Here is a 60,948-nt window from a genome sequence, read left to right on the forward strand (position 1 = left end):
ATGTCAATAATATTTATTATTGTGGAATTATGCGTATTATTATTTTATTTAAAATTTTATTTATATTTCTTATTATTTAATGATAAAAAAGTTATCTACTAACTATTGAAAGAAATTGGTTATGAAAATACAGTTTTTCTTAAAGTTACTATTAGTAGCAATAGCACCAAGATATTTATGTAGCGCACCTTTTGGTCATTATAAATACACCGAGCTAATATCAGATTTTATACAGCACAAATTACTAAATTATCATGGAAAACCAGGGTGAAGTGCATGCTTCACAATTACTTCGAGCTCAAACCCATGTTTGGAATCACATTTTCAAATTCATAAGCACTATTTTATTTTAAAATTTCATTTATATTTATTGCAATTTAATTATGAAAAAAAAAAGTTCTCTACTAACTATTGAAAGCGAGGTATTGAAAATATAACTTTTCTTAAAGTTAGCAATAAAGCACCAAGATATTTATGTAGCGCACCTTTTGGTCATTATAAATACACCGAGCTAATATGAGATTTAATAGCACACAAACTACAAAAGTTTTACATGGAAACCCAGGGTGAAGTGCATGCTTCAAAATTGCTTCGAGCTCAAACCCATGTTTGGAATCACATTTTCAGATTCATAAGCTCTCTGTCTCTTAAGTGTGGTATTGAGTTGGGCATAGCAGATATCATACACAACTATGGCCAACCTATGCCACTCTCACAACTCATTGCTTCATTACCAATCCACCCTTCCAAGACTTCCTTTATCAGCCGTTTGATGAGAATTCTGACTCATTCTGGTTTCTTCTCTGAACACCATGGCACCCCAAATGAGGGTGAAGTGATGTATGTGCTAACTGATGCATCTACATTACTCCTAAAGGACCATCCCTTTAGTATGAGATGTGTGCTGCAATTAATATTTGATCCAGTTATGATCAATCCATGGTTTCAATTCTCTACCTGGTTCACAAATGAAACCCCTTCACCGTTTCACAGTGAAAATGGTATGGGATGTTGGGATTTTGCTGGGCGTGATCCTAATTTCAATCACCGTTTCAATGATATGATGGCTATGGACAGTCGACTGGTTTCCACTGTGGTGATTGAGAAGTATAAGAGATTGTTGGAGGGAACAGAATCATTGGTTGATGTTGGAGGAGGAACAGGGACTATGGCTAAGGTCATTGTTGACTCCTTCCCACAGCTAAAGTGCATTGTATTTGATCTGCCACATGTTGTAGCAGGCTTGGAAGAAACTCAGAACATAAAATATGTTGGAGGGGACATGTTTGAAGCAATTCCTCATGCTGATTCCATCATGTTGAAGGTAAATATACACTCTCTCTCTATATATATATTATCATAAAATATGTTGTGTGATTCTTATCTTTTTTACTTTGACAATAAACAGTGGGTATTGCATGACTGGAAGGACGAGGAATGTGTGAAAATACTGAAAAATTGCAAGGAGGCAATGGCCAGCGAGGGAAGGGTTCTTATCATAGATATTGTGATGGAGAATAAGAAGGAAGACCATGAATTAACTGAGACGCAGTTTTTCTTTGATATGCAGATGATGATGATTCTAACTGGAAAAGAAAGAAATGAGAAAGAGTGGGCCAGCCTAATTTTGTCTGCTGGCTTCAGTAACTACAACTGTTTCAAACTAACTGAACTAGAGGGTAAGTATACAAAAGTTTCGTAGAAGTATACTAAATTAAGATATGCTGATTTTTGAAGAAAAATGTGGATGATATAAACAATATTGATTTTCCCTTTTTGATTTTGTGATTCTTGTCATTTATACTTTGACAATGAAACAGTGGGTATTGCATGACTGGAAGGACGAGGAATGTGTGAAAATACTGAAAAATTGCAAGGAGGCAATGGCCAGCGAGGGAAGGGTTCTTATCATAGATATTGTGATGGAGAATAAGAAGGAAGACCATGAATTAACTGAGACGCAGTTTTTCTTTGATATGCAGATGATTATGTTGTTCGGTGGGAAAGAAAGATATGAGAAACAGTGGGCCAACCTCATTTTCTCTGCTGGTTTCAGTAACTACAAAATTACTCCCACTCTGGGATTAGTGTCTATCATTGAGGTTTATACCTAGTGTGTTACTGCTGCAAAACGAGTTCATGAGAAGAACTACTATTTATCTCTATCATAAATTTCTTTATTGTTTTCTTTCCGTTTGAGTTTAATTTTCTGTTCTATATATTGATGGAACTTTCAAAAAGTATTTACTACATATGTCATGTGAAATTCATATATAAGAAAATAATATTATGTCCCATCTAAAAGTTGAGATAATAAATTTGTTAGAATTTTTATTTTTATCTTGTTTAGTCTTTGTGTATTAAGTGAAATTTCAGTTTATATTTAAATTTCTTAATATTTATCTTACATTAAAATAGAATATAATTTAGAGAAAATTAAAGAGATCATTTTATCAAGTTAATATATATATATATATATAATAGATATTAATATATTTTATTTTTAGTATAAAAAAATTCTATTCTTAATAAAAAAAAATAATTTCATTAGTTTTATTTGAATATTTAAAGTAATTAAAAATGTGTTTGATCTTTAATAATTATGTGTATCTTAATTTTTATTAAAATGAAGATTAACCTTAATATACAATTAGAATTTTCTTCATCTTAATTTTTGCTGTATAAATTTAAATTTCTAAGGTGATTATTTTAAGATTAATTGCATTTAACCATAATTTTTCACTTAATAGAAACATGTCAAACAAATGCTCAAATATATTTTGCTATTAGTACATTCAAACAAAAGTAACAATTATTAAAATAAATTTTATTTTATTTTAATTTATATTATCGTAAATTTTGTTCAACATGTGATTTTTTTGGCAAAAATTACAAATCTCGTATAACTTCTTATGAACAAAATTACATAACCAATTTTTATTAATAAAATTGCTTGGTGACATACAATTACTCAAGTCTTCATATACTCAAGAGAGATATTAAGTTGGGGTGACAACTCAAAAATAACTCTTTATTTTTTTATTTTGATAGTACTTTTCTATTGTTCTCTTTCATATTAATAGATGTGGGATTTTGGTGAATACAACCACCACATTGGCTTTGAAAGTAATTTATTAAACTGATTTATAGAATATTTTTAGGGGAAAATTACCTTTAGAGATTGATGAAAACAAGATAGTGTGAGAATAAATTAGTTAGGAATAAGCCATCGTTGGTGATGTTTTTTGGTAAACTTATTATCCTATTTAATTAAAAATTCTTACATTTGATAGGTTGAGCTTTTGGATTATTTATTCTAAATTCAATTAAACTCACTTGATTTTTGTTTTTATAGATTTTAGTTAAGTTAATTGAATAGTAGATTTTAAATTTATTTTTATTACAATTTATAATTCCAAAATATACTTTTATGAATTTTTTTAGAATAAATTCTTTTAAAAAATAGAGAATGTTATTTAATATTTAAGAATTAAAAAATTTCATATTTAAATTTTTTTAATATAGAATAAGAAAATAAATTTAATTATAATTACATAATAATAATAATAATAATAATAATAATAATTATTATTATTATTATTATTATTATTATTATTATTATTATTATTTAATCACTCTTGTGAAGCTAGTCTATAAATTTAATATACAAAGTCTATCACTAAATACATAAAACATAAGTTTAATTGAGTTTAATCATATCATAAAGAAAGCCAATCAATAAGTGATCGAGTTGGATATATGCTCCAGTTATCTAAATAAATATTCAAGGTGAAAAATAGATTGTAAATCAATTAATTAGATACAATTTAAAATAATTCTTAAATTGTTGGTTCACATTATGTAAGGACTGATTTGGCGAATGTAAGGCCCATTTTCTTTCATTTCCTTTTCAGCTTTGTAGTTGGGCCTAAGGCCGGCCCAACATATATGCCCTTAGGTCTGCCCTAAAACCTAGGGTACCCTACACTTTCAGAACCTTGGTCCTTGCTTCGAGCTGCAGCCGCCACACACCTTCTGCTAGGGTTCCGCCCCCACTGTCGTTGAGCCAGTTCGAAGCTTTCTCCTACCCCAGGTAAGTACTGTGGCTAGCCCATACTTGTCTCTATCGTACATTTCGTTCCATTCATAGCTAGGGTTCCAAGTATCTCATGCTGTGCTTCTGTCTCGCTATCTCTGCAGTTCTTCCGTTCGTTCCTTGAAGCTGTTGTACTCGTGCGTTCAGTAGCGAGGGCGAGTCGGAACGTTTTGCTAGCTTGAATCCCAGGTACGGGAAGCTAGAGTCTCAAGTTTTGAGTCATCCTTTGATCTGTGTATGAGTTTATTGTTGGGTGTACGGTTTGATTCTTCGTTTTGATGCGTGTGAATAGCTTGCATGTGTGATTTGGTTCGTTCTCATGGCTGTTACAGTGAAGAACAGTGGCGAGACCTGTTAATCTCGCCCAGGCGAGTCAGTCTCGCCTAAGCGAAATGAAACAGGGAGCTCACCTAGAGCTCCTGCGCGAAATCTCGCCCAGGCGGCTCGCTCATCTTTTGAGCGAGCAGGCAACTCGCCCAGGCGAGAGGGATCTCGCTTAAGCGAGATCCCGTGATGCCCACACACTTGTTTTTGTGCTCTCGCCTAGGCGAGAGGGAGGCTCGCCTGAGCGAGACCGCTCAGCCTGAGCGAGGTGCTGGGCGAGACAGTGCTGTGTTTTGGATGTTTGATGGTTCCCGAATAATTTATCTTGGTTGAGTATGATTGTGTGATGATGGACATGTATATAATGGAGTATGAAGTATATTTTTTGGCATAATTCATGAATTGTGGATGAATGGGTTGGTATGAGACTTAGCATGTAAAATGAATGTGTGGTTTGGAATTAAAAGAACATGGTTTTGACATGAGATGAGACCCTAGACTCATTGGGGTGGTGATGATCAGAGGTATGGATTTGGGATGTGATTGATATGAGGATTAAACTTCAAGGGTTGATAAGGAATTGATAATATTATTTAATATTCTTTTATTGCTGATTTTACGAATATTGGTCCGTGTCAGCGTGTAATTTCCTTGGGGTCTCTAGGTGAGACCTCCGGGGTCGCGCTTCAGTGGTCGGGACGTAATTCCATGGCCCCTGCTAGTGGGTGTTCATGGTGGTGCCCCATCTGTATAACTAGGTAAGGATTCAAGGTAAGGTTGCATCCTGACGCTCCGAGGAGTCAGTTAGTCTCATTTAGAGCGGACTGACTCTTGTAGTGGGAGTAGCAGGAGGCCTGAAACTCATTAAGGGCTAACCTTGTGGTGGGAGAGATTTTTGATTCAACGTAACACTGGTAACACGTGGCTCAGGATCGAGCAGCTCAGGGTCGAGCAGGGGTATCCACCACAAGTGCAAGCATCCACTAAATCCGACCGAGTTATATGTATCCGGATGAGTCGAGTCGAGTCGTAGTGTATTGAATGAGGAGTCATAACATGTTTGGTTGCTAAGTGGATGAGATGATGAAAATATATTTGATTGCATGTTGAATATGTTGACTGGCTCTAGCTTACCCGTTTTATTGCATGGTTGTGTTGTATGTGGCTGTTCTTTCTTGCGATGATCATCGACTTGGTTGATGGGAGCAGATGGGCGAGGTCCTCGCGGTCAGCAGGGAAACGGTGATCCAGCAGCTTAGCCATCTGGGCTAGATCTCACGCTTCTTCTTTTCATGTTTTCTGTAGGGCTATGACCCCTGTATTCGTAGTTGTTAGATTGTAAACTCTTAAGTATACGGTTATCCTGCTGTTAGTTGGCATCGTGGTGTGCCTGGTTTTGTAGGGGTGACATTATGAACCCCAGGACTGCATTATTGATTCATCTCTGTGTGACGTTTCCTTTAATTTTATGTATTAAATTAAATGGGGCGTTACATTTATGGTATCAGAGCGGTCATTCCTTAGGTCTGTCGACTTGGATGTCCGCTTAGCTTCTCTGTGTGTCTTCTGAGTGTTCTTAGTTAAATTCTTGCCTTTATCGAACCTAACCAAGTGATTTTCTGTGTGCCAGTGGACTATGGCACCTCCTCGTAGGACTTCGCAATCATCCCAGGGAGACGTAACTGATATCGCCAGAGCTATGGAGGCGATGGTAGCAGCTATGATGCAGCAGAGTGCTGCGATGATGCAGCAGCATGAGGCATCCATGCAGCGACAGGCGGCGTCGCTTGAGCAGCAGCAGGCAGTGATGCAACAGATGGAGGCTGCGAGGGTAGCTGCTGAGGATGCTCATCGGCAGCATATGGAGGCCCTCCGCCAGATGGAGGAGAGCAGGACGACGACACCTGTGGTTGGCCCTGAGCCACGACCTGCGGTCAGGGAGTGGAGCTTGGAGGACTTTTTGAAGCACCACCCAGCAAAGTTTGATGGGAAGACTAGTCCTGACGCCGTAGACCAATGGCTGAAGGACTTGGAGCGCATCTATGACGCCAAGATGTGCCCCGCGGAGGACAGGTTGGCGTTCTCGGTCTATATGCTCACGGGAGAGGCAGAGCATTGGTGGAGCAGTACCAGATCCATCCTAGAGAAGAGGGATGAGCTAGTGACGTGGGAGACTTTCAGGGAGAGATTCCTCTCCGAGTACTTCCCAGACAGCATCCGATACGCCAAGGAGGTGGAGTTCCTCCAGTTGACCCAGGGAGGGAAGACTGTCACAGAGTATGCTGAGAGGTTTAAACACCTCAGCCGTTTCTACACACTGCCGCTTGACGAGGAGTGGAGATGCCGTAAGTTTGAGAACGGTCTCAGGGGAGACATTCGCTTGATGGTGGCACCCTTGTCCATCAAGGATTTTGCCGCTCTGGTAGAGAAGGCCAGGGTGATGGAGAAGATGAAGCGCGAGGTGGAAGGCCAGCGCCCACCGCAGTCACAGCCGCCCCAGAGGATTGATGGACCATCTGGGTCCAGGCCTAGACAAGAGGAGAGGAGGAGACCGTATGATAGACCACACCATCAGCCTCAGGAGTCTAGGAGCTTTCCTCCGCAGCAGGGTCGAGTTCGGTGTTACTCATGTGGAGGACCCCACCCGAGGTATGCGTGTCCACGTAGGGAGGGTTACCGTCGGTGCAACAACTGTGGCAAGGAAGGCCACTTTGGGAGAGATTGTCCCAACCTTGCTAGGGCCGCGACACGCCCTCCAGTTCAGGCACCCAGTAGCATCAGGGAAGAGACAGAGGCAACAGGTCTCAGGCGACGGGCAGAGTGTACGCCATGTCAGGGGCTGAGGCATCAGGCTCAGGTAACTTGGTTATGGGTAGTTGCATGATAGCTGGATCTTCTTGTTGTGTGTTATATGATTCTGGAGCGACACACTCTTTTGTGTCTTTTACATGTGTGGAACGGTTGGGTCTGCCGGTGCGCGAGCTGCAGTGTGAGCTTGCAGTGTCTACTCCGGCGTCGGGTTTGGTCAGGACGTCGTCCTTGTGTGCTAGGCTTCTAGTGGAGGTAGAGGGGTGCAGGTACAAGGTGAACTTAATCTGCTTACCTCTACAGGAGTTGGAGGTAATCTTAGGGATGGATTGGCTCTCTGCCAATCGCATCCTGATAGATTGTCGGGAGAAGAAGTTGTTGTTTCCTGACTCAGAGGAACCTGAGTTGGTGTCTTCCCAGGGTGTTAAGAGGGAACTACAGGACGACGCGCAGTGCTACATGATCTTCACACATATGGAGGTGGAGAGGGGAGAGACGACGTCTGTGATACCAGTCGTCCAGGACTTTGTGGATGTGTTTCCGAAGGAGATACCAGGGTTGCCTCCCAGTAGAGAGGTGGAGTTCTCTATCGATCTGGTCCCAGGAACAGGCCCGGTCTCGATGGCCCCGTATCGCATGGCTCCGGCAGAGTTGGTAGAGCTCAAGAAACAGATAGAAGACCTGATGGAGAAACAGTTCATCCGACCCAGCACTTCACCTTGGGGAGCACCAGTGTTGTTGGTGAAGAAGAAGGACGGGAGTTCGCGCTTGTGTGTGGATTACAGGCAACTGAATAAGATGACTATCAAGAACAAGTACCCGCTCCCGAGGATTGATGACTTGATGGATCAGTTGCATGGGTCATCGATGTTCTCAAAGATAGATCTGCGATCGGGTTATCATCAGATTTTGGTAAAGGCTGATGATGTACAGAAGACAGCCTTCAGATCCAGGTATGGCCACTACGAGTATGTGGTTATGCCTTTTGGTGTGACCAACGCCCCAGCGGTGTTCATGGACTACATGAACAGGATCTTCCGACCCTTCCTAGATAAATTTGTCGTGGTCTTCATAGACGACATCCTTATCTACTCCAGGACGCAGGAGGAACATGCAGAACACCTGAGATTGATGCTTGGTGTTTTGAGAGAGAAGCAGCTGTATGCCAAGCTGTCCAAATGCGAGTTCTGGATGGATGAGGTTCAGTTTTTGGGGCATGTGATATCCGCCCAGGGGATTGCAGTGGACCCAGCAAAGGTCGAGGCAGTGGTTAAGTGGGAAAGTCCTAAATCAGCCACAGAGATCAGGAGCTTTGTGGGGTTGGCAGGCTACTATAGGAGATTCATAGAGGGATTCTCCAAGATAGTGGCGCCTCTGACTTTGCTTACTCGAAAGGACCAACCTTTTACTTGGACGGAGAAGTGTGAGGAAAGTTTACAGGAGCTGAAGAGAAGATTGACTAGCGCTCCGATACTAGTGATTCCGGATGTAGGGAAGCCGTTTGAAGTCTACTGTGACGCCTCTCACCTCGGACTTGGGTGTGTTTTGATGCAGGAGAGGAAGGCAGTGGCATATGCTTCGAGACAGCTTAAGATACATGAGCGTAATTATCCCACTCATGACTTGGAATTGGCGGCTATAGTTTTTGCCTTGAAGATCTGGAGGCATTATCTTTATGGTGCCCAGTTCCGAGTGTTCAGCGATCATAAGAGCCTCAAGTACTTGTTTGACCAGAAGGAGCTGAACATGAGGCAGAGGAGGTGGATGGAATTCCTGAAGGACTATGACTTCGAACTTCTATATCACCCGGGAAAGGCAAATGTGGTAGCAGATGCTCTGAGCAGAAAGACGGTACATACGGCACATCTCATGATAAAAGAGGTAGAACTGCTAGAAAAGTTTAGAGATATGAGGATACAGGTGGAGTTGGGGTCCGAGTCCATTAGGTGTAGTACCCTTACTATATCTAGTGACTTCTTGGACTCGATCAGGGAGAGGCAGTTGTTGGATGCTAGTCTGAACAGAGTTAGAGAACAGCTGGGATCCGAGGAGGCCAGAGACTTTGCTGTGAGTGATGATGGCATACTGAGGTTTCGAGGCAGAGTATGTATTCCTGATGACGCTGAGGTGAGGAAGTTGATCCTTGAGGAAGGACACAAGAGTCGTCTTAGCTTGCATCCTGGCATGACTAAGATGTACCAGGACCTCAAGGAAACTTTCTGGTGGCAGGGGATGAAGAAGGATGTGGCTCAGTTTGTGTCCGCCTGTCTGACATGTCAGAAGGCGAAGGTGGAGCATTAGAGACCCGGTGGCGTTCTACAATCGTTAGAGGTACCAGTGTGGAAATGGGACAGCATCTCCATGGATTTCGTGACTCATCTTCCACGGACTTTTAGAGGACATGACACTATCTGGGTGATAGTGGATCGGTTGACCAAAAGTGCACACTTTCTGGCAATGAACTTGAGGATGTCCATGGCCAAGTTGGCCCAGCTGTACGTCAAAGAGATTGTGAGGTTGCATGGAGTACCTTCGAGCATAGTTTCCGACAGAGACCCACGATTCACATCCCGGTTTTGGCAGACGCTGCAGAGTGCTATGGGTAGCAAGCTCACCATGAGTTCAGCTTATCACCCTCAGACCGATGGCCAGTCTGGGAGGACGATCCAGTCGTTAGAGGATCTGTTGAGGACTTGCATTTTGGACCACCTGGGAGCTTGGGATGAAGTGTTGCCTTTGATAGAGTTCACCTACAACAACAGCTTTCATGCGAGCATTGGCATGGCGCCATACGAGGCTCTTTATGGCAGGAGGTGTAGGACTCCTCTTTGTTGGTATCAGGATGGAGAGGCAGTGTTGGTTGGACCGGAGTTGTTAGCACAGACCACCGAGAAGGTGAGGATGGTGAGAGATAGGATGTTGGCTTCACAGAGTAGGCAGAAGGCTTATGCGGATCGCAGGAGGAGGCCTTTGGAGTTTGCAGCAGGAGATCATGTGTTCTTGAGGGTGACCCGAACCACGGGCGTAGGAAGGGCTCTCCGCTCAAGGAAGCTTTCACCCAAATTCCTTGGCCCGTATCAGATCACGAGGAGGATTGAACCAGTGGCTTATGAGATAGCTTTACCCCCGCAGTTGGCGAACCTCCATCCAGTGTTTCATGTATCACAGCTGAGGAAGTACGTGTTCGATCCAGCTCATGTGTTAGAAGCCGAAGATATACAGATCAGGGAGGACCTCACAGTGGAAGTACCACCCATCGCTCTTGAGGATAGCAAGGTTGAGGAACGTCGTGGAAAGACCGTCAGTCTTGTCAAAGTCATCTGGGATCGGAGGACAGGTGACTCGACTTGGGAGTTAGAGGAGGACATGAGAAAATCACATCCACACTTGTTTACCTGGTGAGTCCTTATTTTCGAGGTCGAAAATTTTCTTGTTGGGGAGAATGTAAGGCCCATTTTCTTTCATTTCCTTTTCAGCCTTGTAGTTGGGCCTAAGGCCGGCCCAACATATATGCCCTTAGGTCTGCCCTAAAACCTAGGGTACCCTACACTTTCAGAACCTTGGTCCTTGCTTCGAGCTGCAGCCGCCACACACCTTCTGCTAGGGTTCCGCCCCCACTATCGTTGAGCCAGTTCAAAGCTTTCTCCTACCCAGGTAAGTACTGTGGCTAGCCCATACTTGTATCTATCGTACATTTCGTTCCCTTCATAGCTAGGGTTCTAAGTATCTCATGCTGTGCTTCTGTCTCACTATCTCTGCAGTTCTTCCGTTCGTTCCTTGAAGCTGTTCTACTCGTGCGTTCAGTAGCGAGGGCGAGTCAGAACGTTTTGCTAGCTTGAATCCCAGGTACGGGAAGCTAGAGTCTCAAGTTTTGAGTCATCCTTTGATCTGTGTATGAGTTTATTGTTGGGTGTACGGTTTGATTCTTCGTTTTGATGCGTGTGAATAGCTTGCATGTGTGATTTGGTTCGTTCTCATGGCTGTTACAGTGAAGAACAGTGGCGAGACCTGTTAATCTCGCCCAGGCGAGTCAGTCTCGCCTAAGCGAAATGAAACAGGGAGCTCACCTAGAGCTCCTGCGCGAAATCTCGCCCAGGCGGCTCGCTCATCTTTTGAGCGAGCAGGCAACTCGCCCAGGCGAGAGGGATCTCGCTTAAGCGAGATCCCGTGATGCCCACACACTTGTTTTTATGCTCTCGCCTAGGCGAGAGGGAGGCTCGCCTGAGCGAGCACGTCTCGCCTGAGCGAGACCGCTCAGCCTGAGCGAGGTGCTGGACGAGACAGTGCTGTGTTTTGGATGTTTGATGGTTCCCGAATAATTTATCTTGGTTGAGTATGATTGTGTGATGATGGACATGTATATAATGGAGTATGAAGTATATTTTTTGGCATAATTCATGAATTGTGGATGAATGGGTTGGTATGAGACTTAGCATGTAAAATGAATGTGTGGTTTGGAATTAAAAGAACATGGTTTTGACATGAGATGAGACCCTAGACTCATTGGGGTGGTGATGATCAGAGGTATGGATTTGGGATATGATTGATATAAGGATTAAACTTCAAGGGTTGATAAGGAATTGATAATATTATTTAATATTCTTTTATTGCTGATTTTACGAATGTTGGTCCGTGTCAGCGTGTGACGTTTCCTTTAATTTTATGTATTAAATTAAATGGGGCGTTACAGCGAAAGATTTAGAATTAAATTAGTGAAATATATAATAACTAAGTTTATTGAATATTTTTCAAAATAGCGAATGCTATTGTCACATCTTGTAAGAATATTTGGAATAAATTATATTTCTATGGAGATGTGCAGAAAATAAAACATTAAGAAATTAATTACTTGTACAATTTAGAAGGTGAATGGAAAGTATTTCCCTGCATTCAGTAGTTCTTAATTATTTAGGAGTTGAGATGAAAGATAACTTAAATACAAGGACAACATCTCGACGTGATTCACATAATGAAAATAAGTTTTGAAAAAAATTCTCATTCTCATCCTTGACTCTGGATTAGAAACTTTCAATAAACTCTAATTCGCCACTTAAAAAACAAGGTCACTCATAATTTAAATACACTTTCTCTTTTTAATTATTTGAGACAATTTAGACAATTTATAAGAATAAAAAAATGGTAAAAACTTTCCAAACTCTAAAATAGATAATACATTAAATACAATAATTGAGTTTTGAAATATTTTAGCACTATAAAAAACAGATTTTATACATTTAAATAGAGTGATTTGATATATAAGTTTTAACAAAATAATGAATATGTATTTATAAATTGTAATTAAACTTAGTTATTAAATTATTTTAAAAAATAAAAAGATTAAATTGAATTAAAATTTTAAACAGAGAGACTAAATTAATTTTTTTAAAAAATAAAATTTTTTAAATAATTAATTGACCAAAATGAATTTTTTAAGCAAATTAGAAGACTAAATTAAAATAAAATATAATAAAAAGATCAAAATAAATTAACTCTAACAAATTAAAAGACTAAATTAATAATTAAGTCACGAAAACTAATATTATGCTATTAACTTACAAATTAACTCAGTTTTTTCTCTTTCACCGACTAAGTTGTCCACGGAAATGCAAAAAATTAAAGAAGGATAACGATACATCGATCAAATTGAAGAAAACAATAACAATCATGTTATCTCAAAAATCATAAATTTTTAAATTAAAATAAAAATTATTTTAAACAATCAATAAAAGAGAAATTTAATTAAAAGTAGTTAACTAAAAATATATAAACTTAGCAATAGACAGTACGGGAGGTAGTTAGAAATAAATTAGTTTCTTAGGTTCAAATCACATTACTACACGCCACGTTAAACAACTCTCCCCCACACATTATTTTCTTTCTAAAGATTTCCATATGACATCAATCAACATGAAGTTAATTTTTCTTACTTTTAATAAATGAATACCTTTTTTTCTTTGCCAATTTGAAACACGCTATTCTCAAGTATCCATGTTCTTCCTCTTTATTATCTATTATATATATATATATATATATATATATATATATATATATATATATATCATCTTTATTTTATCAATTTACCATTATACCCTACAATGCTTTTTGGATGTAAAACGTGTTTCATGATTTTTATGCCATTTTACGCTTCCTCTCATTATTCTCTTGGGTTTCAGAAGTCGGTTTACCCTCGTTGTTTATTGTTCATTTACCCTTCCCTTGCATAATTTACAATTATAAGCTTTGCTCTTCTTCTCCTTGGTAAATATATTATCTGTTAATTAATTCTAATTACGTGGAATCGCTGTCAATTGGCATATGCATCCGAGGTATTGTCTGTTTTACAACGTCAATTTCGTCACGATTTATTTCTTGAAAGGTGTCTTGGTAGGGGGAAGGAGAAAATAATATTTCAACCGTTTTAGACATTAACTTATAAGTGATGTTGGACTATTAGGTACGGTAGAAACATTTTCACTATTATGTTACCTGAATTCGATCAATGCTAATGACACTAAATTCAAATTGCAATTTAAATGTGAAATCAAGATTGAAACTGAATGAATATGATTGGATTATGTTTCATGCATATGTGAATCAACGCCATGAATAAGTGTAATTGGAATTAATGGGTTTGGACAATTACAATTAATTTTTTTACTTTATTATATGAATAATGTATTTTTTTTTTCATTTGCCATAATGTATATATTTGTTATTGTTAAATTAAAAATTAATGAAAGTGTTATTTATGGTTTTTAGAAATTAAATATATTTATTTATTTAAAATCAAGGATGATAAATTTTGTTAGTCACCATAGTGACCAAAATTTTAAACTTATTTGGTTTTAAATATTAATGATTTCATTTTAATTACCCATAGTATGAATGTTAAATTATAAATAATTGATTTATAGATTAATTGAAATTCATTATTATCACCAATGTAGGAAGGGGATTTGACAGTGGTTGTTTTTAATATTCTGTATTGGTTCCCAAACCGAAGCATATTGGGGTGAGGCCAAAAGAGGAAGGCTTTTGCATAGATCAACCTTTTGTCTCGGTTCCGGTTGACCCGAAGCCATATATTCACGTTTCTGCTTCGGTTCAAGTACACCTGAAGTCATATATCCAAGTTTATGCTTCGGTTATCCTGACAATCGAGGCCATAAAGTCTCTAAATTTTTAATTTATTTAAAATTTCGATGAGCTTTTGGCCTCAGTTTTGGTATGAACTGAGGCCATATACCATCTTTTATCCTCGGTTATGTTAAGAACCGATGCCTAATATGTTGTTTTTTTAAAATACATTTTTTGTTTTATGGTTATTCCCACATTTAAACCTCCATATTTTTTTTCAGAAACCAGCACAGCACAGACCAGAACAGAATATTTTATAACACATCCACAATCCAAATGCCTTTAAAAGACAATTACAAATCATTCACAATCCAAATACATATCCTAATCAATACTATTGTACATTTGAATTATATATTTTGCACATGCTATCCTACCGAACTTTATGGACTTCGCGGGAATTGGGGTAGGACTCTTGAATGTTTACAAAATAAGAGATTAAGCTAAGTTAATATATAGAAAGTCAATATTGCAAAGTATTCGTTTTAATTCAAATATATATTACCGTTTCCCAATTAGTTGTAATACGAGTGCGCACAACAATTGTCATCCTTTGCATTATATAGTAACCACACTCATATGAGCCGGTTTGTCTATTACACTACATTATATCAACAACGTTACAATTAATTAAGGGAGAAAATCAAGCAAACAATTATAAATATATGGATAGAAATATCAAACCTGGATGTAACACCATACAAGACATTTTGCCTTAGCCGTTGATCTCCCTAACAACATGTTATGTCCAACAATTGAACTATGATATAGGAATAAGTTAGGATATTCATAAGATTGACATTAAGGTTCTTACCAATCTATCACTTGTCTAAGATGGTTGGGGGGAGGGCGGTGCAAAGAGCAAAACCACACAGCAAGGTTCTCCCTTAGGGAAACCACAAAGGACACAATAAATTTCTTTTCCGCGTTGAAAGCATTTGGTCACATATGTTTGGATGTCATCAAACTTGTTGCCTTCATGAGTGAGTTGGGGGTCTATAAACCCATATAGATCATTCGGCCCCATAATTTCAGTGACATCAGACATATACCTAAACATAAAATTGATTTGATATAAGTAAATAGATAAATATATCAAATAACTATATATAATGACTAAAAGACTTACATAATCCATAACTGAATAATGGTAATATTCAATTCCTTTTGTCCCCGTGCAAGCTTCAAGACATCTTGGGAATGCAAGTAAAGGGGGATCCCAAGGTCTCTCCCAAAAATGTTAGAATCCCAAGGAACCTGCATCGGCTTATCATCTATGATTTCAGCAAGTTGGAGTAATGCACCAAAAGGATTTTCCAAAGAGAGAGGAACCTTCTTTGGTTGAGGATTTTCTTATATTGATGCAATGTTAGTTAAAATGGAATATAATTTAAATTTGAATCTAATAAACATGTGTAAAGTTAAAAATTTATTATATGGTGGGTTTAAGAGTATGTACCAGGGGTTCATAAATAACCAAATCTCTTGGCCAAGCAAGGAAACATTGGAGTGCCTGAGCTATAGTATATACCTCATTTATTGGCACAAGAACTAAAGCAAACGACACAAGAACCTCCTCTATTGTGACCTTAACCTCATCCTTTGATAACTTCATTCCATGAAGAACCGTGGATGCCTCAAATACTTTTCCACGAGCCAATCATGTCTTCTCTGTACCATCCCAAATATATAGTTGACATGGATGAGTGTCGTTCATGTTATCCCCGGGTAGAGCTGAACAACTCCCATTTTCGCTTCTGCCTGTTAGAGTCAACAATTTTTTAATGTTATTTAATTATTTTATTAAATATCATTTATTCAATTCATAAGTTCATCTCTCACCCTCATAGTGATTATTTTTGTCAATCTTTCTTCATAATCAGCACCATGATTGCATGAAGACTGACGAGAGGAGGAACCAAAAAATTGGCGTATGCCGACTCGTGATCCAACACCACACACACATCCAGGGTGCTCAGGCCGTTCAATTGCAGCAGCAAGTATGTCATGACGACCTTCTAGAGTAAATCCTCTATGGGAGCTCTGCTCAACCAACGAATCTTGCAATGTAACAACAAAAGTTATAAAAAATAATACAATATAAAACATGAATGGGTTATTTAGATAGGAATTGTATCTTACAATTTTCTCAAATATTTCTCGTGCAGATTCAGAAGTGTAGTTGTCCGATGTGCGTAGACGGGCTAACTTCCACTTTTGATGACGTGATGGTGGTGAATGAGGCTCAATATCCTCACCCTCAAAAGGTGGGGCCTAGATTTTTTCTTTTCTGACATTATCTTCTCTTCAAGTTTTCTATACTCACCACGAGACAATATGTGCGGGTTTTTATTTTAAGCACTTATACTTTGAGCCTTTTTTCTCTTTTCCTGTAACATATAAAACCTTCTTTATGAATTAGTTCAAATCTTACAAAATTATCAATTGAGCAATTGATGATTCCAAATAACATACCTACCATCCCTCAGATGTTTGAAGCTCAACAAACTGACGCCAGGTGTCTTCATCAATCCATGTGTATTTCAACAATGAATTTTCATTCTTTTTAGTCACATACCTAGACGTTAACTTGGTCTTAAAACCACGAAATTTCTCAGCCACTGATGACAAACATTTGTGTTTAAGAGTCGCCACATTTGGAATATCAAATGTTAGCTGCAATGTAGAAAATGTCATCAATAATATTTAACATATTATCAGCAAAATCAAACTATAAGGTTAATAATATTAATATTACTTACCAATAAATCCTGTCATATCATGTTTCGATCAACTTCAGTGACATGATCAAAAGATGGAGTAAGAATTGATATTTTCTCTCGTGCCAACATCCCAAGATTGCTTTTCAAGACGTCCGCATAAGGACCTCTAGGCATTTCAGTGTTTACGTTAATATCGACAGGTGTTTTCTGACCCTAAGCTATTCTAATTAAGAGTTGTCTCAACCTAGTGGCTCCTCTGGTGGGTCTCTTAGTGAGTGCGTCATCCTCTGATGAACTATGATGCTTAGCCATATATATGTGAAATGAAAACATCACAAAACATTAATAAGCAACATATAAAATCACATAAAAAACATTATTTAACAAAACACTTAAATTTTAAAAGAAACGTGAAATTCATACATAAAGTTATTTATTGGTCATATGTATATTACTTCATCGTGATCTTCTCGAATTGCATGTACATCATCAAGTAGAGGGACTTCATCAACATTTATCGTTCTTCTAAATGGGTGGGTGACAGTTCGTCACATCTTCTCTTAGTTACATGCCATCTAAGGTTTTTAGAATCTTTAGGATTTACAAACAAACGCTTAAGTTTGGGCACGATTGGAAGGTACCAGACTACTTTCAAAGCAGATCCTTCCTTTTCTATTTGAGCACTATCCTCACTATTTCTTTTTTGCTTGTACCGTGATGACCCACACTTTGGAAATTTTTTAAATCTTCAAATTCTTTTCTATATAATATGCAATCATTAGGACACACATGTATCCTTTTATACTATATACCCATTGGACAAAGAATTTTCTTGGCGTCATAGTTTGAGTGGGTAGAATATTATCCTCGGGAAGCATTTCGTTCAAAAGCATGAGCAATTATGTGAAACTTTTATTCGTCCACTCATTGGTCGCTTTAAAATTTATAAGTCTTAAAACCGCTGACAACCGCGTGAACTTAGTTGAACCGACATACAATGGAGTTTCCGCATCAGCAGACATCGTCTCATACACATGCACTTGTGCAAAAGCTTTTGTGTCAACATCTTGTATAATGTCCTCCATATTGTCTTATTGCACTCGCTCTTCTCGTCGCTCTTCCATGATGGAATCGACAACATATTCAGTTCGAGAAACAGTTGGAAAGTCTATTAATTCGTCGTGCCATCAGAAATAAGATGTTCCCTAACTTGAGTTGCATTCAATTTTCTCCCATTCAAACAGTTGACACAAGGAAATCTGAACTTCACCTCATCATCACTTCTACCCTCACAACGTTGTGCAAATTTTAGAAATTCTTCTCCTTCATTCTCATGCTTAGCATTGATACATGGTAAATTAATCTAATCTCGATCCATTCGTATATATACTGAAATTGCGTGAACAATTTCAGTAATCTTTGAATCAATGCTCACGTCATAATCAAGGTGTGATCCTATCCCATTCAAGAAGATTCACTTTCTTTATTTTATTGGTACATATTACTTTTAAAATACATATCTTAAATTTCACGAAATTTTGCCAGCATTTCGCATTGGCCTTTAGGATACACGAAATCAAATTGATTACCAACCACAATCAAATATGCACCCGAAGATCAATACAAAACACAATTGACAAATATTCATGAATTTTAAGATATGTATTTTAAAATATATATATGCACTAATAAACTACTAGAAAATGATTAATCTTCTTAAACTGTCCAATCGGACAATTCAAGATTCAATACATTTAAATTATTAGTATTGTATCCCCTTATATTAATTTAAAACAAATGTAGCTTCTTCAAAATGAAAACTCGAGGACAATACATAATTTTCGTATTAAATCTCAAACGGGAAACTAAAGCTAACTCACACTATATAAGAAAATCAAACAGATATTTAAGCAAATAATAAACCACATATATATAACATATTACTAATACATAACGGACTACAAAATCTTAGAAAATATAGAATTAGGAACTTGGAAGCGTGAAAATGGAATGACAATGGAAGATGTTGCACACCCACGATACTTACGTTTTCAAGAGCTACAAGAGATAATAAAATAAATAAAAGATGGTAAACATAGCGAAAAGAACAACACAAAAATCAACCAAAAACCTCATTAAAATGCAAAACAATAACCCTAATGTAAAAAAAATATACAAAACGAAAAAAATAGAAGGGAACGCGTTTTCAACTTACCCTCGGGAGAATTGGCGGCACGATGATGGCTGGAAATGGGGAAGGAGGCACAACAGACTCGTCGGAGTAATGGCACGGAGCAATGACAACGTTTGTCGAAGCACAATGGTGGCTGTGGTGGACGGTGACGTAGTGGTACGACAGAGTGTGGTGGAGTTCGCGATAGGGGTGGCTGTTCGCGTGCTGTTCGGTGGCGGAGCAACAACCAGTGACATTAGTTTGGTGGACGATGGCACAATCGGCGACAGAGTGCGGTTGAGTTCACGACGATGGCAATGGTGGTGATTCGCGCAAAGAGGAACAACGTTCGCGAGTTTGGGACGAAGATGAACAGTGTTGCGTTCGCGGAATTAGGACCCTAAATAGGATATATGGCTTCGGTTCAATTAATAACCAAGGCATAAAGTGGAATAGGCCTCAGTTCTATTCCACCTGAGGCCAAAGGGTCTGTTGTTAGTGGCAATTTTGAAAAATTGGGGAACTTTGACGTGTTATAGGCATTGGTTGTGTGATAAATGAAGCATAAAAGCCTTTATAGGCTTCAGTTGGTTGGTGACCCGAGGCAGAAACGATCGAAAAGTTTAAAAAATACCACCACGTCCTTATAGGCTTCGGTTCCTCAATAACCGAGACCTATAAGGTGATGTAAAAAGGCAAATTTGCACTAGTGTATAAAGCCTTTCAGGATCGTCCAAAGGTTGATTAATTATTCTTATAATTAATTAGCATGATAGTAGATAATTTTGTATGCATCACTAGTTTTATTTATATACCAAAAAGTAGTAAGTGATTCTATGTTGATGCATATTTCAATTATCATTAATGTTATAATATCATTAACATCATTATCTTTATGTTTGTGTATTAGCGGGTCTCCAACAAGAGAACATTAGTATAAATTGAATGATTATTTATGCTTGAATCTACAATTATGTTTAGTTTTATGACTCAAAGCATTAATGTTAGGCATGTGTTAAGTATCTTTACATTCGCTTGCTACATTTGTTATAAAAGAAAATATCAAGTATGCACTACTTCTTGGGTATTTATTTTTGCTTTCATTCAATTGTTTGTGGTTTCATTTATGTTTAATGATGACTTCATCACTAATCTATTTAACTAGTTTGGATTGAGTTGGGAAACTAGTCTCAAACTGTGGTCCAATCAAACCTTCATACTTGTACTAGATTCTTCGTTGGATGCTAGAGGGGATGCTTGATTAAAGAGTCCTGCACATGGCAAGGATTCATTCAATGAGTCTTGCACATTAAAGTAAGGATTCATTCTACCAGGAGTTGAAGAATCACACTGGGTTTGAAGTCCTTAGGTTCTAGTGATTCAAGGATGAACCTAGATCTACGTAGAAAGAGTACTCCCATGACATTGAATGATTTGAATAGTAAACAAGATGGCAGTGGTGTAGTAGAAGAAGATAAGATGAAATCAATTGATAACCCTTACTTCACTCAATCTAATTACTACTATCTATATTTACTTGCACTCTTTACCAAAATCCAAAAATCCAAAAAGCAAACTCCCAATATACTTGCTAACTCAATGTGGATATGACACTTGTTGATACTGTTGGGAAATGGTTGTTTAGAAAAAGTCATTAAGTTAATTGCACCGTTACCAGGGATTTAGTTTAAGTTTTTGGTAGCTCTAACCATTCTTTTTGTGAATATGTAGATACCTTATAAATATCATATATGTATAGCTTGAGTTTTGCATTTTGTAAAGTCTTAATTTTAATTTTTTGATTTCTCAAACAAGATGTAAATGTAAGAGATACATATTTCACTTTCTTGTTTGGAATTCTGTGTTTTGTGCTAGTCAAAAGAGATCTCACAGAGGAGAATAGAGAATCATCAGTTCTCTAAAATTATGTAGAACACTTATGCTGAAAATTCTGCAGAATGAAGGGAAAATTTTCTGCATAAAATCTACTATTTGGTGTTAATATGAAATCTGGCAAGTTTGACCTTTGTTGCTTGTTTGGTGCATAACTGTCACCACAATTATCAAATTGAGTTGATTCTTTTCTCTATGCATTCTTTATTCAATTATATTTAATTTGAATATAAGATCATAATTTTTGGAGGTTTGTGGAAGGTGCAATTAATTTTCAAAATTCTCAAACAAACTATAGAGGACAACTTTGACCTTTGTTGCTTGTTTGATGCATAACTTTTGTGTATAGTGACCCAATTGAGCTGATTGTTTTTATGCGTTCTTGATTCAATGATCTTTGATTTGAGTATAAAAACATAATTTTTAGAGGTCTATGGAAGATGCAACTTCGAAAAAACCAGACAGGTTGCAAAAGTGCTAATTCTGATTTTTGATTTTATGTGTTTCGAAATTTTTAGCGTGTGAAATCAGGTGTTATGGTTTTTAGTCCAACTTTGAGCATTGAACATAAAGGAAAAGATTGAATGAAAGTTGGAAAGAATCATAATAACTACTAAAATCAATAGAGACTAGACCAGATAAGCCTTAATCTTGATGTAAAGTAGAAAATTTGTAGGAAATTTTGAACTTCTACCTTTTTGTGAATTGTTTTGCAGAAAATTTGATCTTTGAAGAATTTAAAAAGCGTAAGCGAGTACAAGGCTCTTTTTCAATAAGTTTGATGATAGATAAAAGAAATAGAGGAGATGGTAGAATCATCATTAAAGGATCTTGTGGAGTTTGAGCCTTGTGCTTTAAAGAGATTTTGCCATGCCCCTATGATGAGTCATTATTTTCTTCCATTCCATTAGCCTTTGTGTACCCATTAGACAGTTGATCAGTGCTTAATTGTTCATCTTTAGAGTGTTTTTCATTTGTTGGGCTTTATTGGACATTGTTCCGAATTTGGACTAATTTCACATTATTTGGCCTATTTTTTGTTTTTAATTATTTTTAGGTATTTGGGTGAAGCAACGTTGGAGCTTGGACATAAATATTTAGTTGAATAGAGTTGCCACATCATTTCCACATCATTTCCATGTCATTTCCACGTCAGCAGAGTGAATGGGCCAACATTAGAGGCCTAGGAGTGGCATTTTTGTAATTTTGAGTGGCAGAGTGACAATTTTGTAAATATGAGTGGCAGAGTGGATGTGACCACTAGAATTAGGTCTCCTTCTAGGCACCCAGCCGCAACTTCATCTTCTACATTCTCTCCAACCACCATTTTCGTTCTCCAAGCTTCCATGGAGGTGCCCCTTGTGGTTTTTCACGTTTTTGGCTAGTTTTTACCGTTTTTACACACATTTGACTGCACCCATTGAGCGTTTTACGTTTTGAATTCTTTTTCTAGCTTAGGCAGCTCGTTTTGTGAGTTTTATAGACTTGGAACAACACCCATTAATGGGGTTTTCGTGTTTATATATCACAACATCGTTTTACATTCCATTGAAGCTTTGAAATCTCTCTTTTTGCTCTTAATTTGGGTTTTCAGAATTCATAGCTTAGGGTTTTTGAGTTTGATGTTTTGTTTCATATTCGAAGTGGTTGATTGTTCCATTTTCCATGTCTAGCTAAGTTTTTCGTATTGGTTCCTTGAAGAAACTGAATTGAAACCATGAGGTTGATGTTTTGTAGTGCACTCTAATTCCTTTTTTCTCTTCATTCTATTCAATTTTGTAGCTTTGAATGAAATGGAGTTTGTGATGCTTAATCATGGGTTCATGTTTTCCACAATTTCAGAACCCTTGTCATGCTTATTGAGTTCGGGTTCTACCACAGTTGCTTAATCTGTGTGTGTGTGTGTGTGAAATTGAAAGAAGGATGTGTGCTATGCTTAATGGCATAATGAAGCTGTATTAATTTTTGCATAGTTGATTAATTCAGATTTCATGAGAGTAAATTGGATAAGATAATTGATTTAGTAACCTGTGATTGGTGAATTTTCAGTGGAATCAAGGAATCAGTACATTTTGAATTATGTGTTTAATTAAGTTTCGCTGTTTTTATTAGAATTTAGCAATTTTGTGTGAATCTATCAAACCCCCCACCCTTTGTGTTATTGTTGTGTTCATCTGGAAATTGAAGCTTTGAATGAAAATATTGGTCGTTGGGAGACGACTTGGTTCACTTTCATATACTGCATTTTATCTGTTTCAATTGGTGGGATACGACCTCTATCAACCTAAGACCCAAAACTTTTTCTAGATTTGTCATTTCATCTATAGCAAGAAGAGTAGAACCTAAAGTTGTATTTATTTTTCACATTTATTACAAGAAAAGACCATGAAGACTTTTGAGCTCACATATGGATGTTGATCAAGAAAGGGAATTGAACTAAAAGGCTTTGAATCGTTGGCTAGCACTCTAAAGACATAACTAGTTAGTACTGAAGTTGGCCAAAAGTGTAAAGGATTTGAACCATAAGCATAATTTTCCAGTACTGAAGCTGGCAATCAATTCCTTAATTTGCTAGTATTGAACTTGGCCATCAACTTGCCAGTACTGAAGCTGGGTAAGTAGTCAAAGAACTAAAGCCATAACAGAGATCAATGATGATGCCTCTATATTCCTTTTTAATTTTTTCATGCTTTAATTATTGTCTTTAATTTTTGTTTTTAATTTTTGTTTTTGCTTTTAATTATTGTATAAGTATAGACATAGACATTTTGGGTAGCTAATATCTTTTGGAAATGCATACAAAACTTTTCTTGACTTTTGGTTTGAACAAGAAGTAGGAAAAAAAATCAAACTTTAGATATCCAAGAGTAGGAAAAACTTTGAGAATCCTAATTCTTAGATGACAAACCAACAATGCTAGTGGGATCATAGTTGAAAAATCAACATGGACGAGTGCACCTAACTAGTGAGAAAAGTAGCCAAACACTAAATTGAGAGTTGAGTGAAAGCACTTTGAGGAGCTGCCACTAGTTTTTTTTTTCAATTCTCTAGAAATTATCAAACACATGAAAAAGCATGGAAAGGATCAAGGCATGTTATTTGTTGTATATTCATACCTAGAGCCCAATAGCCTACCTTGAATTGAATTTCAATATCTTTTTTGAACCTTAGCCTCACAATACACACCTTAGCCCACAAAAGTAAATATCTCACCTTTTCTCATTGATAAGAGGATAAAAACAAGATATGTGTTGGAATAAAAAGGCAAGGATGAAGGCTAATTGAAGAATTGCCCAAGGAAAAGAAAAATGCACTCTAAAGGACTGAGAAAAATGAATATGGTGCAAAACATATAAGTGAACATAAACAAAAAAGATAAAAAATTGCATCAGGATTGAAATGCATAAAAATAGGGAAGTAGAATAAAGCTAAGTTGAGTAAAGTTGAATGACTTATGATATGTACATGCTGTTTTAACTCTTTTCCTCATTGAGTCTTGCTTGTCTTTTAAAAGAAAGTTCCTTCATAGCCTAGCCAAGTTACAAGCTCAAGAAATACCTTAGTGATCCATGCCTATTGTGTGTAGACAATGCTTGGCAATGAGATACAAAATCAAGTGAAACCTTGCAAGGTTGTTTGGAGCGTAAGATACTTAAGTTGAGGAATGCATTTAGTATAAAGTAGATTGAAAAATATGAGTGAAAATCCATGTTGGTTCCAAAACTATGAACTGCTATGAGCTGGTATTTGTTCAAGAATGGTGGATTCTTTTGTTGTTCCCTCATTTGAATTCAATATATTGAAACTAGTTCTATGAATGGCTTGAGAATTTCTTAAAGAATTTTAACTTCCACCACAATTTTGGATGGCGACAAGAGGCTGAAAATCCACAAAGACACAATCAGCAAGACTTATTACAAACCATTCAAAATCATAGCCCAGCCAACACAGTACCTACAATAGTTCCTTTTACCAATCCAAGTTTAACTTACATACCCAATTTCATTTATACACTAAACTACAAAAAAGTAGCATTTCGTCCTTATTACATCAATATCATGTATATTCATAATTTAAACATTCACAAAGCAACCCAATTTGTGCCAACCTACACAAAACACAACACATTGTTGCGTATAGGGCGTATCTTGGCGGTGCATACTTGCCACTAGGCGATGCATCAAGAATTATGTGCAGAATCCAAAATCTCTTCATCACTAGCGAAAAACCCAAAAACCTAGAGGCACGACTCACTCAACCAATTTCACAAAAAATCAATCAATCATGCTTCCAACATCCAAACATGCTTAATTAAATTCAAACAAACATAGTATCACAACCTTGTCAAACCTGAACATTAAACATCATCATCATCAAGTTTTCAATACCTCCCCAAGCCCAAATTTAAACCCTCATGCCCATTCATTCAACGAATCACCACAACAACGACATTTCCAACACTTTATAGCAATGAACACACAATAAGAGTGAAAGAAAAACTTAGAGTAATCCAACATTGCCACAACACCAACTAAATGTAGAAAAATCACCCAATTCCCCACGTGCTGCCTGGTGGCCCAAGCAGCGCCTGGCGATTTATGGGCAAAACCTAGAAATAATCACCATGCTTCATGTGTTGCCTTGCAGCCCAAGAACATCGCTTGGCGGTTTCTGGGCAGAAACCCAAAAACGCGACTCAACACAGAAACAAATTGAAATAGGGCACCCATGTTCAAGCACACACTAAAAACACAGAATGTAGAAAAATAGAACATGCATTACAGTTCCCCTTATCTGGAATTCCCTTTCCAAACAGACTCCTAATATCCTTCTTGCTCAGAAATTTCCATAGCCTTTGCCTTTAACAAGAGAACCCTTCCTAACCTTCTAGCTCTCCTTAGGTCACAAATTGGTGCTCTCAAAAATCCCCTAGCAGCCAAACGAATACTTGCCCTTTTTTCCCTTACTAATTCACCCCTTCCCTTTTTTTTTCAGCCTTAAAACTAAAATAACAAAATAAAAAAACGAAAATACAATTTAGTTGCCATCAATTGGCATTTACATGGAGTTTCTACTAAACAACCTTCATAACCTCTACCCCTCTAACTTCTTTGAAGATGGCTAGGGTTCTTGGACCATCCACCAATGTTGCAAAAATAAGAAAGCATTAAAAAGAAGAACTATTTACACTAGCCAAAGTTCGGACTCTCATCCATAAAATTACCAAGCATATGCACAACCAATAAGTCATCACATTCATAACATTTCACACACATAAACAAATATAATAACCCATCACACAGTCATTCATATATGCAAACTAAAATTATATAATTAAAGTAGCACACTAATGACATACACACGATTCAAACCCAAGACCTCTCAACACACCAAGTGTTCCTAACCACTTGAGCTACCATTGCTCCTCTTATAACTTAACAAACTAATTATTTTATATATGCTTCTAATCTAGTAAATAAATATTTATTTAATTTTTCCCGATCTTGCAACAATAGACTTAAAAATTTAAGTATGTTATCTACAACAAACTTAAGCATTTGGGGTTGTTTTTGGTGTAATTTCTTAATTGAATTCTGATGTTCGATGATTTTTTTTTATTCTTGTTGTGATTTATTTTTATCTATGTCTTTTGTCTCTTAATCAAGTGAAAGTAATAATTTTTACATTGTAGCAAGTTAGCATAATGTTAAATCTACATAACATAATAATCCAATGAGTCTAGGTTTTTTCTCCCTCATAATGTGAAACTCAAAACCTCCCTAGCAATGTGCCACCAACTGAACAGAACCACCACCAACACCCAAAACCTAAACCCAATTTGACTTCAACAAGGGAACCACACAAAAAAAGGAAGACAAACAACAAAACGACAGACCCAAGGGAAAATTTATAAGGAGAAGAAAACAAAACTCAATTTTTTTAGAGCACCAAATAAGGCCCGCAAAATGAAAGAACTAAAGAGAAATGGGATTTAGAGAAGAGAAGCGAGGACAATCGAGTGTTTGGGAGAAATAAAAGAGAACGAAAGAAGCAAGAGTGAGAGAAGTTTCTTTTCAAATGAGGCACGCGCGTTGCGTCTCCTACTATTCCACTCTCTCACACACACCTAACAAAGAACTCCAAAATGCAAAAAATAGGACCACGAAGGTTGCCACACAAGTTAATAAAATGTAAAAGAAAGTAAGAGTCAAATATCAATATTGTATAAATGTGTCCATAGTACCATGTGTTCTAGTAAAAAGCTATAGACCTTACCAAAAGTAAAATAAGGGGAACTCTCTTGACTCAGGCGAAAATCCTCACATCCCTTAGTCGTGGGAGTTAAAGCCTTATTTATAGTCAAACCAGTTACAAATTTAAAGATATCTATGAGATTATCTCTTTAAAATATCTTCTAAGATAATAACTGTTAGAAAATAATAATTACTTTCAAAAATAGTAACTTCCCCAAATATCAATTTCTAATAACTATTGAATATGGGTTACAAAAATAAAATATCTCAAATAATCAAATCAATCCACTACTCTTGTCTAACTCATTCTTTTGTAGCTCGACCCTTTGGATATATGCTTCTCTAATTCACTTCATTCTTTTATAGGTAGCTCGATCCTTTAATTCACTTCATTCTTTCTTAGCTAGCTTGGCCCTTTGGAGATTTCCTTTTCTAATTCGCTTCATTCTTTCTTAGCTCGACCATTTGGAGATATTTTCTTTAGTTAATGCTTGCTCGACCTGTCGTTACAGATAAACCCAGATGGTACATAACCCTCCAACCTTTTGAGTTTCTATTTTTTTGGAATGAAAACGAGAAGGTTTCTTTCTTTTAAAAAAACATTTTAATGGATGAGATTTACCCAAGTCTTTTCACGACACAATTTCACAAAAACTCCCTTAAACTATTTCTGCTTCCTAGAACCATTTATTCTCTTGAAACTATTTGTGCCTTTGTCTTCCTCTTTCTTTTCTCTAACATATTCCTTCCATGTCTTCGTTTTTTGATCTTCCATTCCAGGTACATATCATTTTGGTTTTTTATTATTGCAAAGATGCTTAGATAATTTTTTCATTTTTGTATAACTTTAATAGAGTGTTCTGTCATACCTTTATATTTCAATCTGAATTTTTGCTGGTGAAAGGTTAAGGCCTAATTAAAAGGAAAAACCTTCAAAAGTTTAGACAATTGTTCTATTTAGTACATAAGCAAATACATTTATGGAGTTTTGTCTTTAAAACTCTATATTCCATAAACAAACTTATTTCAACATAGAATACTTAGTCGGACCTCGTATTAGAGGCGAGGTGAGCCTCTAGTGCTCGAAAGAAAAAATGGAGCTATTACAATATGATACATTCAGGGCCTCATCTTAAAGATGAGCACTCAACACTGTAAACAATCAAACAATTATTTCTATTAAAGCCTGTGTGTATACACAAATTCATCTTAAGGACGAGCACTCAGTACTGAATACAATCAAACAATTATTTTTGATAAATCTTGCGTATACAAGAACTCGTCTTAAAGATGAGCCCTCAATAATGAAATCAATCAAACAATTATTGTTAGTAATGAAATGGTAGTTTAAGCCCTTTTCTTAGAATCAATTAGACCAAAAAATCAGAATGCAAAAGTTGTACGACAATACACTTTCAACTGATTAAAACTAAAAACAATAGGTTAATCTGTTTATACGCAATGAATCAACATATTAAAATTTGAAAAAAATCGGCTAAAATATTGGGAAATTATGCAAAATGCGGAATTCACGAATCTCACCTAAAGAGCATGTTTTCTTACACAAGATTCGTTCCAATGAATATTTTTAACAAGATTACACTACCAGATAACATAGAAACACATGCAAACACAACAATGATTGATTTGCTTGATTTTCTTGAGATTTTAAAGTGAACAAATGAGGGAAAAGGTTTGCACAATTGTTTTTATACTAGTACACTTAATCACAGAGTTATATCCAATTTATCAGGACAACTTGACTGTGGTTTCCACTATTATAAAAAATATTACATAACTCACACCAAGATTACCCTTTTGAACAATAGAAATATCAAGATTTTTTACTCACACAAAAATCTCAACTACACCACTGTAAGAAACACACTTACACGACTTGAATCACACTAGGAACACAACCAGAGGCACAAAAACTACAAAACCTGAATGTGGCTCTCCCCCTAGCCAACCAAACTCGAGTTCTTCAAGTTCCAACCAAGCCAAAATGCCTCTAAGATCAACCTAGATTCTCAATTAAACACTTGCAGTTGTTTGATTCATAGAGAGAGAGAGAGAGAGAGACTTTTTTCCAAAGATGAATGATTGTTTTACGCATTTAAAAACTCAAAATCTTACATCAACTCTCTAAAAGACAACTTATATAGTTTGATCTTAAATGAATTCAACAGGTTGATTTGTCCGTACAATTTGTTGATTTCACTTGACTTAAGTAAAATCAGTTGATTGATTACATTCATACCAAAAACTATATAGAAAAAGTCTTTTAACCTGTTAAATCTCATTTTAACAGATTAAAAAGGACACACTAAGACTAACAAGACATCTAACCTATGTTACACAGCCTACGAATATTGTATAACATGTAAACATCATATTCTAGATTTTATTTCCATATTTAACACAATAGAAACATGATCATCAAATGGATCTTCATCAATCTTCATCAACCACATGTATTTGCCTTATCAAATCCTTACACAAAGATTGCTTATGCTAACAATTATTTCATATGAAATACCTACATGAATGGAGCTTCGTCATTAATAACTGATCTTGATAAGTGACCTCATCCTAATTGATTTAAGTATGTCATTACACTAGTTCTTTTTGGCTTTGTAAGAGTAACAAAATCAAGCTTCATACAATCAAAGTTCCAAACACCGTGTCAACAAAAAATAAATAAGCTCTAGTTTACGAACCATGTTACCCGTTCTTTATGAAACTCTAGCTTAATTAGACCGTTTTGATTAACCATGTTACCCTGACTCTCTATGAAGCCCTTACTCGAATAAAACATGTTTTGTTTGAACAGATGTCCTCCTACTCTTCACCAAGCCCTGGCTTTGTAAAATTTTTTGTTCAGGCAGGCATCCCTCTGTCCTTTGATCACGTGCTAGCTTGGATAAAATGTTTTGTTAAGGCAGGTGTCCTCCTACACCAAATCGTAGCTTGGATATCATGTTTTGTTCAGGCAGGCATCCCTCTGTCCAGACCACCTGGCAGGCATCTCACACCGTCAGGTGCCAAGCGTCATCCAGGTATGGGCACTCCAAGCGTCACCGCTAGGAGTTCTGCTGCACCGTCATCGCCTGACGGACCCCAAGCCTGCCGCTAGGCGCCACACACCCTCCAAAGTTTCTGCTACACCTCTTCCGCCTGACAGAACCAACACTGCCGCCAGGTGCCTCGATCATACAGGGACCACTGCCACTGTTTTAGGTTGATATTGCCTAGCGAGGGCGAGCCGCCAGGCGCCACACGAATAACGTCACTACTACTGGTTTTTGGCACTTTGAAGCAAGTTCCAAAGAACCCCAAGCACTATACATACAATCCATAACATGAAATATGCTTATCCAGTCATAATCACATGACTGGATCATAGTCCAACACAATCCTGAACAACCAAACAATATACAAAAGAAGGAAGAATACATAACCATTATCCTAAAATATCGCACGGGCAATAAAACAATAATAATGATAATAATAAAAAAAACAACAACAATAACAATAATAATAATAATAATAATAATAATAATAATAAAACGAAATAATACAAATAAAAATAATAATAATAAAATGAAATGAAACAATAATACTAATAAGATAAAATAATAAGATAAAACAATAATAATAAAATAATAAAAATAAAAATAAGGCTATAATAATAAATAATAATGATAATAAAATCATAAATAAAATAAAACATTGATAATAATAAAAGTAATAATAAAATAATAGTAAATAAAATAAATAAAATAATAATAATAATAACGATAAAAATAATTATAAAATAAAATAAAAAGAAAATAATAATAATAATAATAAAATAATAACAAAATAATAATAATAGTAATATAAATAATAATAATTATTGTTATAATACTAATAATACTAATAAAACGAAATTTTAAAAATAAAAATAATAATAAAATAAAATGAAACAATAATAATAAAAATAATAATAAAACAATAATGTTAATAAAATAAAATAATAATAATGATAAAATAAAGCAATAATAATAAAACAATAATATTGATAATAAAATCATCAATAAAACAAAATAATGATAATAATAATAATAAATTAAATAAAATAAAATAATAATAATAATAATAATAAAGATAATTATAAAATAAAATAAAATGAGAATAATAGTAACTGTGCAGTTGAGTTGAGCCTTAGAGTTTCTGGACAGTTTCTTCTCCTTTTTCACTATTTGAGCACGTTGGTCAAGTTAGGGTTCAATCTCCTAACCCTGTTTTGTCCGGGTCTTCATGTTTCAGCTCTCTATTGTAGTTCTTGGAGTTGTGGTACTTTTATTTGCGGGTCTGTTGCATTTGATAGCACCTAAGCAAGGAAGGGAAGCTAGGTTTTTTCTTCTATTTGCTTCTTTTGAGTCTGTTGCTTGTTCCATTGCTGTTTTATGCATGAAATTGATTAGAAGACTGTTTGTGGGTGTATGGGACTGAACTGTGTTAATTGTTGGAGTGTTTCTAATGTTGCATGCCCGGAATAGTGGGGGAGAACTGATATTCTCGCCCAAGCAAGCTCGTCTCGCCTAGGCGAGAATACCAGGGTCTCGCCCAAGGTTCTACCTCGAGCACTCGCCTAGACGAGGGACTACGTCTTTAAGCGATAGGCCAGCTCGCTCAGGCGAGACAGCCTCGCCTAAGCGAGAGCTCGCGAAATCTTCCAGGACCCTCTGTTGTAGGCTCGCCTAAGCGAGAGTCTGTCGCCTGAGCGGGACAACTTCTCTCGTCTAGGCGAGGATTCCTTGCTCGAGCGAGAATTGGCGCATGGGTGATTATTGTTTGAACTATTCCCTTTAAAGCTTAAAGTCTATGACAAAACATGTATTACTTGGTTATGTGACAACACATGGATTTTTGCTTGGTTGGTTGAGAACTTGCATGAGAATTGGATGTTGAGATAATAAGTGGTGAGAATGGTATGAGAAACATGATTCTGATTGTGAGATAGGCGTAATTCCATGAGTCTCGTGGGAAGACCTCATGGTGGTGTGTAGTGTATATATTAAGATAAGGATTCAAGTAAGGATCGCATTCCAAAACTCTAAAGGGTCAGTGAGTCTCATATAGAGCAAACTGACCCAAGTGATGAGAGTAGCGGGAGGCCCTAGTCTCCGGCAGGGTAATGGCCTTAGACACGTAAAGGCTAACCTTGTGTGTGGTAGGGTGAAACCCATTAGCAATGGCTCTACAGAGCACTAGAGGCCACCACAAGTGCAAGCGTCTAGTGAATCCGATCTTAGTATATGTATTCGGATAATTGAGTCACACTGTCTTGCTTATTTGCTATAACATGAATTGGTGCTTACTTTGCTGCATGCGTGAGGACTGTTTTAAGTATCTGTTTGTTATAATATGTTAAATTTATTTTCACTAGCTTACCCTTTCGTTTTGTGTATGTTCTTGTCCTGTGTTCTCTTTTGCGATGATCACCTTATTGGTGGGAGCAGATGGGGGAAATCCTGGAAACAAGCCTGATGGTGGCAGTGGTACAACTTAGTGGGTTTGTGTATGTGGCTCTTAAGAGCAGTCCTATGGCCCTAGAGCCTTCTGTATTTCCTTGCTCGGGGAGCATTGCTTTTGTAAAACTGATAGAACTCCCTTAGTTTATGTTTTGTTAGAGGCATTTGTTGTTGTGCCTCAATACCTTTTAAGTACTTTCTGGATAACTGTAATGGTAAATCCTCACGTGTTCTGTTCATCTCGTGTGCTTCTTATTATTATAATTTTATGATGCTTTATTGAGTAGATTCATTCTATTTTAATGGGATGTCATAGTAACAATAATAATAATAATAATATTAATAACAAAACAAAATTTTAAAAATAAAAATAATAATGAAAATGAAGATAATCATAAAATAAAATGAAGTAATAATAATAAAACAAAATTATTGATAAAATAAAATAATAATAATAAAATAAAATAATAATAATAATAATAAAATAATAATAATAAAATAAAACAATAATAATAAAATAATGATAATGATAATAAAAACAATATAATAAAATAATAGTAAAATAAAATAAAATAATAATACTAATAAATATAATTATAAAATGAAATGAAATGAAATTAATAATAATAATCAAAATAATAATAATAATGGTAAAATAGAATAACATTAATAATAAGAATAATATTAAGTGTGTTGTATTTAGAAGAAAAATTCTAAACATACAAAAAGAAGAAACATGATAATCATAGCAATGATTGGGTCATAAAAGCCAAAAAAGAAGAATCATGATAATTATAGCAATGATTGAGTCACAAAGAGAACTCAATACAACAGAAACCACAAGCACACACATACTCTCTAAAATCACCTATGACAAACATCAAGAAATTAAACGATACAAGAATTTGATTCAAGAGAAAGCTTTCATGCATCAATATATAACATAATTGCATATAATATCATTAAAATAGGAAATTACAGCTCCCCTAACCTGGATTTTCCGCTCCAATTGTGCTCCTAATATCCCTTCTTGGCCTAAAATTGTCTTAGGTATTTTCTCCTATACTTTAGTGCACTTTTTCCCCTCAAACACTTTCATTTGGTTTAGTTTTGGTGTTCTAGAAAATCTTCTTGGGTAGCCACACGAAAATACCTCCTGTCATACACCACTTTTACTCACTGATTAAGCTTTCACCTAGTAATTAGTAGGTTAATGTCCAAAAACCAAAATAATGATTTAAATGTATTCAAGTGCAATTAATTGGTGGTTTTCAGCTCATCAATTACCATGATCCTTACCTTTCTAGCTCCTTTAGAGACGGCTAGGGTTTCTTGATCACTTACTAATGTAGCCAAAAATAATCCAAGCGTAAAAAGATCTATTTTGCACTAGCCAAGGTTCAAACTCACATCCACCCAGTTATCAAGTATATGCACAACCATTAGCCTATAAATGGTTCTTGATATATCATGCACACATATACTAATAACATCATGCCACATGTTCATATATGCGCCTACAATAAATTAAATAACTAAAACATAACATTAATGGTATATGTAAAACTTGAACCCAAGTCCCCCTTAAATGCACTAAACATGTCTAACCACTTAGGCTACCATTGCTCCTTTGTCATAATTCTCCGCATTAATTACTTTATAGATTCCTTCTCTCGTAATTATTAAATAAATGTTTATTTTTTTACTTAATCTTCTCAGGTCTTACATATGGCTTGCCTCAACTTGAATCTGAGCCCTCAGTCTAAAACTTTCTCAAAAATAACAAAGTCAGAGTTTTGTTATGACTAACCACTAGTGCAGATTTGACATTTTACTTTGCCTTATAGGCCTCGGTTATAGCGGAACCGAAGCCTATAAGGAGGCGGTGGCATTTTTGCAATTTTGTCCAACTATATTGCCTCTGGTGTGTGCAAAACCAGTGCAGTAAGAGGTTTTAGGCCTCGGTTGCAAAAGAACCGAAGCCTATAAGGCAGTCCAGTAACCAAAATTTCAAAAATGCCATCAGCGTCAACACTTTTGGCTTCGGGTGTTTCTGGACCGAGGCAATATGAAGAGGTTTTTGGCCTCGGTTAAAAATAAACCGAGGCCTATAAGTGAGCCAGTAACCCCAATTCCAAAAATGTCACCAGCGCCGTCACATTTGGCTTCGAGTCTTTATTGACCGAGGCCATAAAGGGACTTTAGGCCTCGATTATTAATTGAACCGAGGCCATATGCCCTATTTAGGTTCCCAAATTCGCGACTTCGCACTGTTCACCTTCGTTCCTGAGCGAACACTTTGCGCACGGTGGAGGCATTCTCGTCTTTGTTTTCTCGTGCGGTGGTGTTTGATTCGTCATTGGCGAAGGAGGCGTGCTCGAGGCTCATGGCAAAGGCGTGATTTTGTGGTCACTCTCTTCCTTTGTCTGCGGTGGTGATGGCGGCACAGTGGTAGGGTTGCCCGCAACAGTGGCTTGAAGTTCTGCTTCGAACGGCGGTGGAGGTGCTGGATCTCTAGATCTCTTGGCTCTACTGGTTCATGGTGGTTTGTCGTTGTCGCATTCAGACCGTGTCATGGTAGCATGGGTCTGAGCATCGCGGTGGGTTGCTCGTTCAGTGCTGGTGAAGGTCTGGCCGCGCCAGCATTTGCCGACGATCTCGGTGGTGAGGACGAGCGCAGCAGTGCTAATGGTGGTGCGAGCGAAGTACCCCTATGGCTTCGGGTCCTCAGAGAACGAGGCAAAAAAGTACCCGCTATGGCTTCGGTTGACACCCGAGGCCAAAAAATAATATACCTCGATTCTGGAACTGGGGCAGAATATCAAAAACAACCGGGACCAAAAGCCTTTACTGCACTAGTGAACCTTCATTCCGAGTCCTTGCTCTCTTCATAAGTCATTACGTTATCCATTCATTGCTTGATCGATTTAGGTGTATTCGACTCTTTTCCTCAACTGAAGAGATCAGTTTTGTAGTAATAAGTGCTGAAGAGATCAGTCTTACCTTGAGATCGGCGCTAAAACGACCAATCTTACATTTTGCGGAGTTATGAAGTCTTACATTTTCCCAAGCTGTGAGCCGATCTTACATTTTTCTGAGATATGAGCAAGTCTTACATTTTACCAAATTGTGAGTCGGTCTTACATTTTTGTCGAGCTGTAAACCGGTCTTACATTTTGCTGAGTGGTCAGCTAGTTTTAATTGATTTAAACCTGATAAATAAATTTTAAATATATCTACAATATCCAAGTTAGTGATTCACATGTCGTTTTATATATATATATATATATATATATATATATATATATATATATATATATATATATATATATATATAACAATCGTAATATTTATTGAAATAAAGTTACCTACATGAATTAAATTTTAAGAAATTTCTTATAAATAATAATTATCAATGTTTGTAGGGGTTCACATCCTTCTGATTGTACACTCGGTGTTTTACTTAAAGAATACAATAGTTAATTGTTCAAACAAAATATAGTTAAATATATCTTTATTTAATGTGATCAGTTACGAAAAATTTAATCATTAACATTTAGCATGACCATACAAAAAGCTTTCAATTCACATATGAAAAAAATAATTGCTAATTAATATTCCAGAATATGTTTATAAAATTATTGTTCAACTTAAAGATCACACGTTGTTTATAAAAGAAAAAATTTCAAAAGTAATCATTGAAAATATTTTTATAAAATACTCACATATTAAAATGTAAGGCCCGCTTACTTTTCTGTCTTTATTTTTAAAGGGCTGCCCAAAAGTGTTGGGCCTAGAGTTGGCCCTTAAGGAACCAAAACACCTAAACCAGCTGAAACACTTTCATTCTTCTCACTTTTCAGAAACAACTTCCTTTCTCTTAGAACAAGTAATGCTTCTCTGCTAGGGTTTGGTCTCCACCTGTTCGTGCTAGCTCAAAAGTTCACCTCGTCTCAAATAAGTTGGTTCTTGTACCGTACTCCTTCCATTTTGAGTTAGTTTTCGTGGTCTCTGTTAGGGTTCACAATAGTAACCCTGTCATTCTTTCTATGCCGCTGTTTCAGTTCATGAATCTGCCCCGGGAGCTACTAGGTGCATTAGCTTAAGGGTCGAAGTCTAATATTAGCCCCTTTTCAGGTAAGGGAAGCTAGAGCCCTTACTGTTTTAAGTTTTAATGTCCATTATTGGTTTTTTAATTCTATTTCGTGCATGTGGTGATTAAATGATGTTGGAATGAGATGAATGTATGATGTGTGTTTGTTCTGGGTGAATCTGTATCTTGGCCCGCGTGAAACAGTGGAGGGTTCTGGTTTTCTCGCCCAAGCGAGTGTATCTCGCCTAGGCGAGATTTGCAGCAACTCGCTCATGTTGGTTGCGCGAGCTGTCGCTTAAGCGACGAGCTCCTGTCTTGAGTGAGAGTCTATCTCGCTTAGGCAAGGAGGTCTCACCCAAGCGAGGGAACACGTGAGTCACTGTTCCACCTGCTCGAGCTCTCGCCTAGGCAAAGGGAGCTCGCCTGAGCGAGACCCTTCAGCCTGAGTGAGGTGCTGGGCGAGAATGCTTGACTATTTTGGTTGTTTCTCTGTTCTTGGATGGTTGGCACTTGCTGAATTTAATTGTTATGTTAAAAGTATGAGATGAATAATTATGCATGAGCGATGTAGTTCATGGGTTGTGAATAATGGGTTTGGTATGATCTTGGCATGTGATTTAAATGAAATGGTTGGTATTAAATTGGCATGGTATTGGTATGAGATGAAATTCTATATTCATGGATTGGGAAGGATGAGTTGGGATGGACTCCACATGTGATGAGAATGATGATTGGTTATAGAGATTGGCATGAGGTTCCTATGCATGATAAATATCGCTTGGTTGTTTGAATATGGTTGGTATGTAGTCAGGACATAAATCCATGAGCCTCTAGGTGAGACCTCATGGTGGTGCTTCAGTGGTCGGGACGTAATTCCATGACCCTTGTTAGTGGGAGTTCATGGTGGTGCCCCATCTATATAATTTAGTAAGGATTCAAGGTAATGTTGCATTCTGACGCTCTAAGGGGTTAGTTAGTCTCATATAGAGTGGACTGATTCTTGTGGTGAGAGTAGCAGGAGGCCTGAAACTCATTAAGGGCTAACCTTGTGCGTGGGGGATTGAAACATTGTAACACTTAGCTCAGGGGTGAGCAAAGGAAACCACCACAAGTGCAAGCATCCGCTGAATACGACTAGATTATATGTATCCGAATGAGTCGAGTCTGAATCTTAGTGTATTGGTTGAAAAGTCATAACATGTATGGTTGGTATATACATCTTGGACTGTGAATTATATTGTACTGTATGATAAATTGTTTTACTCTAGCTTACCCTGTTATTTGTTTGTTGTATGTCTTGCTTGTGTGATGTTCTCTTCTTGCGATGATCATCAATCTATTGATGTGAGCAGATGTGAGAAACACCAGTGGTCAACAGGGTGATGGAGGTTCCGCTACATAGCCATCTGGGCTGGATTCTACTGTTTGGGCTTCCTCATAGGGCTATGGCCCATGTTTTCTTGTCTTGGGTTTTAATTCTAAATATTGTTGGACTTTGTACCCTGTCTTGTATTCGCATCATGGTGAGTCTCATGATTTCTTTTTATAAATTATTGAATATCTTTAAGGAGTGATTCTATACTCCAAACCTTTGCTCGTAATATTATATTGTGTGACGTGTCATTTAAGTAAGTTAATTTATAAAATGGTACCTTAGAGCAACACCTTTACAAACTTTGACATGTATTCTTAAGTGAACAAGCTTTCCATAAGGACTATGTTTCAAAATAATAATATAATGTTTTAAATAATGAAACGTAGAGAAAGGTTGACTTGTGTATGGCAGAGAGTTATAGGGTCTCGATGATTCGTTAATAATTTGCATCAATTTAAATATTACTTCTCAGCATTTTATCTGACTGGTGTACTTTTATGATTATTTTTTGTTATACATTTTATTACTTTTTTCTTTTCAAAAACACAAGTTGAAGGCATTAGGCCGTGATGAAAATGTAAGTCCAAACCAAAACGCAACGGTATGTAAGAACCTGAATCGTCATGCTGTTTACACGAAAACCGTCGCTTACCTTGACTACGCCACCTCCGAGATTAATGTCGGCGGTGTCAATTTCTCTTCGTTCCTAATTGATATGGTGAATGTAATTGGGACCTCGGTTTACCGGATTTTATTATGGGTGTCAATTTGTTTGGATAAAAAGCTATATACCTTAAACCGAAAATAAAATAAGAGAACTCTTTATTAGCACAAATAATTTTGATGAATTTATTGCATAGTGATAAGATGAAGATAGTGGGTAGTGACGTGATGGTCATGATCAATTTATAAAGAATTGACTAAGTAATAAATACTTGTGGAAGAATATTGTTGATCAAGGTGTACGCTAAATCGAGCTTTCACACGAAGTTTTCGAAGTTTGAAAATCGAAATTTAATAAGAAGATAATTTCATATAGTATATGTGTCTTGTGTCTGGTTGTAATTTTTTAACTTGTTAAATGGATTTTTAACAGATTAATTGACTAGTTACTATAGTTATGTTATTAATATATTCAATCACCTAAATTAATTTTCAATCACTTAATTCAACTTAAGTCAAATAAAATCAACAGATTGAACAGATAAATCACTTGAAGTATATTTGTCTTGTTTGATAATAAATTAACTTGTTGGCGATCCTAATTTAGATTTAATGATTAATGTCGTTACCCCTCAGAGCAGAAGTTTCAAGGAATGAAAGAGAAGAAATTTTAGCCAAACTTTTACAATGTGAGAAGAAAGAGATTAGTGTTAGAGAAATTTATAATACTTTTATTTTATAATGTTTGGATCTTTAACTTTGTTAAACCTAGGCAAGAATATTGTATGTTTAAATTATTTATTTTAATGAATTCTTATATATTATATAAATTTTCTACAATGCAATTATATTTTGAAGTTTTATGATGAACTTCAATGTCCAGATTTGCATAAGTATTTTAAAAGCAATGTCATCAAAGTTGACGATCACATTACAAGCTAACAATCACATTACACACGAATTTATCCATAGGTAATTATATACAGATTTCTTTGTAGGTAATTACATACGTATGTATCCATATGTAATTATGTATGAAGAAATCCATAGTTAATTACATTAGGATTTACCCATATGTAACATTAGCTACAACATTTTTACCTAGGAATTTTTGTTCGTAGGTAATCTGTAAGTAATCCATAGGCAAAATTGTCTTACCTATGAATTTTTGCTATAAGTATTTCGGTTTTATTTGAAGTGTATAAATAAGGTAAGTTTACAGTATATTAATAAGTGCAAACCTCACCTTTATATGTTGATTTGGTGGGGTTAAGTTAGGCTTAAAGTCCATTTCTTAATGGTATCAGAGTCATAATTTGGAACCTATATATTTTAGCAAAATTTGTTTTTTATTGAATTTATTGTTCTATCTGCTACCTGTCCGCTATTAGATTATGCATTAGTGCTCAATCCCACCTATGAGATGCATATGGCTCGGTATGTTAGGGTATGTAGGAAATCTCACATTGACTAGAGATAAAGTTAATTTACAAAACTCTATTTTTTAATATGGTATCAAAGTTATGAGTTAAATCTTATCCGGGAAAGGTTTTGTAAGGTTGAGTTAGGCTTAAAGTATACTTTTTAACATACTATCAAAGTCATGATTAGAGTTTATTATAGAAAAATTTATTGCTTGTTGGGTCCGCTATCAAGTCACTATTAGACCATTCATTAATGTTTAGCTCCACACTCAAGATGTATATGTCTCGGTGTGACCGGGGGTGTGTTGGAGATCCCACATTCGCTAAAGATAAAATCAGTTTACAATATATAAGTGATTAATTTGGTCCTCAGTTTTTAAAATATGATGTAATTTGTTCATTTTTATTAATGCAGTACTGGCAATGTTAACTGATATGTCACGTGTCAACTCGTGATTTTTTAATTTTTAATTTTTAGAAAAAAGCTGCCATGTGTCCCGATTTCTTTTTAAACTGGAACAATTTCATCCTTTTAAATTGAGATTAAATTTAACTTTTGTATAAATATTATAATGATATTTTTATTATTATTCATATATATATATATATATATATATATATATATATTATATTGTAACTTGAAGTTTGTGGGCATGACATTAATTTTATTATGGTTAATTCTATTTTACATTAGTTTACTCTATTATGTGTTTGTGTTATTTATGTTTAGTTGTTTCTTTTTCAATGACCACTTAATTTTGTGTACAGAAATGTAAGTGAAACCATCTTGTGATAGAAAACACCGAAACTGTGGAGTAGAATTTGAGTGTTGTGAGGCTGTCTTTGTTTGTGTTATTTTTTTTTTTTTTGGAAAACTCTCAATGTTCTAGTTCTTAATATATGTTAAATATTAATAAAGTAAAACAGATAGTTATATATATATATATATATATATATATATATATATATATATATTATCAAACTTAAATTTTGAAAAAAATAATTAATTTTTTTTTCATTTACGTAAAGTTTAATGGATGAAACATAAACTTGAATTAGATCTAAAAATCATATCTCATACGGCGCAAATCAGTTGAACATAAATTCTTCTTCAAATGATTCTTCCAACAAATCAAACGGTTGAGACGGTGCGTTTGTCGTCACCTACCCTATTTCGTACCCTGCACTTAAACGCTGAATGTCCACCATAGCGTCCTTCAGTTTAAGCGAGAATTGTCGGCATAATTGCATTAAAATAATATCTACATTAGTTTTTTTTTTCTTGTTATATGGAAACAATTGATGCCCCGTTACGTAACTGCATGCAAAATTAGATGTTTAATATACTTTTTTTTCTTCTCAATGTTCGATATGCTTATTTAATGTGATTTTTTATTTTTCATTCTTAATTTAATTTTTGTTTTATTTAATATAATATTGTCTATACCTTTAAATATAAATTTTTTTCTTTTTGGTGTTTTTTTTTTCAATTTTATCTTTTAAATACAAAAATTTTGAACTAAAATAATTATTTTATTAATTTAATCTTTTAAATAACTATTTTTTTTAAAATTTAATTTTTTTTAATTGACCGTTTTTTAAACTTAAAAAATTTTAATTATAAAATTATCCATAAAAAAATATTTATATGCATAATAAAATTATAAAAATTAAATTTTATTTTCATGATAATATATATATATATATATATATATATATATTATATACGTGTTTTCACTATAATATATTATAGAAGAAGTGAACATATCTTAGTAATTTTGGTCTTCATTATAATTTTTATTTCTCACTTCATCTGTTTCATTGACAGGACCTTTGTTTTAGAATAGAATAAAAAAATATAGATTTAATTAAAAACAGGACCATAAGAATATTTAAACAAAACATATATATAGTGAGTAGAAATAGAGAAATAGAAAATTGAAGATACAAGAAATCACTCAAACATTATCATCTTTCAAATAATTAACACAGTTTAATAAAAAAGTCACATTAACTTTTCTTCTTCTTTTAAATAAAATAAAAACTGAGTTCAAAATAAATAAATAATTGAAATAAACATTAAACAAATCTATCAAATATTGAAAAAAAAACTTATTAAACAAAAAATTGAACATTTTTTATTTTGTTAATAATAACCCAATTCTTCAACGAGATCCGTATTAAAAGGCTTTAAATTGCAAATACAAAATTGGTTTCTTTAAAAAAAAAAAAAAACTCATATATTTCTTGAATGAGGTATTAATCTATGCAGACATAGAAACTCTCGCACAGTGGATAATGGTCAGTTCTTGCAGGATAACCTTTGCCGCTAAAAGTCCATAATTGCTTCACATGCCTGCTTTAAAGACAGACATTATGCAATTTTGTTTAAAAAATAGGTGGCGAAATGATCTTCGATCGATTAATCAAAGTTCTAAATTAAATAATATATAAAAAACAAAAAATTATTATAAAGATAAATAGTTAATTTAGAAATTGCCAATCATAATTTAATAGACTTATTTTAGATTAATAGAAAATTTATGTAATTGTATATTATTGAAGATTTACAATTTTATCTAAACATATTAGAAAAAATATTTTAAAAAATTTATGAGTTTTTTAAAAAGTACATGTTAAAGATTTCTTCTTTTTTCAAATATTAATAAATGTAAATCTTAAAATTAGATTTTCAAATTTTATTATTAGATGGTTTTTCCATTACATAATTATCGAGAAAATAAATGTATGATCACCTATAAAACTCTTCCTATTTCATTTCACCCTGACCTAATCTAACAAGCTATATGTTGTGAAACAGACAAAAGTTTAAAAAATATTAAAAACAATATATATATATATATATATATATATATATATATTAGAGTCTAGTTTTTTATTAAAATAAATATATGTTTTAATTTGCATTCATTTTTCTAATAATAAAATTAAATATTTCATTCATATAAGATTAATATTGATTTTATTTTAAAAAATATAAATATCTATAATTCATAAATGTGAGGCATTTATTTTGTTTTTAAGTGTTTCGTAGCCATCTATGTCAAGCTTTCCCTTCTCATATGCGTATCTAACAGGGTCATTCTGAACCACATCACTTCTTTAAATATTGATGATTTTTCTTATCATCATTATTTAATTATGTACATTATTATTATTATTATTTTATTTTTTTATTTATATATTTTATTCCTCAATATAATATTTAATTATAAGAAAAGTTATAGTGGCAAAATAGATCACCTTATCTTGTCAATGTTAAAACTTTAATTAAGTCGTTAAATTTTGGTAAACTAATGGATATCACAACCCATTTTGCATCCTCTAAATTAGATAATAACTATTAAAACCAAGGGTGGTCGTAAAAATATCATTTTTTAAGCTACTATTAGTACAAGAAAACATCAAAATATTTATGCAGATTTTATGAGAGAGATTATCATATAAAATATCATTTTTGGTCATTATAAATATAGAGCTTATATGAGATTTTATAAACACACAAACTACCAAATTATTCATGGAAACCCAGGGTGGAGATAATGCTTCACAATTGCTTCGAGCTCAAACCCATGTCTGGAACCATATTTTCAAATTCATAAACTCGTTGTCTCTTAAGTGTGCTACTGAGTTGGGCATAGCAGATATCATACACAACTATGGCCAACCTATGCCACTCTCACAACTCATTGCTTCATTACCTATCCACCCTTCCAAGACTTCCTTTATCAGCCGTTTGATGAGAATTTTAACTCATTCCGGTTTCTTCTCTGAACACCATGGCACCCCAAATGAGGGTGAAGTGTTGTATGTGCTAACTGATGCATCTAAATTACTCCTAAAGGACCATCCCTCCAGCATGACATCTTTGTTACAACTCATAGTTGATCCAGTTTATATTAATCCATGGTATCAACTCTCTACTTGGTTCACAAATGAAGACCCTACACCATTTTATACTGAAAATGGGATGACAGTTTGGGATTTTTTTAGGTGTAAGCCTAAATTCAACCACCTTTTCAACGATGCCATGGCCAGTGACAGTAAATGGGTGTCCAGTGTAGTGATTGAGAAGTGTGAAGGAGTGTTGAATGCATCAAAGTCATTGGTCGATGTTGGAGGAGGAACAGGGACAATGGCTAAGGTTATTGCTGAGTCATTCCCACATCTAAAGTGCACTGTATTGGATCTGCCGCATGTCGTTGCTGACTTGCAAGGAACTGAGAACATAGAATATGTTGGAGGAGATATGTTTCAAGCAATTCCCTCAGCAGATTCCATTATGTTAAAGGTAAATATACTATTCATTACATTCCATAAAATGCTCTTTATGATTGGTTTTTGTCATTCATCTAACTGGTGGATCAACAAACCCTTTTGAGGTTGCAGTTAAAAGGAATTTTTTTTTTATAATTATGAAAACATTATTTTACTCTAAAAATTTAAAGGACCAACAAAATAAGAAATAAAAAAGCAAAGGAGAAAAAGGAGGGTCCATGAAAAAAGGACAAACTTGTAACTTCTGGAAGAAACAGAACACACAGAAAGTATTGCCTCAGATCCACACTTATAAACTCAAGATAAAGAACAACTGTTTCAAACTAACTGAACTAGAGGGTAAGTATACAAAAGTTTCGTAGAAGTATACTAAATTAAGATATGCTGATTTTTGAAGAAAAATGTGGATGATATAAACAATATTGATTTTCCCTTTTTGATTTTGTGATTCTTGTCATTTATACTTTGACAATGAAACAGTGGGTATTGCATGACTGGAAGGACGAGGAATGTGTGAAAATACTGAAAAATTGCAAGGAGGCAATGGCCAGCGAGGGAAGGGTTCTTATCATAGATATTGTGATGGAGAATAAGAAGGAAGACCATGAATTAACTGAGACGCAGTTTTTCTTTGATATGCAGATGATGATGATTCTAACTGGAAAAGAAAGAAATGAGAAAGAGTGGGCCAGCCTAATTTTGTCTGCTGGCTTCAGTAACTACAACATTACTCCCATAGGTTTGTATTCTGTCATTGAGGTTTATCCATAGGTGTGTTATTGCTGCTATGCTAGTGCTTGAGAATTACTAAACTATATGTTTATCCTAAATTTCTGTATTTACCTGTTTTCTGTTTAAGTTTAGTTTTCTGTTCTTGTTTTCTTGTATTACAATCAAATATGAGTGTGCTTCGTTGTGAAGCAAGTTAAAGTCAATAAATTGTAATGAATGTTGTTGTACTAACATTCACGGTAATTTTTCTTTTTTTTTTCAAAATAGTTTAGGAGACGTTGATTTAGAAATTTATTTTTCCTTTGGAGTGAACATCATGGAAAATGACGTACACTAGTTAATTAATGTTAATGGAAATTGAGGTGCATAACAAATACGTCTTTCAAAATTGAATTCAGTTAAAACTTCTAAGAAATCTTCCGTATATATAAGATAGGGAAAACGATTCGACGACTTCTGAATTTTACCACCTTTTTATCACCTAACATGGCGGTGTGTTTTGCATCTAATTATTTTTTTCAATTTACATTTAAGTTGTACACTGTGTTACAGAAAATTTAAAAGTGATAGATGCCCAGGGAAGAATCTCATTCTCTTCCCCATTATGTCAAACATAAGTCTTTTTAGTTGTACTGATTTTTCAATTACCATCGTTAAACTCCTGTTCTCTCACCCTACAAAATCCCCAATGTGTTACCTCGTTCTCTCACCCCATTTGTCCTTTTCGATCCCATTCATGTGCACCCACCAAGTTCGCAACAACCCATTGTTCCAATGCCATTCTCGAACCCGGAAATTTCCCGACCCCATTTGTTTTCATCCACAAAGCCTTGCACAATTTTTTTTTGTGTTTGTAAATGTTTTATTTTGATTTTCCCTAACTTTACGTTGACAACCCTTCTTCTCCTCTCTTTTGAACTAACCGTGACCTTAACGGTTCGAAATTGGTGTGGAGTTTGCAAGCCCCAAATGGGTGGACCTTAGTTGTGCACAACAACACCACAACCCATCCAAGTTTTAGATGTATTGTAAAACACTCTAAAATTGGATTTTGTAATGAAAGTTAACTTTGAAGAAGTGCACTTTTGAATACACTGTGTTGTTAACCATTTTTTACTTTGATGGTAGAATTACAATTGTAAGTTAATTTCATATATTTTTTAAGGAGAGAAATGTTTCTTGCTGCACTTTCCAATTTTTTGAACTGTTATTATGTGCAAAAACTCTTTCATGAGTTACAAGTTATTGGCCTTTAAATTGCAAGTTATTTTTACAAAACTTTGCGCCATGTTTTTCCCCATATGCACTTACACCTAGTTATGAAGTAATGTAATGGGGTCTGGTCATTGTGTGCAAAGCTGGGTCAATCTTTCTCATGCACTTCTAACATCTGTCAATTTTATTTTATGCAAAAAATCCTTCGTGGGTAACAATTTACTTGCTCTTGGGTAGCAGGTTAACTTTAAAAATGACACATGGTAGTTTTTCCCAAAATGAAGTTCAACCTGGTTTAGTAGAAGTGAGATGGGTTATGGTGTTGTTGTGCACAACTTGGGTCCACCCATTTGGTAAGGGAGAAAATTGTGTTTTCTCATGCACTTCCCAAATGTATCAATTTTATATTGTGTGAAAAATCCTGCGTGGATAACAACTTAATTTCCCTTGCATAGCAACTTAACTGTAAAAATCACGTAGGCTACTTTTCCTAAAATTAAGTTCAACCTGGTTTAGTAGAACTGGGATGGGTTATGGTGTTGTTGTGCACAACTTGGGTCCACCCATTTAGTAAAGGAGGAAATGTTGTCTTGTCATGCACTTCCAATATGTCAATTTTATTTTATGCAAAAAATCTTTCGTGGGTATAATAATTTAATTATTCCTGGGTAGCAAGTTAACTTTAAAAATCACGTAGGCTACTTTTTCCCATAATCAAGTTCAACATAGTTTAGTAGAAGTTGGATAAGATGTTGTGTTGTTGTGCACAATTGAAGTCCACCTATTTAGTAAGGGAGGAAACTATGTTTTCTCATGCACTTCAAATATCTGTCATTTTATTTTATGCAAAATATCCTTCGTGGGTAACAATTTAATTGTTCCTAGGTAGCAAGTTAACTTTAAAAATCGTGCAGGCTACTTTTTCCCATAATGAAGTTCAACCTAGTTTAGTAGAAGTCAAATGAGTTGTGGTGTTGTTGTGCATAGTTAGGTTTTACCCATTTAGTAAGGGAGGAAATTGTGTTTTGTCATGCACTTCCAATATGTCAATTTTATTTTATGCAAAAAATCCTTCATGTGTAGCAATTTAATTGTTCCTGGGTAGCAAGTTAACTCTAAAATTCATGCAGACTACTTTTTTTGAAAATGAATTTCAACCTCGTTTAGTAGAAGTGAGATAGGTTGTGGTGTTGTTATGCACAGTTGGGGTCCACCCATTTAGCAAGGGGAAATTGTGTTTTCTCATGCATTTCCAATATTTGTCAATTTTATTTTATGCAAAAAATCTTTCGTGGGTAACAATTTAATTGTTTCTAGATAACAAGTTAACTTTAAAAATTACATAGGCAACTTTTTCCAAAAATGACGTTTAACCTAGTAGTATAAGTTAGATGGGTTGTGGTGTTGTTGTGCACAGTTGGGGTCTACCCATTTAGTAAGGGAGGAAATTGTGTTTTCTCATGCACTTCCAATATCTGTCAATTTTATTTTATGCAAAAAATCGTTCGTGGGTAACAATTTAATTGCTCTAAGGTAACAAGTTAACTGTAAAAATTATGCATGCCACTTTTTCCCAAAATGGAAGCTTTAGGGGTTCACAATGGCAAAGGAACAAGGGGTTGCTGTGAAGCTTGGTGGGTGCACACAAATGGAGTTCGAAAAGGACAAATGGGGTGAGAGAACGAGGGTAACACAATGGGAATTTTCTAGGGTGAGAGAATAGGGGTTCAAGATTGGCAATTGAGAAATTAGTACAAGGAAGAAGACTTATGTTTGACAAAATGAGGGGGGAGAGAATGAGATTCTTCTCTACCCGCATCTAACACAGTATACTGCTTAAACCTAAATTGAAAAAAAAGATTAAATGCAAAACGCACTGCCACCTTAGGTGGTAAGAAAAGTGGTAAGATTTGGGAGTCATCAAATCGTTTTCCGTAAGATAGATTAAATAGTTTGAAAAATATTATATATTAAATTCATCAATGTTCTGGGATTAATGAGTATGTCCCCTCATCACATAAATTTACATTCATCTATGCAACTATTTTCGAAAAACTCGACCTTCGTTTACCTTTTCGGCTCCTTTTAAAAAGAGATACCAACCGTGTTAAATGTTTTCCAAGCTTAATTTCACCCCAACAATTGGGCCTTTGTCCTAGCTTTCCATATCTTGTGTACTCACTTCCATATAAACCTAACCTCTAATACACTTTTATACTTTTTTTAAATTAGTAGTTCTCTTAACCAGATATGGGCATCCCTTAATAGTGTTCATGGTCAGGGGCACTTATCACTATACCAAGCTTCCTAAAAGGATTTTAAAAGATAAATTCTAAATTATGGAAAGGATTTAAATGATGAAATTAACAAATGTGTTACAGATTTCATTGGGTTAGATTTCATACATCAAATCAATATGAAAAATGTTAAACAATATACCTCAAATTCCTGCTTTAGTATTCACACCCCTATGTAACAATTCCTAATGTCTTAGAGACAAATCTAAACTTGTTAATAAGAACCCAATTAGACCTTTTCTTATTAAAATTTCGCATTAATCACTAAGTTCGGATGTTAAGAATGACCATAAGGAACTCTATGTCTAGAAGCCCAATGAGGATCTCCATGTTTAGATGCTCAATCAATTGGTTGTTCTATTCTAATATAGGTTATAATATCATGTACAATGATCATATATTGTTAAGACTCCGACAAGCGTACCAGGTCATGCAAGCAGTAACCGGTAAGATCGAAATATCGTTTCCCAAGAGACTCGTGTAATACTAATCGATAGTGTAATTAATAACTAATTTAAACTAAAGAATGAATCCATATTTTGAGTTTCATGTAAGAAATTAAATTTTGCATAAATGATTAAAATTGAACTTTGGAAGTTAAAGGCACTTAGTGAATGAAAAAGATTATAAATGATATGAATTGATATTGTCGAGGTTAGAATTCACCAACTATGCTCTCATGCAACTACAATTTTACATCCTCTACATTAATATGCTAATGTCAACCCATAAATCTACTCAAACCCTAATTCCTTAGTGGAATGAGCCTAAATTTCCTTATTAAGAGTTAATCCGGTGAACTCTTAATAAGCAAATCCACATTATGCACTAGGGTTTAAGACAACCAATGAGTCAAGTCTCATTCCTAGATACAAGCTTCATTGGGTTTTCTTGTTCCAATTCAAGGTTTCAAAAGATATTTCCATACCCAATGAACCAAATATCATGCAATGGATGGTCAAATCAATGCGAGCATTAAGTGAAGAAACAAGAAGACTATCAATTAATGAAAGATGCATATATATAATCAAAGCATTTGCATTTACACAAAAGTTTCATGGGTACATCTGATCCCAACAAAAATGGGTTTAGCTCTCCATTGTCATGAAGATCTCAATCTTACAAATGGAAGAAATGGAAGAGAAAGAAGATACAAAGAGGAAGATGGAGCCGTTTCCAAAAGCCCTAGCACACCTCCAAGCTCTCCAAAATGAGTTTTTCGTGCCTCCACACTGCCAAAGATGATTTCCCCTCAAGAATCTAGAAGAAATAGGTTTAATTTTGCTACATCAGCACATGTGTCGCTTAACGCTGTCCCCGCACCATTCAACATTCAAAAAATGCAAGCTTATCAACGCTCCGCGCTGGCTGATGGTGCTCAACGCCCAAAAATGTGAACCAAATGGGGCTTAGCGTTGGCATTGAGTGTCCATAAATGCGAATCAATTGGTGCTTAATGTTGATGCTCGCGCTCAGCACTGAAAAATGCGAGAAGAATGGCGCTCAGCCTTGAACTGCTATGTTCATATCTTCAATTTTGCCTTTTTTTTCTTCTTTCTTCTTTGGTTGACAACTTCTTTGGCTTGAGACAAAAGCTTCCTATCATTAAATTGGACACAAAAAATGAGGATTAATGGTATAATTAGATCTATGTAACCCATTTTGTATTTATTCACAAAAACAAAGTAAAAATGAGGATTAAGTGGGTTAAGAGCTCAAGAGGAGTTGATTTTGTTAGCAAAAGATAGCCAAGATAATGGTAAAAATCTAGATTATCAAATACCCACAAATATGTAATCAATTAATTCACACAGTTAAGAACATCAATATGAAGAGTTAAATATATTTGTTTTGCAATTATGGATGATGTAAGTTAAATTTTAAAATCATTTGTCTTCGTTACCTTTTTAGATATTAAATAAGTGTCATCAATATCAAATTTGAGTACTTACATTGTTTATGTTTAGAAATGGGAAAGGATGACACATATGGGTTTATAGACCTTCATTTCATGACCCCCAACGAATTATAGGAAACCCAAAAAAAAAAAAAATAGTACATTACAAATTCCATAATGCAATGAAAGAAAGAAATTTACCTTACTCTATATATAGATAAGTAAGTGTATCCTTACTTTTTATTCCATAACATATATTTTTTGCATTTTAAATATCTTTTAACTAATTTTCAATCAAGTCGTTCTTGGCAGTTATTAGTTATATCAGTACCAAAGAGTATTGCTATATGGTTTTCCTCTTTGCATAGAAATCCTCCCCATTATTTGAAAACATAGTAGATATGTAAGTCTATTTTAAGAAACATCTACTACTAAATTGACCTTGAATATACAATATCATGTTTTCTAACATTTAATGTTTTACTGAGTGATAGATCAACTAGAAACACTAGAAACGCCACATGTATTTCCCTCATTGTGTGTTTGGATGGAGCATTTTAATGAAGTAATTCATTTTTTTGAAGAATTTAGATTTCTTTGTGATGAAATTCTTTGTTTGGATAGAGAAATTGAAAAGAATTTAAAATGCAAGCATTTTTTTGAAGTATTTCAATTAGTTAAATTAGTAGAAATTCAAATACCATCAAAATAGGTGAAATTTGAAATTCTTCTCACTCAACCTCAAACTCTAGACATCTCTAATAGAATTGTCAATTTGTCCCAGTCCATAGGTTGGCTCGATGAGTCGAGCCGATGACACGATGAGCCAGACAAGCTAGGTGGACTAGACGACCAATACGGATCGGAATGACCCGATGACCCAGGCAGATCGGGTAGGGCCAACGACACAAACGGGTCAGGAAGGTCCAACGACCCACACAAGTTGGGCATGTAAGACCCGTGAAATTAATTAATTAACAAATGCAAGTGGAAAGAGCCTTTATGGCATTAAGTATTGTTTGATGTGATGTGAAAAAGTACTAGCTCAAGTAGTTGAGAGTACTTGGTTTGTGTGAGAGGACTTGGGTTCGAGTCCTATGTATGCTAATTATGTGTTGTTGTTTTATTATTAATTTTAATAATATGTATGAGTATGGAATTGGTATTGTAAGCTTATAAGATTGGAATGTATCACAAAACTTGACTTGATTGGATTGGTTATGCATTTGATATGATAATTGATGGGTTGTGGGTTCAAACTTGGTTGGGAATGAAATTAGAACTTTATTTTTTTTAAGTGTAGTTTTGGAGGGAATATGAGAGGGCAAAAGAAAACCTAGAAGGGGAAGCTAAGAGGGGCTGGAAATCATCCTATAGTGATAATTAAATGAGACTTAACCACACCAAAAAGCCTAAATTCGTTTCAGCCCTTTAACCCAATCATAAGACACATATAAAAAGTAAATTTGAGGTGGAAAGGAGGGTTTCTGCAATTATTTTCGTTTTGGCTTGAGAGGAGAGCGAAAATTGGAAGAGTGAGAGGCTGAATTGGGTGTGCAAGCGTTGAGTTGGGAGAGAGAGGTGGAAGCAAAGAATTTGGTGAACCAAGGAATCCCTATTCCCTTTTCAATTTCAATCAAGAATTCAGGTTATGGGAGTTGTCCTTGTGTGTTTAAATTGATTGAGTTGCGTTATGGTTTTGGACCAATGCTGTTTTAATTGGGTTCTGCTTTTCATGTAATTTGTGTATTATCTGTAACGATTGAAAGTTTAATTGGTTGAGGTTGTGTGCATAATCATGTGATGCATTATATATTATGGGAATGAGGGTTTTTGGTATTGAGTAATTATGGACATCTAAGTCTTGTATTTCGGGTAGACTAAATGAATAGGGAGCCTAATTCTATTGTTGCTTGCCATCACTTTATGTTAGAAGTGATTGATTGATGTTTGGCATTGGTGTTGGGTGCTTTGAGTGCGTGAACAGAGAGGGGACTCTGCAAGTCTCGCCCAAGCGAGTTTATCTCCTCTAGGCGAGAGTTGCAGAACCTCGCTTCTGGTTTTGATTCGCGCTCCTGGTTCAGCTTGAGCGACACCTAGTCTCGCTTAGGCGAGAATGGCTTGCCTAGGTGAGGTCGCGAGGAAATCTGTATCTATTTGAGCGCGATTTTTCGTTTAGGCGAAGGGTTTTGGTGTTTGAGCGATAGATTTTCATTCAGGCGAGGTTTCTCTGTGATTTTGGACGAAGGTATGACTCGCTCAGGCGAGATGAGCTCGCCTAAGCGAGATGGTGTGATGTTGCCACTGTTTCATGCTCGTTCAGGCGAGATGATTCAGCTTAGGCGAGAATAATGTGCTCGCTTGGGCGATGACACATGGCTTAAGCGAGAAGGGACTAGAAGCCAAAATTTTATACATGGTTTGTACTGTTTGTTTGGTGTTTCGTAGGCTAAGGAAATTATCTGAATGTGTTTGTGGTGTTGAGCTTGAAGGATTAAGTCCAATAGGGGTCTGGGATGTGCTTGATGGTTGGACGCATGATGGGCATGGTATTGGTTGAGTTTCTGTCGGCTGCTAATGGTCGAGGAGTCCTTAGGATGGTGATTACATGCGTCGTACGGATGATGGGCAAGGAACTGTTATGTTCCCGTCGACTACTATTGGGCGAGGAGTCCATAGTATGGTGATTGCGTGCGTACCAGGGTCCAAGCTGAGAAGGCTTGGATGATTTACTAGAGACGAGGAGTCTGTAGGGCAGGACTATGAGCAGGATAGGCTCATAGGGTTGGACAACGAAGGGGTTAGTTTCGTGGGAGCACAGTAAAGTCCCAAGACCTAGTTCATGTATATGACTCATGAAGGAATATAAGATCATGGTTGGGTAAATTGAAAATAATGAAATAATTATTCATGTTATTTTTGGGATGAATGTTATAATTATTTTTCGTATCTTTTATATATTGTGCATAGCTCACCCTTTCTGTGTGTGTGTGGCAATGATTGGATAACTTGTTATCCGGGAGCAGGTGATTTGACAAGTGGGCCAGGAGATGCTTAGACTCGGAGCGAGGGATAGCATGGGATTTTGTATATATGTCTATTACTTTGGTTTTGAGATAATTATGTAACCTTTTGGGAGCCATTTGAATATTATTACAGTTTTATAAATTATGGAATCTTGTTTTTATTACATGTATATTAAAATTTTAAATTTCCCGTGTTTTAGGGAAAATGGTATTATATTAAATGAGGTATTTAATTTTCTTTTCTATTTTATTTAATAAAAATTCGTAATATTCCTTAGGGATGTTACAATTGGTATTAGAGCAAAAGTTTTGAAAATATTTTAAAAATATTTTGGGGCTTTTGGGGAGTGAGCTTGCCGTATGATTGTTGTGTGATTGAATTAAATGTTGTAAGTGAGTGAGTAGTTTTGCTTAACTAGTGAATTGAATTCTTAACAGTTGAATGTGGCGTATTCAGGCTATGACTGCCAACAAGAGGAGAAGGAGTAGTGGTGATGATGACATCATTGAGGCTATTCACCGGATGGTGGATGCGATGCAGGTACCTATAGCAGCGCAACCCAGAACAACCATTGCACCAGTCAGGGTGCCAACTGTGGAGGATTTCTTGCGCCAAAAGCCAGCAGAGTTCACTGGTAAGGTCTCCCCTAATGAAGCGGATGCATGGCTCCGCTAATGTGAGAAGATCTTCAAAGTGATAAACTGAGAAGATGAGCAGAAGCTGTTGTTTGCTCCTTACATGCTGAATGAGGATGCTGAATATTGGTGGGCAGGCATGCAACAACAGATGGGGACTAGGAAAGAGCCGGTGACTTGGGCCAACTTTAGGACTCGTTTCCTGGAGAAATACTTTCCAGATACAGCTAGACAGGACAGGGAGGTTGAATTCCTTACATTGCAGCAAGGAGACATGACAGTGCAGGAGTATGTCAATAAATTTGGGCACTTGGCGAGGTATTACTCACAGGACATCACCAAGGAGTGGAGATGTTTAAAGTTTGAGCGAGGACTCAAACATGAGTTGAAGAGGGTGGTAACACCTTTGAGAGAGAGAAAAGATTTCCAGTCTTGGTGGAACAGGCCAAAAGTGTGGAGCACCTGGAGAAGGGCCCTGGTCCCGTTGTGAGTAGACATCAGAAAAATGTCGTTGAAGCTAGGCAGATGAAAAGTCCTTATAACCGTCCACAGGCATCCCAGGGTCCCTCTTGCTACCAGTGTGGCGGACCCCATCTGAAGAGGAATTGTCCTCAGCTGGCAGGTGGAGTAGGAGGGTCAGGCGACCGTCGCAAGTGCTTTATATGCGACAAATCGGGACACTTCGCCAACAATTGCCTAGAAAAGAAGAATTTAGGTGTGAAGAAGCCAACAACATCGCCAACAAAGAGAGCTAGAGCGGCTGGCAGGGTCTTTGCTTTGACCTCCACAGAGGCAACTAAATCAGGTAATCTCATCCTCGAGCCATGTTTATTGTTGGGTCAGTTAGTCTTGGTGTTGTTCGATTCTGGAGCGACACATTCTTTCATTGCCTATGCGTGTGTGGGGAGATTGAATTTGGTGAAATGCGATTTGGGGTGTGAGTTACTTGTTTCAACTCCCTCCTCAAGTCAAGTGGCTACCGGTTTAGTCTGCGTTGGGTGTTCAATGGAAGTGGCAGGTCGCAGATTCAAGGTGAACTTGGTGTGCTTGCCTTTGGAGGGACTGAATGTAATCTTGGGGATGGACTGACTGTCTAACAATCACATTATAATTGATTGTGGATGGCGCAATTTGGTATTCCCAAAACATGAGGGATTGGAGCTAATCTCGGCTTAGAGGGCGATAAATGAAGTGGAAGCCGAAGCCACCTGTTTTATGATAGTGGCTCATGCAGAGAAGAATAGCACCGCCAAAAAGATCAGTGTGATTCCAGTAGTGGAGGAGTATGCGTATGTGTTTCCAGATGAAATACTAGAGTTACCACCGAGCAGGGATGTAGATTTCACTATTGACCTTATCCCTGGAGCTGGCCTAATATCCATGGCGCCCTATAGAATGGCACCAGTGGAGTGGGCTGAGTTGAAGAAGCAAATAGGAGACTTGCTTGAGAAGAAGTTCATCGGCCGAGCGCATCACCTTGGGGAGCACCAGTACTCTTAGTAAAGAAAAAGGACGACAATTCGAGGTTGTGTGTTGATTACCGTCAATTGAATAAGCTGACCATAGAGAATAAGTATCCACTGTCGAGGATAGACGATCTGTTGGATCAGCTAAGGGGAGCCGTAGTGTTCTCTAAGATTGACTTGAGGTTTGGATATCATTAGATCTTAGTCAAACCGGAGGATGTGTAGAAGACGACGTTCAGGTCACACTACGGGCATTACGAGTATGTAGTAATTCCGTTTGGGGTGACAAATGCTCCTGCTATTTTCATGGATTACATAAATAGAATATTCTGATCGTACCTGGATCAGTTTGTTGTCGTGTTTATTGATGACATATTGATATACTCTGAGAGTCGGGATGAACACGCAGAGCATCTCAGAGTGGTGCTGGGAATTCTCAGAGAGCATAAACTGTATGGGAAGCTGTCGAAGTGTGAGTTTGGCTGGATGAGGTACAGTTCTTGGGCATGTAATCTCAGCCTAGGAAATAGCAGTGGACCCAACAAAAATTGAAATGGTGGTGAAGTGGGAGAGACTGCAGACAGTTACTGAGGTGAGAAGCTTCTTGGGTCTGGCGGGTTATTATAGGCAGTTTGTGGAAGGGTTTTCCAAGATGGTGAGTCCATTGACTCAACTCACTAGAAAGGACCAACCTTTCTGTTGGACAGACGAGTGTAAAGTCTGTTTTGAGGATATGAAGAAGAGATTGACCACTGCACCGATACTAGCTATTCCTGACACAACCAAGACGTTTGAAGTGTATTGTGATGCTTCATACCGGGGCTTAGGTTGTGTGTTGATGCAGGAGAAATGACCTATTGCTTATGCCTCTCGCCAGTTGAAAGTACATGAGAAAAACTATCCTACACATGACTTGGAATTAGCGGCGGTGGTTTTTGCTCTCAAAACGTGGAGGCACTACTTGTATGAGGCACAATTTCAGGCATTCAATGATCACAAGAGTTTAAAATACATGTTTGATCAGAAGGAGTTGAATATGAGGTAGAGGTGCTGGATGGAATACCTGAAGGATTACAACTTTGAGTTGTTATACCACCCTGGTAATGCTAATGTCGTAGCAGACACTCTGAGTAGGAAGAGAGCTCATGTGCCAACCATGATGATTAAGGAGTTGGGACTGATCGAGAAGCTGCGAGATATGAATCTGGGATTGGATATGGAGGCAGGCCATATACGGTGCAGCATGTTGAGGATCACTAATGAGTTCTTGGATGAGGTTCGAGTGAAAGAGGGTAAGGATCAGGAAGTGCAGCATATAATTAGTGAGTTGGGCACAAAGAAGAGAAAGAACTTCAAGATGGACAGAGATGGTATCTTGCGTTTCAGAGAGAGGGTGTGTACCCAGCAGTCGGGTATTGAGGAAGATGCTCTTGGATGAAGGGCATAAGAGTCGTCTTAGCATACATCTAGGTATGACTAAGATGTACAAGGACTTGAAGGCAACTTTCTGGTGGATTGGCATGAAAACTGATGTGGCAGATTATGTAGCATGTTTCTTAGTATGCCAAAAAGCGAAGATCGAGCATCAGAGGCCAAGTGGTACGTTGGAGCCTCTTGAAATACCTCAGTGGAAATGGGACAACATTTCCATGGACTTTGTTACACACCTGCCAAGGTCGGTGAGGGGGCATGATTCTATTTGGGTAATAATGGATAGACTGATGAAGTGCGCTCACTTCTTGCCAATCAATCAGAAGATGTCCCTAGATAAATTGGCGGAGTTGTATGTCAGAGAGATAGTCAGGTTACATGGTATGCCTACGAGTATTATCTCAGATAGGGATCTGAGGTTCACCTCGAGATTCTGGCAGTCACTGCGGAACACCTTGGGCATTCAATTGAGAATAAGCTCGGCATATCATCCTTAGACTGATGGCCAGTCTGAGAGAACCATACAGTCTTTGGATGACTTACTGAGAACATGTGTTCTTGATCACCTCGGGACGTGGAGTGATGTGCTACCGCTGATGGAGTTCACTTATAATAACAACTACCATTCCAGTATTGGAATGGCACCTTACGAGGCCTTGTATGGCAGAAGGTGTAGGAAACCTTTATGTTGGCAGCAGGATGGAGAGTCTGTGGTACTTGGTCCAGAATTCCTACAACAGACTACGAAGAAAGTAAGGGTAATACAGGATTAGATGCGTGCAACTCAAAGTCGGCAGAAATTCGATGCAGATAAGAGGAGGAGGCCTCTTGAGTTTGAGGCTGGTGACCATGTGTTTCTTAGAGTTACACCTACAACAGGTATTGGGAGGGCGTTGAAGTCGAGGAAGTTCACTCCTCGATTCATCAGTCCTTACCATATTACGAGGCGAATCGGACCACTGGCGTACAAGATTGCATTGCTGGCTCACTTGGCTAACCTGCACAATGTCTTCCACGTATCACAGCTGAGGAAGTACGTGGCGGATCCTACTCATGTGCTGGAGAAGGATGATGTCTAGGTGCGTGAGAATTTGACGTTGGGAGTTGGACCGGTGAGAATTCTAGATTCTCAAGTCAAACAACTCAGAGGGAAGGAGATTCGGACGGTGAAGGTTCTCTAGGATGAGGCAACCTATGACATGACTTGGGAGATAGAGGATCTCATGAGGAAGTCTTATTCTCACCTATTTGCTGGTAAGTCTTATTTTTGAGGACGAAAACTTTTAAAGGTAGGGGTAATGTAAGACCCGTGAAATTAATTAATTAAATAATTATTTAATAAATGCGAGTGGAAAAAGTCTTTATGGCATTAAGTATTGTTTGATGTGATGTGGAAAAGTACTAGCTCAAGTGGTTGAGAGTACTTGGTTTGTGTGAGAGGACTTGGGTTCGAGTCCTATGTATGCCAATTATGTGTTGTTGTTTTATTATTAATTTTAATAATATGTATGAGTATGTAATTGGTATTGTCAGCTTATAATGATTGGAGTGTATCATAAAACTTGACTTAGTTGGATTGGTTGTGCATTTAATATGATAATTGTTGGGTTGTGGGTTCAAACTTGGTTAGGAATGAAATTGGAACTTTATTTTTTTTAAGTGTAGTTTTGGAGGGAATATGAGAGGGCAAAAGAAAACCAAGAAGGGGAAGCTAAGAGAGGCTGGAAATCATCCTATAATGATAATTCAATGAGACTTAACCACACCAAAAAGCCTGAATTCGTTTCATCCCTTTAACCTAATAATAAGACACATATAAAAGGCAAATTTGAGGTGGAAAAGAGGGTTTCTGCAATTATTTTCGTTTTGGCTTGAGAGGAGAGCGAAAATTGGAAGAGTGAGAGGCTGAATTGGGTGTGCAAGGGCTGAGTTGGAAGAGAGAGGTGGAAGCAAAGAATTTGGTGAACCAAGGAATCCCTATTCCCTTTTCAATTTCAATCAAGAATTCAGGTTAGGGGAGCTGTCCTTGTGTGTTTAAATTAACTGAGTTGTGTTATCGTTTTGGACCAATGCTGTTTCAATTGGGTTCTGCTTGTCATGTAATTCGTGTATTATCTGTAACGATTAAAAGTTCATTTGGTTGAGGTTGTGTACATAATCATGTGATGCATTATATATTATGGGAATGGGGGTTTTTGGTATTGAGTAATTACGGACATCTAAGTCTTGTATTTCGGGTAGACTAAATGAATAAGGAGCCTAATTCTGTTGTTGCTTGCCATCACTTTGTGTTAGAAGTGATTGATTGATGTTTGGCATTGGTGTTGGGTGCTTTGAGTGCGTGAACAGAGAGGGGACTCTACAAGTCTCGCCCAAGCGAGTTTATCTCGTCTAGGCGAGAGTTGCAGAACCTCGCTTCTGGTTTTGATTCGCGCTACTCGCTTAGGCGACCTGGTTTAGCTTGAGTGACACCTAGTCTCGCTTAGGCGAGAATGGCTCGCCTAGGCGAGGTCGCGAGGAAATCTTTATATGTTTGAGCGCGATTTTTCATTTAGGCGAAGGGTTTTGGTGTGGCTCGCCTAAGCGAGGTTTTGTTGTGGTCTGATATAGTGTGCGTCTAGTTCTCGTTCAGGTGAGGTTTCTGTGTGATTTTGGACGAAGGTATGACTCGCTCATGCGAGATGAGCTCGCCTAAGCGAGATGGTGTGATGCTGCCACTGTTTCATGCTCGCTCAGGCGAGATGATTTAGCTTAGGCGAGAATAATGTGCTCGGTTGGGCGACGACAAATGGCTTAAGTGAGAAGGGACTAGAAGCCAAAATTCTATACATGGTTTGTATTGTTTGTTTGGTGTTTCCTAGGCTAAGGAAATTATCTGAATGTGTTTGTGGTGTTGGGCTTGAAGGACTAAGTCCAATAGGGGTCTAGGATGTGCTTGATGGTTGGATGCATGATGGGCATGGTATTGGTTGAGTTGCCGTCGGCTGGTAATGGGCGAGGAGTCCTTAGTATGGTGATTAGATGTGTCGGACGCACGATGGGCAAGGAATTGTTATGTTCCCGTCGGCTACTATTGGGTGAGGAGTCCATAGTATGGGGATTGCGTGCGTACCAGGGTCCAAGCTGAGAATGCTTGGATGATTTACTACAGACGAGGAGTTTGTAGGGCAGGACTATGAGCAGGCTAGGCTCATAGGGTTGGACCACGAATGACTTGTTTTCGTGGGAGCATAGTAAAGTTCCAAGACCTAGTTCATGTATATGACTCATGAAGGAATATGAGATCATGGTTGGGTAATTTGAAAACAATGAAATAATTATTCATGTTATTTTTGGGAAGAATGTTATAATTATTTTTCGTATCTTTTATATATTGTGCATAGCTCACCCTTTCTGTGTGTGTGGCAATGATCAGATACCTTGTTATCTGGGAGTAGATGATTTGACAAGTGGGCCAGGAGATGCTT

The 60,948-nt window shown here is 36.3% G+C and overlaps 3 protein-coding genes across 4 annotated transcripts; all 3 read left to right on the forward strand.

Annotated features, from left to right (window-relative positions):
* The first annotated feature begins 539 nt into the window (after nt 1–539).
* Nucleotides 540–2,338, forward strand: LOC114169057 (trans-resveratrol di-O-methyltransferase-like). The gene is made up of 3 exons (XM_028054074.1): nt 540–1,324; nt 1,409–1,679; nt 1,821–2,338. Exons 1-3 carry the CDS (start codon nt 554–556, stop codon nt 1,832–1,834), a joined length of 1,056 nt encoding a protein of 351 aa, XP_027909875.1. The 5' UTR covers nt 540–553; the 3' UTR covers nt 1,835–2,338.
* Nucleotides 2,339–43,997: 41,659 nt separating this feature from the next.
* Nucleotides 43,998–45,756, forward strand: LOC114168926 (probable O-methyltransferase 3). 2 transcript variants are annotated; one of them, XM_028053905.1, is made up of 2 exons: nt 43,998–44,794; nt 45,262–45,756. In XM_028053905.1, exons 1-2 carry the CDS (start codon nt 44,024–44,026, stop codon nt 45,550–45,552), a joined length of 1,062 nt encoding a protein of 353 aa, XP_027909706.1. In that variant the 5' UTR covers nt 43,998–44,023; the 3' UTR covers nt 45,553–45,756. The 2 variants fall into 2 exon arrangements, with proteins under 2 accessions (XP_027909706.1, XP_027909707.1); XM_028053906.1 differs by having other exon boundaries at nt 45,424–45,756.
* An 8,931-nt stretch (nt 45,757–54,687) lies between these two features.
* On the forward strand, nt 54,688–55,673 carry LOC114170319. Its single transcript, XM_028055802.1, has 2 exons — nt 54,688–54,981; nt 55,029–55,673. The coding sequence occupies exons 1-2, from the start codon at nt 54,688–54,690 to the stop codon at nt 55,671–55,673; spliced, it is 939 nt and encodes a 312-aa protein (XP_027911603.1).
* Nucleotides 55,674–60,948: the final 5,275 nt, after the last annotated feature.

The sequence above is a fragment of the Vigna unguiculata genome, chromosome 11, assembly GCF_004118075.2.
Source record: "Vigna unguiculata cultivar IT97K-499-35 chromosome 11, ASM411807v1, whole genome shotgun sequence".
In the NCBI taxonomy this organism is placed as follows: Eukaryota; Viridiplantae; Streptophyta; class Magnoliopsida; order Fabales; family Fabaceae; genus Vigna; species Vigna unguiculata.

Bases quoted from the DNA above. Each gene is read 5' to 3' on its own strand.
- LOC114169057 (XM_028054074.1), top strand. From the start codon at position 554: ATGGAAACCCAGGGTGAAGTGCATGCTTCAAAATTGCTTCGAGCTCAA. The intron at 1,325-1,408 runs GTAAATATACAC...GACAATAAACAG, and splicing joins CTGATTCCATCATGTTGAAG to TGGGTATTGCATGACTGGAA.
- LOC114168926 (XM_028053905.1), top strand. From the start codon at position 44,024: ATGGAAACCCAGGGTGGAGATAATGCTTCACAATTGCTTCGAGCTCAA. The intron at 44,795-45,261 runs GTAAATATACTA...ACAATGAAACAG, and splicing joins CAGATTCCATTATGTTAAAG to TGGGTATTGCATGACTGGAA.
- LOC114170319 (XM_028055802.1), top strand. From the start codon at position 54,688: ATGCTGAATGAGGATGCTGAATATTGGTGGGCAGGCATGCAACAACAG. The intron at 54,982-55,028 runs GTAACACCTTTG...TTGGTGGAACAG, and splicing joins AACATGAGTTGAAGAGGGTG to GCCAAAAGTGTGGAGCACCT.